This window comes from Lampetra planeri, chromosome 33, assembly GCF_965212315.1.
Source record: "Lampetra planeri chromosome 33, kcLamPlan1.2.h2, whole genome shotgun sequence".
Lineage (NCBI taxonomy): Eukaryota > Metazoa > Chordata > Hyperoartia > Petromyzontiformes > Petromyzontidae > Lampetra > Lampetra planeri.
Genome location: NC_136139.1, coordinates 11,984,070 through 12,054,342, shown reverse-complemented (window position 1 = coordinate 12,054,342; position 70,273 = coordinate 11,984,070). Strand labels below are relative to the sequence as shown.

Genomic DNA, 70,273 nt, shown 5'->3' with positions numbered 1-70,273 from the left:
TGTGAGGCTTGAAGGTCAGGTCTCTATCCATTATAAGTTCTACATATCTTGGAGTGGGGTCATACTGCACTTGGCTACCACAGAAGGACACGTCAAAGATGGCATCTGCGTAACTGTGGGACACTTGTGGGACACTTGTCCTGGGCCTCCCCTAAGTCGACTCAGCCTTAAATCAGTACCTGGTGCGGTGTGTGAACATCGACACTTGGAAATGTGCTTGGTTGTCACTCGGTCATTATTATTTATCATTCGCCATCATTCCTTCAAGACACTGGTTCCTGTTACCGAGCGCGGATAATGATCAATTGCCGTGCGTGGTCAGGCTGGCACAGCAAAACAAGGCAGCAGTCTGGCGGAAATGCCGCCCGTAGGACACACGGGCAGTGCAGGCAGTGGCCCAGCGCAGAGAGAGGGAGCAAAACAGATAAATTCACCACGGCGATTGTCACAGAAAAGCCCCCTGCCAGTAGCAAAAGAAGCAAATGCTACGGGCCACGCACTTTCAAGGGCCCCGCGCTAAATTATTTCAAGCTATAAATTTCGGTTCAGTGATTCTGCACTTGCTCTATTACTATAGTACTATACTGCATTCAACATTTATGAACGACTGGGTGTTTAAGGTTAGCGATTTGTGGCATTATCTGGCTGTATAGCAAATGAAAAAATGCAATTACTTTACGATGCAAGTAACTAAATTTGTGTTTTAATATTTGTGTTTTTTTCATTTAGAGCCCCTTTATAACAACATATGCTACAGGCCCGCACTAGCTAGGAGAGAGACATTCCACTGGGAGGAATCCGGCACTGCCCCCTGCCCCCTTTGTGTGCACGCTTGTAACCACGCTTGGCGCAATTGCGGACATGAGTTGCGTTTCCTCCCAGTGAAATGTCTCTCTCCTCCTCGTCGCTGCGCCACCGACTTACGTGGCTTTTCACCGGATTAGCCTTCCCTCCCGGGATCACAGGGAATGAGCAGAGCGATGCTAAGCCAGGAGCGGTGTGAACGAGCAAGCTGTTGCGGTGTCCCCAGCACCACGGGTGATGAGCTGTGAACATTCGGGGCTTGAATATCGCCACACCTATACACCCGATTCCATTAATTGTTGCGATTCAATTTCGATTTAAAGCTTTCGTGACACAAGCAGACCTGAAACACGGTAGGACAAACACCTCAGCCGTGACAGATCACTGTTACAATTCAGTGGGCTCACATGACATTGACTTCTCCAAGACAGAAGTTATCTGCAAGCCATCTGGCTACCATGAGAGATTCGTTCATGAGGCGATCCACATATACAAACACAGAGACAATTTCAACCGAGAAGATGGATTCTGGCTCAGCAATCATTGGAAGGACGTAATAAACCATTTCGGATCTTAACTGATTGTGTTCACGTTTACAGTGACTTTCAGACCGCAGTCCACTCACTGGCATGACTATATATCTTGTATTCTCCGCAGGGAATGGATTCTTTTCTCCGCTGCAAGTCTCCTACTACCACTCTTCCATTGACATATTTCGTTGCTTCCTCTTAGTAGCTTTCACTCGACGGTCAATGGTATAGTGCAGGGGTCGGCAACCTACGGCTCCGGAGCCGCATGCGGCTCTTTACGGGCTGCTTCTTGACGATATATACGTATGTACAGTATGTACATAGATGCATTGCGGCTCTTGAAATACTGAATTTTGTACCGAATTGGAAAGAAATGGCTCTTCTTGTTATTTTGGTTGCCGACCCCTGGTATAGTGTATAGCAGATTGTATAATAATAAATAGTATAACATTGTAATGTTTAATACAATGTATAAGGCAATATATAGTATCGTAATTGTATAGTGAATATACAGCAGTGTGATATACAGTAGGGTGGATAGAATAATACATAGTGTAATGTTACGCTATGTATTATTCTAAGGTATAGGGTGGTGTATAGTAATACAGTATATAATTTAATGTTGGGTTTGTCTATGGCAGCATATAGTACGGGGTAGACCCGTGTGATGTAAGGGAAAAAAAGTTTAGCTGGAAGCATATTATATTTTTTGCGACATAGAATTGTAATGTATTACTTACTGTTAGTAGCTCAGCTTATTGGAGAGTATATTTAGTATACTGATGATACTATGTAGTTTATACTTTAGTTTTTTACGTGGTTGTTTAGTTACTGCAGCTACATACTATTAACATTCCTTCCCTTTATTAATGCTACCCCTATCCCCTCCATTTGATGCTGCTAATCCTGCATAATGCACGGGCATAATATGACTTTGAAACCCCCCCGCCCACCTCCTACGTATTTCACAAGTAGTACTAATCACATACCTGCATTTCCCATAAATATGCTAAATTCCTCTTGATATGCAAATTATTTTGTCAAGGCGCCCTTCCCCCCTTCCAACCCAGCTTAAATATACGCTCCAAGCGTGGTGTTGTTTCATTCAGATGCTGTCTCCCCGACAGACCTGGTCTTCACCTGAGGACGGCTGCTTGCGTTGTGGCCGAAACGTCGTGAGAATTATTTTGTTATGTTTTATTTTTATTATTTTATTACTTCTCTTCTACGTGACTTTACCGAAAGAACCAAGAAGATGTTGCGATTCAGTTCTGGAGGAGAATATATTTTCGAACATGGCCGTGAATGGTAGCGCTTGAGTGACTGATGTTATGGGAATCGACACAACCTTCTAACGCAATTCCATGAATCTATATGAATCGATGTATAGCGACACTCCGACTGTAAACATTCTCCTTTGTGGGTGGCCGCCCTAAAATATTGTGTCAACATCGCGACTCCACCTTGTGAGTCCGTGTGTCATGCAACATGTGCCACACGCGCCTTGTGCTGACCCTCGTCCGCTGCTGCTGGAGGAGGACCTGCCCACACATTACGGGGCGTAGGGGTTGTCACCAGAGTTCACCACGCTTGACATTGCAGGGTGGTGAATGCGGGGTACATAGAAGTGCAGTGCATCAATGGATTGGTTTTGAACTACCCTCTGCTGTCCACCACGTGGCTTCAAAGCAAAAGGCTCACGAGGTCCGTCCCTGAGTTTTAAGTTGTTTCGGCGGTTTCTGTGATTTGATTTTTAACTTTCGCGTGAACTGAACAATGAACTCGAGCGCTCGTACCGTGGCTATCCCTAAACACTGCGGAGCACGAACGCTCCTAAGCCTCCCCGTCTTGGCAGCGCTCTCGCGTGTGAAGGCAGCTCGGGACCGTGCAGTGGCGATGGAAATACAATAATCGCAAAATAAAACTTAACAACGAGAAGAATGAGAAGTAATCGAGGATCGTGATCACCACGTTGCGGCTCAAAAAAGTGAGCGCTGGTCATATTACATATTGATGTGATAATAATAATATAATAAACGACTCTGTCAGGCTCTCTTGGTCTCCATTGTCGTTTATTTAGGTTCTTCGTATCGCACCCCACTGGTCCTCGGCCGGACCCGCGCCGTCTCCGCCGCGCGCCCCGCGCACGCTCCGTGTGGCCCGCACTCGCTGGTGGCCGCTCCGCTCTCTCCGTGTGCCCCGCACACGCCGCCAGCCACACCGCTTGCTCCGTGTGCCCCGCACACTCCGCTAGTCACTCACTAGCCACGTGTGCCCCGCACACTCTGCTAGCCCCTCACGCACCGCTAGCCCCGTCTACCCCACGCACACCGCTGGCCGACGGTGTGCGTCGGTCTTCGACCACGTGGCAGATGGCGCCGCTCCTCCCGCACTGCCCAGCGTGGCTTCCCCTATTCTCGCTCCGTTCCGACTCCCTGATCTCTTCCGGCTCTCTCCCTATATCCTTCCCATCACGTGACCCTGACTCCTCCTTCCCGTACTGCCCCCGTCTCCGCCCCCGAGGTGAGCAGTGGCTCCTCCCACACGCTCCGCCGATCAGCCTCCGCCCCCCAATGCTCCGGGCCGTGCGATTGGCGCGGAGGCCAGCAACCACCCCATTTATGCTCGCATTACAATAACACGGCAATCGCGAAAAGTCAGTGAGAAAATTATTCACGCTTATTCGCCGAGTACGTTTACATTTGTAGCTGGGTTGGAACTGTAACACCCACTCTGTCAACGCATCGATTCAGTGAATTGTTTCGATTCAGGGTCGTGCTTCAATCCGTGATTTTTTTTCCCGGTCCTAACAAGAACTACACGGAGATCATGGGCAGAGTTTGGGGGGGGGGGGGGCACAGGGAAGGGGGCAACGCCCCGCCCAAACACAACACCTTCATTCATTCGTTTTCAGTAGTTTACAATTACGACTACAAATAAGGGGCCGTCCATAAATGACGTCACGCGATTTTGGACGATTTTTGACCCCCCCCTTCGTCACACGGCGTCACAAAAAGTCAGACCCCCCCCTCAAATATGACGTCACAAAGCTCTGCCCCCCCCAAAAAACATGCTTAAAATCTATTTAAACTATTGTCATTGTAGTGCGTATTTAATGTGGCGCTGCACTCTGATGTTGTAGGACAAACATTTATTTTAAAAAGTATATTTATTTAAGTAGAACGTGTTGTCTATATTTATTTAAAGTTCCGCATTTTGATGTGACGTCACATTTCTCACCCCCCCCCCTCGTCACACATCGTCACAAATGTCTGACCCCCCCCCCCCCCACGTGCGTGACGTCATTTATGGACGGCCCCTAAATTCATTATATGCACCCACGATTCCTAATGTGAGCGACCCCCACCCCACCCCCAAATATAGAAGTCAAACTCCGCCTATGATTTAGATGTCATTGTGCACAAGATCTGCACTGACAGTCTCCCAACGCCTGGTCTCGGCTATTCTTCTACTGTGCCGGATTCGTGGAGATAACGAATCCGGCGAATTGGTATCCGCGATAAAGTACGGCAGGAAACAAAAAAAACAACCAAGAGACGAGCCTCTGGCATCCATATTGTATGAGAACGCACGCGCACAGGAGAAATGAGGGGATTTCCTTGCTGCTGCAGGCGAATGGTATAGCGCTTCCTCGTGGCCGCAGGGGTGATGTGAACCTGGTACGTAACGAATTAAAAACTATCGGGTTTTGGGAAATGCGATTCGTTGCATGCGTCGCGAGATTGAGAATTGATATTAGTCGGTGGTTGATGATTCGTTACACTCTCTAGTTTACTGCTCATTTAGTTTCCCAAATGTTGATTTAAAAAATGTAATTGCTCATCTCGCGATACGTACATGTCTAAATGTGCAACAACATTGTTATTTTTCTTATGTCTATGTTTCTGCGGTGCAAACGTTCACACTCTCGCTGTGAACTTGGCAACGAGAGTTAGATTCCCGGCCACGGCTACCATCAGTGGGCAAGTGATGTCCAAACCATTGCTTGGTCCCCCAACAACAACCGCCGTTCGCCACGAAGTGGCGGTGACGTCAGCACGGCGCTTGTGCCATGCTCGGTGCACTTTGAGGCTACGTGAAGTGTCGAAGGCTCGCTGGCAGGAAGCCGCGGGACAGACCCAGGTGCAATGGGGTGACTGACTGAGATGACTGACAGATGCACCAAGCGTACTCCGCATTGTGCCAACTTTCAGCGTTTTTTCCGCCGTGTGCTCAGCTCGTTGTTGTGAGCGTTGCTCCTCTGCCGTCTGCTGTTGCTGGAGGGCGACTGCCTCCAACTGACCAGCAGAGTCCTTCACGAACCTCCTCCACAGAGGCTGATCTTGGCACTACTGGTACCAGTCATCAGCACGTCCAATAAGCTCCACATGCTTTTGTGCCACGTCAGTCAATCTCTTCCCAAGTTCGTGCCATGCCCGTTTAGCCCTATCTATCCAGCCAAACAGAAGCTGGCATGCGGTGGCTGGGCATGTGGGCTACATGACCCAGCCAACGCAGCCTCTTTTGCCGGAGGAGCTCACTGATGGGACTTTGTCCAGATCTTTCAAGGATTTGAGCTTTTCACACAATCCAATCTGGTTTAACTCAGGATGGATCGTAGGCAGGCTAGCCTGAATGTTTCAAACCGACGCAGATGGAAAGTTCAGTTAGAGGGTTCCACGTCCCGCAAGTATCGAGAAGGTAGGGCATAACTGTGGCCGAGAAGACAAGGAGCTTTGTATGGAGCGAAAGGCCAGGTATCACCCAGTGTTACGCGGCTGATGAAAAAATTCCGCTCGACTGATTCGGTATGAGACCTCGGCTGCCAAACCAGAGTTGGTCATAAGCACACTGCCCAAGTACGGATATTTCTCCACTCCCTCCACAACTGCCCCATCACACATGGGGACATGAGGGAGGGGAGCATTTGATGACATAAGATACCCAGGCAGCTTATAGGGGCCGACAAAATATTATGATTCCTATATATGTATTATAACTACTATATATAGAGTAACATATACGTACACATGAATGCGACATTTGCGCGGGGCGGGGGGGGGGGTCAGTGTATTGCTCAGCGACGAGCAGGCCCGTGTGGATTGATGCCCACGCGCGCCCTTTGACCACCGTCGCTGTGGGGTTTACACGACAGCCTGCAGCAGCTCCATTCATCGTGATGCAACCGCACGCGCTAATCCTGGCTCAACCCTTCTCCCGTACGGCCCCCTGCACTCGTCCACCATTCAAAGTCGTACATATACACGTGTAGGGGTTATTACGGGGAGAAGGGCGGACAGAAATCACAAGGGTGTCTGCACCCACACACGGGTGTCTACATCCACGTCCGCATCCGTTAACCCCGGGGGGCCATGGGGGCACTGTGATCCCCCATAACTCCACCCCTCGGAGGGGATTCCTATAAAAGGCGGGGAGCCAGAGAGCTCGGGGCCAGTGTGGAAGAAGCTTACCAGTGAAGTCTGAAGACCGGCAGAATAGGCCCTGGGACTCACCTGTCTCGCTGCCCTTGCCAGGGCCGAGCAGGGCAAGCCAGTGGCGCGGCCCCAAGAGCTTCCGGACCTCTGCTCTTGTAAGAGCAAGGCCGGGTTAGCTGGGTGCCGGGATCCGTGCTTTACCAGGGCCGGATCAGATAGCCTCCCATAGCACTATTAGAGGAGGACTGGGAATAGGACAGGGGAAATAGTGCTAGGGGTGTTTTCCCATCTAGTACAAGTGAAGGGGCCATTACCCCTTCAAGTATTGTTACTGCCCTTGAGTTGAATAAAAGAGTGTGCCTCGACTCCGTCGTCAGTCTCCCTGGAACTCACTACACACGTACCCTACAAAAACACGTATCCTTCCTTCATGGGCGAAGTTTGCGGGGGGGGCGGGGACTTTATTAATTTGTTTTCAGTAGTTTACAATTCAGATTTTTAAATGTTATTAATTAGATGCACTCGCGATTCATGTGAGGGACAACGCGAACCCCTGCCCCCCCCCCCTCCCTCCTTCGAAATATAGAAGTCAAACTCCGCGTATTCCTTCCTTGTGTTTTAGACTCGATTGCCTTTTCGAAAATAGGGACAGAAGCAGTGGGAAGCAGTAGGAAAGAAATATGTGTTTATGGAGATGGGCGCGTTGGCACATCGGGCTGTTGCACGGTGTGTTGGGGCCGCTGGCCCCCGAGGCCTCTCCCTGCTGGGCGCCGGCTGCAGGGGCCCCGCCGTCTCCCGATTCCTCGCTTGTGTGCGAACAGCTGCTGCCGCCGCTGGGCTCATCGCTCGCGGGATAAGGGCTGTCGCCCGACGGCTCCCCTCCTTGGGACACACCCCCGCGAGTTCACGAGAGGGGCATGGCTCGTCGCCGGCTCACGGTCGCCTGTAAACGCTTCATTGCCTCTCCGCCAATCAAACACGACGCCTCCCATCACACAGCCCTGCGCAGCAATCACACGCTCTGAACGGGGGGTCAGGGGTCGGAGGGCGAATGACGTCGCTCGCGTCTGCGTTGCCGATTGGAGTTTTCATTACGGGGGGTTTAAAGGGTTGCGAGGCGGGCGTTCGCAAGGGGGGTTAGTCCATGCGCGGTGCGGAGTTCGCAGCAGCAAGAGGGAGCACACACCCGTGGAGCACTGACTACACACACTGTGAGTGCACGCACACACAGCACCACACGCTTTCACACGCTCGTCGAAACCACACGAGGCTGCGATTAGTTATTAATGATTTATTACCGGCCGACTGCGATTCACTGTTGAGTCAGTAAGGATTGGCAAGGCAGGCCTACACTATCGCCCGAGGGTCTATACCTGATTTATCTAATTTGATGGGCTCTAAGCGGTTTTGGTTTCCCTAGACTCAATCCCAATACTCTCTTTCCTCTTACTCACAGTTAGATGCGTACGGCGCTCCGGTGGTCTCGTCCTCGCTGCTCACCTCGACGCGTCACACGGACGTTCGAGTGGCCGAGCTGGAGACCTTCCCGAGGGCTGACTTTTGGAGCAAGAGAACCTCTACCTTTCTGCGCCCCCCTTTTATGGCTAACCCACATCAAAGAAAGCTGACCCGAGGGTCTTCTGGCCAATCAGGTCGCTGTGCTCGCTCAGCCGCACTCCCAGTTTCCCTAACAAAGGGTCCGCCGCTGACTGCGGCGCCGGCGGCGGTCCACGAGCGCCTTTGCTATGCTAATCAGCCGCGGTTTCCCTAACAAAGGGCCCGCCGCTGGCTGCCGCTCCCACCCTGCCCACCTGCCAAACCGTGTGTGGGGGGGTGCGTTTTAACCGTGGTGGCTGGATGGCCTCCGCCGTGGCCATGTAATCTCAACCCAGGTCACAGCGCCACGGTGCGAATTAGCATCGGGGGAGATCGCCCAATTCCCTGGCCGCAGGAAACCGTGAAGATTATCCCTATGAGGGCTTCCGGGTGAAAACCTGTTGGCCAGGTGACCTCCCCTCAGAGCTCTATGGGGGGGAAATGTGTGAGGTGTGTTTATGTGGGGGGCGGTGAGGGGGAAGCGGGGTCGGCCCCGTCGCTTGGTGGCATCACAGGTGCTTTAACATCGGCCACGCGTGTTATGTACGAGGCTTCCCACTCACTCGGAGCCATAACACACCCGGGGTTTGTAAATGGCAGTGGCGGGCACGCAAATATCAAAGGCCATTGTCAGACGACAACGTGGCAGTCACCTGCTGTGTGTGTGGGGAGGCAATGGCAAATACTCAATTTTGTCTTGCTTCACCCAAAGTTTTGCATGCTGAATGATGGGCTGCTACCTTAATTAAATAGGAAATGAGCGTTTAAAGTTTGTCTTAATCAGTATACGACATGCTATTGTAATGCGAGCGTAAACGGGGTTGCTGCTGGGCTCTGGCCCAATCACACGGCCCGGGGTATTGGGGGGCGGAGCCCAGTATGGGGGGGCGTGTGGGAGGGGCCGCCGTTCACCTCGGGTCCAATTGGAAGCGAGGTGAATGGGGGTGGAGCCAGCAGGGCAGTAGGGGAAGGCCGGATCTGATGATCCGGAAGGGGAGGAGTCAGGGTCACGTGGTAAAGAAGATATAGGTGGGAGCCCGGAAGGGATCAGGGTCAGTTGCTGGAGTAAAGAGGCTGAGCCACGTTGGGTGGCCGGAGGGGAACCGCGCCATCGGCCACGTGGCTGAAGGATCTTCGGCACGCCGTCGGCCAGCGGTGTGCGGAGTGGGGGAGTGGAGTAGCTGTTGGAGGAGCGCGCGTGGGCGCGCGCGAGGAGACGCTGGTCCGCTGTCAGGACCAGCGGGGTGCGAGGAAGAGCGGAGGAGCTGACTAGGGAGCGCGTGCGGGGCGCGCGCGAGGAGAGGAGCCAACGAGGGAGCGTGTGCGGGGCGCGCGCGAGGAGACGCTGGTCCGCGGTCAGGACCAGCGGGGTGCGAGGAGGAAACTAAATAAAAGACCAACGAAGACCAGCAGTGCCTGACGAAGTCTTTTATTACACTATGACACGTGGTTCAGAAACACCGTGGCCATTAATGGAAGAAAAAAATGAAAAGTATACAAAGAAGCGTGGAGGGATGCATGCTTATAATTACACTGAGAGACAAAAAGATGAACACCACATGTGTGAAGGAGGTCCACGTGTCTTTTCATTCAGATGTACTTTGTCGACCACCCTCCCTGCTTTTTTCGTATGAATTAATAGCCCCAGATTAAAGATGTAGTTTTATATTTGTTAGCCACTCAATTGTCTTTTCAGAAGCAGATTGGATCTCGTCCATTCCTCCTTTAAAGGAGCGAAGGGAGCAGCAGCGGAGTGTTTACGATGCGGTCGATGGTTAAGGATTCGTGGCCGCACTCGCAGGCTGCTAAAACATTGATGCACCATTCATGCATCAGGTGAACGCATCAGTCATGCCCAGTCCAGATTCGGTTGATGGTCGACCATTGGTGGCCATGGAAAGTTGAAACTACGAGGTTCGACGGTGGGCTCCTGTACGAGATGTTTATGTTTGACGTTGGTTGCAATCCAGACTTGCTTCCATCTCTCATCTTCATTTATATTTGTGGCGTGGTGTGATTTTAGGCGAACAAGCGGCGCTGGCTTTATATCCCGATGTATCGGAAGGTACAGGTTGACGATCACTTTTTGGTAGTCCCGGGTGGCCGCTGTATCATGACGGATTTGCGATGTCAGCGCGTCCGTGGCGAAAGGTCCAAGGTCCAGGCTGACGGTAGCGCAACGCATAACTGGGCAGCTTTGCATTGTTCGCTGCAAACCAGTCGGCAGCAGGCAAGCCGACACACCTCACGAGTTGCCCAAAATCCATCGGGTGCAGATACCACTCACCGGGATCAAAGGTCTCCCCGCTTAGCCAATCGGCAGTGAGGTTTTGGGTCCCCAGTCAGATGCCTGGACATTAGATGAACTCCATGGGCTTCGGCCCAGCTGAGGAGAGAGCATCATAAGGAGCAAGACCTCTGCCTGTTCACTACGGCAACGGCTGTCATGTTGTCGTAGCGAAGGAGAGGCCGCTTTGCAGGGATATGCTGGATATACGCTGGGGCTACCAACGCCTCGCCCCCCACTCACTGTTCTACAGGGGGATGGGAGCACTTGTGGCCGCCTGACGAGTGACCTCGATCCCGCCCCTCCAGGACGACGGACCCCCTCTCTGACCAGACGGGTGGGTTTAGGGCTGAATGTAGGACTGGAGCCTACAGAAAAAATGGCACTGAGGGCCTCTAGGCCGCGGGCCTTCTCCAGCTGCTCCCTCTCTTTGAAGGCAAGGAACTCCTGGGCGGTTTTCCCCATCGAACGATGCACATTTCCCTCAAGACAGTCTCCCTTCAGGCCAGCCAACATACCTGGGAGGGCAGCTGAATCGTGCCTCCCCGCCCCTTGGGGACTGAGCGAGCAAGCAGAGGGGCCAGGAATTGCCGGAAGCGAAGTGGCAGTCAAGCCAACCGCGGAGTGCCCAGGTCGGTGACTCGATCACACCGCGGGTCTTTGACGGCGATTTTGTTGTTTCTCCTCCCGAGCCAGCTAAGGCACGGCAATGCACACAAAGTCGAACAACAGTCCATGGACAAGGAATGCGAGTTGCTTAGCGAGAGCCGCGGGTCAGTCCCCGCAATGCATCGCATGCGTCCGCCGTAACAGCTGGGCAGAAACGGCAAATGGACGTCTTGTCGGTACACGCCGGTGCAGCATCACAACGCGCCGGTGCAGCTTCACAACACGCCGGTGCGGCGTCACACGGTCTGACGTTGTCGCTGATGCCCTTGAGCGAGCTGCAGGCTCTCCATCAGAAGTTGCCTTTGGGGCCGTCCATAAATGACGTCACGCGATTTTGGACGATTTTTGACCCCCTCCCCCTCGTCACACGGCGTCACAAAAAGTCAGACCCCCCCACTCAAATATGACGTCACAAAGCTCTGCCCCCCCCCCCAAAATAAAACATGCTTGAAATCGCTTTAAACTATTGTCATTGTAGTGCGTATTTAATGTGGCGCTGCACTCTGATGCTGTAGAAGAAAAAAATTATTTTAAAAGTCTATTTAATTAAGTAGAACGTGTTGTCTATATTTATTTAAAGTTGCGCATTTTGATGTAACGTCACATTTCTCACCCCCCCCCCCCTCATCACACATCGTCACAAATGTCTGAGCCCCCCCCCCCCCAGGTGCGTTATGAACGGCCCCTTCGATTCAGCAGCCGCTTTCCCATTTTGACCGTGTGACATGAGTCCGTAATCTCTTGATGCCACCGTCCACCACGAAATGATTCCCGAAATGAATTGGGGGAACCGTCCGACCAAGTCTGGGGCACGAGGAGTCAAAATCTCTGCCCTTGGAACTCGGAACAGCCAATCATCACCAGGTTGGGTGCCGCTACACAGCAACAGACTGTCAGCAGCTGGAGCCCTTTAGCTCACTTCAGCGATTGTTTCTTGCTGTGGATTTCCCACCTGATGACGGACGCTTGTGTTGCGCCCGAAACGTCATGATTTGATGTAATTTAATTTATACCTATGTAATGCGAGCGTAAATGGGGTTGTTGCTGGGCTCTGGTCCAATCACACGGCCGGGGGTATTGGGGGGCGGAGCCTGGTCTGCGGGGCATGTGGGAGGGGCCACCGTTCACCTCGGCTCCAATGGGAGGCAAGGTGAATGGGGGCGGAGCCAGCAGGGTAGTATGGGAAGGCCGGATCTGACGATCCGGAAGGGGAGGAGTCAGGGTCACGTGGGGGGAATGTATATAAGTGGGAGCCCGGAAGAGATCGGGGCAGTCGGGGAAGTTAAGAGGCTGAACCACGTTGGGTGGTGAGGAAAGATCCACGCCATCGGCCACGTGGCCGAAGGACCTCAGCACGCCGTCGGCCAGCGGTGTGCGGAGTGCGGGAATAGAGGAGCTAACGGAGGAGCGTGCGGGGCACGCGAGAGAGAGCGTGCGTAGCACGCGAGAGAGAGAGCGTGCGTGGCACGCGAGAGGGAGCGTGCGCGGGGCGCGCGCGAGACGACACTGGTCCGAGAGGAGGCCAGTGGGGGGTGCGGAGAAGAACCTGAATAAAAGACAAACGGAGACCAGCATCGCCTGACAGAGTCTTTTATTACACCTACGTGACTTTACCGAAAGAACCAAACAGTATGGATCCCTGCAGTCACGAAAACTTCAAATCGAGATTTTGAAACTTCGTGTTCAGCCGCTCGTATAAACATTCGTCTCCCGACTGCTTCGATGTCATGAGGACTGATTTTGACGCATCCGGCAAGATTTTCTAACCGGGGTTACGAATCACGGGGAAATAAATAATGATCTTAACAACTTTTTTTTATTATTAAACTCGCTGTCTGTTGTATCCTCAAATCTTATAATTCAATTTTGACCCACTTCCCAATGTGCTATCGACTGCAAACTTGGTATGCTTATGTCAAACTGATGACAATACTGTATTCTATCATTAAAAATAAAAAAATAACATTTTTTTTATATGTTATGTTTCGGCTTGTTTCTAATTGTCCACGCTCAACTGACGTTGGCTGTAAATCACCATGGTCCCTTCACGTTACGACAAGCTTCGGGGCCACTTCCTGGAGTCGTGGAGTTCTTCCATTACTCGTACGGTACATTTCATTAAAGCGTGTTTAAAAAAAAGTATTTTAAAATATTGCTTATTTTTAGTACCGTGCACCACCGGTGTACTGCTAATGCGTTTAAATGGGGTTAGGCCGACAGGCAGGCTAACCGTTGAACGCACAGGAATGGCCCTGTTGTTTAAGCAGAAATAATGCCGGACAATGATTAAACGATCATGGTAGGGTAGGGTAAAGTACCGCGATCAAACACCGCGGTACTGCACGTGCTCTCAACAAACATTACCGCGAATACAAAATATCGTGGTCTATAATAATATCGTGGTCTATAATAATATCGTGGTATATACTAATATCGTGGTATATACTAATATCGTGGTATATAATAATATCGTGGTTTATAATAATATCGTAGTATATAATAATATCGTGGTTTATAAGCACTGCAACCTGCACAGCACCACATCAAAAACGCTACCTAATAATACTCTTTGTTTCTTTCGGTAAAGTCACGTAGAAAGAAAAATTAATTAAATAATAGCATACGTTTCGATTGCAACACAAACAATCATCAGGTACGAATAAAAGAGAAAACAAACCTAGTAAACGTATAAATATAATGCAATACAACACAGAGTCGGATAACATAACAGTCAACTCCCCACCTGGTTGATTACGTTCTTCCAAAGATTGCTAAATTTGAGAGAGAGACAAAACACAGACACGGAGACACACAGACAGACACATAAGCAGAAAGATAACACAGAGAGAGACACACACATAGGCACACAGAGAAACAACGCCTCTGTGTCGAGGCCTTAAATAGAGAGGGGGCCAGAGAGAGATGGGGGGGGGGGTAGAGAAATTAGCATGTCAATGAGAGATTTAGAGCTTTCGTGACTGCAGGAAATACGAGAGCGACAACACAAGGGACACAGAGAGAGAGAGAGAAAACACTTAATCAAACAAACTTAGTAACATTTGGAAATGTAATACAATGCAACACAGAGTCGGTCAACACACAATTAACGCATAGCCTGGTTGATTACATTCTTCCAAAGTTTGCTAAATTAGAAGTGTAAAATTTTGAGAGGGACAAGACACACAAAGACAGACACACAAGTAGAGAGATACAACACAGAGACACAGAGAGAAAACGAACTGCAGGAAATACTAGAGACAACACAGAGACACACACAGCGAGAGAGAAAACACACTTAATAAAAACAAACTTAGTAAAATTTGTAAATGTAATGCAATGCAACACAGAGAGTCGGTCAACACACAATAAATACCTAATAATAGTTGACTTCAAAATTGTTTTCCTCGTGCGGGATAGGTGTACAGAATTGGTGCAGAGCCAGAAATCTAAAACAATTAGTTGGAATTTCTGGGGTCATGTCTTATACAGTTTTTTTCATTTTAGATTTCTGACGCTGGCACGGAGATGGAATGTTAATTTCTTCATAACAGTGCCGTCTGGCGGTGGCCCACCGAGTAAACAGATGCAGTGGCTCGCTGTTCAGAGTTAAATGCTCCAGACGCCCGTTTTATTTCACCCACTCACAATGGTACTGTATTACATAAAGAATAATTAACACCGGTAAAATTATTTTTACGTGTTGTAACTCAAGGGGTTATGCATGGCAGTAGAAATAGAAAAGTATTGCTTAAATATTCTGAATACAGCACTCGCCAATCTTGGAGCCAGGGTTCAGGGTAGGGTCACCACTTGTCTGGGTTATTGCCATCTGTGTTTGGGCAGCAACAGGAATATATTTGTACCGAGATTTGGCATCAGTATTGTGTGAAACTTTATTGCAGAATACCACCACTACACAGATTTGATAGACCTCGCGCTTACTGAGAAATATGTCCGGGTTTGATCTACAGTGCATGAGGTGGTGACTCTTCATTCATTGCGAAAAGCGAGCCCGAGGTGCAACTTTACATGCTCAGCGCTGTCAGTCTGGCCGATGGTACGAGTACAAACATCAATGTTTCCCTATGGTACGTCACATCCCAAATATGCATTGTATGCATCCGCAGAGCAACAATAAACCACGGATCACAGGGGCTGTACATTTGGTCGAATGCCCCTGCTGGATCTGTAAGGCGGTGTGCATGCGCAAACATGTGTTGAAGTTACGGCACAAACTGTTTTGACATAACCCACAGGGTGTGTGTACGCAAGAAGGATTTATAAAAGCGTACATCGTGATTTAGTTACTGATTTTTGCAGGCGGTTGGTAGATTATATCTATAGGACAACCACCGTTGACATTCCCGCAGAGTGGTACGAACTTTATTGAACCTAGAGGGATAATTGCCTGAATCAGCCCCCAACCATGACCTGAAGTCATATATAATGCACGCATTCATGAGAGAGATTATGAGTATTAGCAAAAGCAAGTATATTTGTCTAGGATTTTGCATCACGTTTTGTATAAATTATATGGTAATGCTGCATTGGCTGTGGTGCACAAGCACAATAACAAAAACGAACAGGTTCATTCATTCAACACTGTGGCTTTAAATTAAAAACGCAATAGGTGACGTTTTTGGTAAAGGCACCGAACAGCACATTCATAGCAAATAGATGACTATTTACGTGATGTGATCGATGTGCTGTGAAGAAGTGCCTCTTATCGCCTGTTAATTTAAAGGCAGTATTTGTTGGTGAATTTGTTGACGTTGTGAAGACTGCTTCAGTGTGAATCCCAGTTCCCTCTGCAGCTCTCCTAATGCCAGTCCACCACTCAAATCAGTGCATCTCTCAACACAGGCGGCATCCGCTTCTGAGACCTGAAGGAGTGCGAGCGAGCTCTGTGTGGGATTGGCGGCCTGCACGCCGCTCCGGACGACAGCTCGGTGTAGTCCAGCCACCGGCATCGGCCATCCGCCAGCGTGGTCTCCACCTGTCGCGGCGGCGATGCGGACCGGCGGTCCCTCCGGCACAGACTATTGGCGTACATCTTGCGGATGCTGACGTTCATGCTCAGCACCCTCTGTGGAAAGACCCTGTCCACCACCACAGCTTTATCCGCATCCTGGAGCACAATGTGGGACCCATAGTAGCTGCCACGCTCGAGCCCGAGGCTCTCAGGAAAGTGAGCGCTTGCAGGTGTGCCGAGCCCACCCGGGCTCTCCGGTAAACCTGCCCTCGTTTTCTCACAGTGCTCGCCGCTCAAGCCTTGAAACCCGAGGCTTCTGCTTCTCACTCTGTAGGGTTCATGCGAGGGAGTGTGCGTACTGTGAACGAGGACCCTGGTGTCGTCCGGCACGAAGGGCCAGTACTCTGCAGGTTCACCTGGCGCAGTCCCCAACACTGAACTCTTTGGAGTTGAATTCTTGGATTTGGATTCAAACGGCAACTCTGCTTGATCCATGTTGTTGTTACAGATCTCCAAAGCAGATGCATAGGATTTCAGAAAACTCTGTGTGGAAGGAGAGAGGAGGCTGCCCTCAGAAGGGCTACGCAGCAAGTCTGATGGGAGAGGAGATGAATGGTATGGAGGAATGACAGAGTCGCAGGGGATGCGGCTGGAAACATTAGAATAGCGTGGTGGAGCCGTTGGGGTTGGATTTTTTATTATTCTAGTAAAGGGAGCAGTCATGTTTGAAAATTCATAATCAAGTGAGGAACACGACTGATTGGTTTCAGAGTTGGATAAAGTGTACGAATGAAGGAAGTTAGAGAAGGAATTCCGGCTTGGGACCGAGGGGAAGTGAAATTGAGACTCGAGTGACAAGGAGGAACTGTGAAATAGGTTTGGTGTTGAGGGACACTTACACATTCCCAGTGTTGGAGTATGGGACTGCAAAGACCACTGCCCTGGCAATCGACAACCCCTGCCACTGGGAGAGGCCGGCTGGCAAGACCCGCATTCCTTGCACACACCCAATTGGTGATCGACTGAACCAGCGCTCGTCCCTGCGTTATTGTAAGGCTTGGAGAACCAATCAGCATTACATGAGGAGCAATGTGACTCGTGTAAATGGTTGCGTCTGCAAGGGGACCTGCAGGACCTGCCAGTATAAGTGTGCGACTCCTGGACACAACATGACTGTGCAGGGGAGACTGTTCTAAAGAGGCCAGAAGTGGATGGACACCGCGTGAGTTGCGGTGAATCACTGGGGCTGGACAGGCAAGGGGAAGAAGGGGGCCGAGCGAGCACAGTGGGCGGTTCAGCCCTGCGGAGCCCTGTTTGGGCCTTCCTTGTCGGTGGAGAGGCTCGCCCATTTCCCAAAATGTCAGCGAGGCGTGAGCGACTCGCATCCGAGTCACGTCCTGCGAGGAACCGTTGACTGTAACACTCGCTGTCAATGTCCACACGAGCACCTATGGAGGCAAAAAACACAATACATACATTTCCAACGCAGTGTGCGTGCATGTGTGCTTCAAGTACAACATTTAATTGTGCTGCTGTGGCAATTTTTGGACAAACCTGCTCTCGGTAGTTCTGTGGGCTGTGGAGATTGCTTTCCTTCTCGTCCTGACCGTGCGTGTGGCTTGCCAGGAGGCGGACTCATCAAAGTTGCTCCTGAGATACTGGGATCGTTTCTCCCCGTTCTGCTGAAGTTGTCCGGACTGTCGCAGCTACTCCCACATTGCCTCTCGTTTTGGAATCCTGGTCGCGATGTGCGACTATTCCACGCAGCGGCATTAGTGCTCTCATAATTCGTGCAATCAAACCAGATGCCCTCTGTGCACCCGTCATCAGACGGTTTTGCTTGGCTATTGCCGATGTGTTCAAGTTCGTTTCGGGCATGAGGCAATGCAAACTCTACAGATTCCTCAGCAGCTTTGGGACTTTGATTCGAGTCGTTTGTAACACGTGGACAGGAGTCTTCTTCTTCCTCGATAAAAAGCGGCGTGTGGTCAACATCCCAAATAGTGGGAGGGATGTTATCTCTGAACTCTGCCAAACTGCTCTCGATGCTTGATATGAGATCGGCCCACGTGTCAATAGTTTTATTTTCATTTTCTGAAAACGCTTCTTTGCTTGTGGCTGAAGAAACCTCAACATCACTGCTCACAGGTGAGCTGTGCACCAACTGCTCTTGTTCAGGAGCTGTCGACGTCAAGTTGGAAAAATAATCTTCTATAAATTTGTGCTCTAGCGTGAGCATTTCTATGATATCCATCCCACGCACGTCTCCAGTTTCAGCCTGACAAGCGTCGTGCCCGCGTGTCTCTCCGTCACCGGCGCACAGCGAGACAGGTGCTGGCTGCGCTGCCGGCAGACTGTCTGCGCACCGTCCCTCACGCTCGATGCCGACGCCGTTGCCTCGGGCTACATCGTTTCCATTCTTCCTCACGAAGGGCGAAGAGACGAGCTCGGACGTCACGGTTTGGACGACCGCTCTGCAGTGCTCCGCTACAACGTCGACGTCAGCCGGGGCGCATTGGGTCACAGTCAGGGCAGTTTGTGGCGATAGATTTTCGAGCGGACTTATGATTGGTGAGAATCCGGCCTGCACTGGCAAATGTTCTGCTTGATCGTGTCTAAAAACGTTGCTCCGCACGACCTCCGTAGAGGCAAACTGGAAGGTTGTGTCCTCTCCATCGTCTACGTCTTCATCGTTGTTTCCCTGCTCACTTGGTGATCCACCTTTTGGAGGGTGTGAAGCGGAGATGCTGCCGTCAGTTGCAGAATCCCCCCGCTGTGAATCATCAGAGGTGTGATGCGTTAACGCCGAGGTCTCTTCACAGGAAACGTGAGAGGAAACGCATCCTGCGGCCTCCCAACCGAGGGTCTCCTCCAGCATTTGTGCAGCGTCTTGGCACGACAGCCACACATCATCTGCCTCCGATGCGTTCAACCTGCGACCACCTTCAAATGAAGGAGCCGCATCCACCGTGTTTGTAGGATGAGTTGGGCCTTCCTGCGGAGCTACTGGCAAGCCTCTTGACGGACTCTCACAAGGCGCATGTCTATACAGTTCGCTTTCTGGTTCACCGTTCCTTTCCTTTGTGCTGCTATCATCACACACAGGCTGAACAGCAACATCTGTCTGATCTGAGTTTGAGTTTTCCATGAGAGGTTGTTGGGATTTTTTTACTGGAAGCATTTCGAAATCCAGCTGGAGAACTTTTGTCTCAACGGGCTTCTGATTATCATCACACGGTTGTGGTGTATCCATAATATCAACCACCTGAATTGCTTCATTCCTATCCTGATAAAACTCTTCTGGTTCATCATCATCATCGATGATGATGGACTCGCGTACAACGCGCCCTGCACGCTCCTGCTGTGGCGCGCCATCCTCGCGCGTGTGGCTCTCTTGCTCCTCCTCACCCACTTTGACATTCGTGGCATGGTGTTTTGAAGGGTATTCATCATGTTCCACTGGCTGTACCTCACTTCCGGCTGCCAGTAATGGCTCAGCTGAAGAGACAACGCAGTGCTGGTCCGTGCCGGCACAATGGGTGTCCTTTCCCATCCCTCTGCCACCTACGGCTGTAGCCAACGCACTCTCAGAAATCAGGGCTCCACTGGAGGGCAGCGTCGCACCACCCTCTGGGTTTTCCAACGTGTTCCCATCACACTGTGCCTTCACAGGGGCCACTCTCTTGCCATATTGTGGGGCCACCAGCCACTCATACTTGAGCTCAGCCGCAAGGACTTCCAGCATGGGCTGCAGGGAACAAGACAAACACATAATTTACAATGCCACAGCACAGACAGAGGCACTTACATTACAAACTGCAATGCCTGACATCCATTGCTTGTGTATGTACCAGGCGGGATGAATACCTGCGATAAGATGGGGCTGAGGTGCATGCCCTCCAGGTCCACAGACTGTCGATAGAGGAAGCGCCTTCCTGCCTGCGCTCGCAAACTGCACTCGCCCTCCCTCTGCTGCAGCGACAATCAGTGGCACATGGCTGTGAAGGTGTTCCCCGAGTTGTAGGCCCCTTAACTCAACAACGAACCATTTACTCCAACAACGGCTCTGCTCTTCGGTCCCAAACCTCATCGGGAGTTTAACTGTCCCGAGAGTAAAAAGCCGAACAGACGCAACTCTCGCTTTGACACAGATCTGCTTCGACGTGGAACGATCTCCCAGACTCACGAAAATATGCCACGAGTCTTAACTAATTGTAATGTATAATTAAACTCAGTGGCACAACATCTGCGACCGTTATAGCTGAAATGCACTCTACATGAACTGGCAGTGTTCCACATCGAATCGTTCCCGTGTTTATCTGTGTGATTTGGTGCGGTATTCACTGTACAAATGCAAACTGTAGAGGTTGTAAATTGAACACGTGTGTGTGTGTGTATATATACGCAGTGTCATCACGTGTTTGCTGTGTGTGCATCAATCGACACCTGTGACACCCTGGTAACCGAAATGTTCCACCTCAAGCGATTTTCGAGGTTAAAAATGTGAATAAATAACAATGAAATTAATTTTACAGGTCCACGCAGTAGCTGAAGGTAGTGATTATGCGTATTCTTCAGCCAAAGTTTGGATTTCAGACACATTGCATTTCCCTGGCCGTGCTTCAATGTGAATATGGCACAGGGCACCGTGTGATTGGGCTCCCACCTTGAACCCGAGCAGCGTGGGATCGGTGGCAGCGGTCTGCGAGCGCGCCTTGGCCTCCACCCTCCTGCTCTGCAGCTGCTGACACTGCTGCCCTGTCCCCGTCACCGCTGCGTCTCCACACGGCCGTGCCTCCCGCGCATCTGCCCTCCCCTCTTGCTGGCCCGCTGGCCCATCCCGCCGGTCTGTCTGTGTCACCTGTCGATCTGCTTGTCCTTTCTGCCGGTCGTCTTGCCGCATGTCGCCGTTGGGAAGCGGGCGTCTCCCCGTGGAGGCTGCCCTTTCCAAGCTTTCGGTGCTGCCTTCCCCGAGCCCAGGCCCACCACCGACCTCCGCATCCCTCAGCAGGCCACCGTCGACACTGCCCGACCGCTGAGCAGCAGCAGCAGCAACGCAAACAGTGCGTAGGGTTAGTAGTTCAAGTCAAGGTGATTTGCTGCTCAAATGCGCATTGGGGTGGTGATCATTTCCTATTTACAGCGCTGAGTCATTCGTGGAAAGTCCATATCCCCATAACGGGGAAGAGGCTATCCATCAGCCATTCACTTCAGTCCATAGACCGAGACCAAACGTTTTACGTGTTGCCGATACTTCACTTGGCAACACGTAAGTTGTACCAACATCTTTACATTGCCACTTGAAAGTGAATTATGCAATAAACTTACTTAATAAAAGTGCATTATCACAATCTCATTTTAGACAACAACAGTATCATTACATATTTGACACCAGTATATTGAACCGATTCCTTGCCCTAGTCAAGAGGCTGCAGTGCATGGCCTCTGGACCTGTGACCCGCAAAATATGTGGCGTGTGACACTTACAAATGTGCAGAACTGTTGACCACATCACAAAGGGGCACTGAACGGTACACCGCTTGTTGGCACGCGCGCAAGGGCCGTGTACATTGCATGGCTGTGATCATGCTCAGCTTGTTCACAAACACGTACCTTTCGGACAGATGCTTTATCCAAAACCGTTTTGTATTGTGGGTTGGGCAGAAAAAAAAACAGGAAAATTGGTTAGCAACATTACAACTTTCGGTAAATGTAAGTGCCGATACAACATTGAATTATACCCTTCATATATTTGGTAATGTGAATAAAATATAAATGAAGTAAAATTCAGTTTGTGAGTCACCTTACAAAGCAGTGCAAAAGGCTTTGTTTAGTTGACCACCCAAAATCCTTACCTAGAGACTCCAGAGGCTTTGGCTTCCTGTCTCCCGGTTCTGCAAACACAACAGACAAGTTCAGTCAGTTTAACACGTGGGAGGCTTTCGCGACCAATATTATTCATCATAAACATTTTTGGGTGAGATCGCGTTATTTATAAATGTGTCGTAACCCTCCACCACCCGCCACGGCCAATCAGCAAAAAAGTGTCACGTTGAAAAAAGACAAATAGTTCACTACTTCAGCCCACCGGTGTGTTGAAGAGTGAATCCACAACATTTACAGTTTTTGAGTACGACGTTTCGCTGGTAATTACATCCAGCATCATCGGGCAATTCGCCAGAATGGTGAGGCTCCCCTCTAGCTCCCGGTGTTGTGGATTCACTCTTCAACACACCGGTGGGCTAAAGTAGTGAACTATTTGTCTTTTGTCAACGTGACACTTTTTTGCTGATTGGCCGTGTCGGGTGGTGGAGGGTTACGACACATTTATACATAACGCGATCTAACCCAAAAACTTTATGATAGACAAGCTCGGTGACAGACGCCAGCCCCGAGCCACACAGCTCGGCTACGTGAGCACTGCCAAGCGGGGCGCCGCCTTCCCTTTGCGCCATGGCCTTGGCGTCGACGAGAGGAGGGCGGCGTGGGCCGGCAGTGCAGCCGCCAGCATCGCAAATCTATCAGAATGGCGCAGTGGTAATACGCGTGCCTTCCAGCAATAGGAAGCTGGCTTCGGTTGATGGCTCGGGTGCCTTTCTGTGCGGACTTTGTGTGTTCTCCCCCTGTTCTATGTGGACTTCCTCCAGATTATCCAATTTACTCCAATTAAAAACGTGCAATGCAACTGCTCTTGGACAAAGCCCAATGTAGCAGGGACCCTTCGGGAAGAAGAGTCCTCGGACTCAATGTGTCTTATCCTGGGTAAATACATAGCTATTATTATTACATGGCTGGGGATGTGTCCACAGAGCTATGGACCCAGGGGATGTGTCACAGCATGTGGAGGGATTGGCGGGTGTGCGCCAGTCGTCTTAGCGTGACTCGTTTACAAGAGTAACGGCCACCGCTGCGAAGCCCCAAGGCATTTGCCATCAGCCCCTTTTTGGTGCAGCTGGACCCCGATGCCCTATCGCAGGGAGCAGGGGCTGGATTGTCACCGGATTTGCGCCGTCCTCGCCGGGTGTACCAGCTCTCCTTCTTGGGATCGTCTCGGCCGCAGTGGGTGGCAGGGGAACCTGCGGCAGAGTCCGGAGCCACAACTCTAACCGGGTGTACCGTATAAAATAATAATTTACATTTGTAAGGTGCATTTTATCCACGGATCCCAATGTGCCATGTATGGAAAGCAGGGAACCAGCCTAAACAAACCGAAACTGTGGGGAAAAGGCTCTCTTAAAGAGGTGAGTTTTCAGGTCAGATGTAAATATTCATAATCAACGTTTTTGGGTTTAGATCGCGTTATTTATAAATGTGTCGTAACCCTCCACCACCCGACACGGCCAATCAGTAAAAAAGTGTCACGTTGACAAAGGACAAATAGTTCACTGCTTTAGCCCACCGGAGTGTTGAAGCGTGAAACCACAACATTTACAATTTGAGTACGACGTTTCGCTGGTAATTGCATCCAGCATCATCGGGCAATTCGCCAGACTGGTGAGGTTCTGCTCTGTCTCCCGTTCTTATATAGAGCAGCAGCAGGGTGACGTCATCATTAACTAATTAACTCATCAGGTGCAACGATTTGAGGGGGGGTGGTTATTGTAATTATATACTAGATTAGTAATCAGGCAGTAGTTACGATGCGAGTTGTAGATTAGTAATCAGTTGGAATGTGTTTTATTGTGATTATGCTACATTAGTAATCAGTTAGTGTTTGTTTCCCTATAAGGAATTGTAATGTATCTTATTTAATAATACGCTTCCAGGCCGCACTAAGCCTGTAGCTGTCTGAGCGATTAAAGTTATTTCTGTTTCTCTCAATTTCAATGGATTCTCTAATTAGTCTTTGCCAGTCGTAACTAGTTTTACACTACACTTCAACGTTGTCAAAATCAATTGAGTGTCCCTGTTGGCAAGCATGTTCTGCCACTGCCAACAGTTGTGTGTGCGATAGTTTAATATTTCTCTGGTGTTCTTTTAGTCTTACACTAATGTTACGCCCTGTCTGTCCAATATAGCATCTGCCACATAAACAATTAATCCGATATACACCTTCTGTTGATAAGTTAGGTAATTTGTCTTTAGTGCAAGTTACTAGTTGTTGAATTTTGTGTACTGTACCTAATCTTACTGTAATGTCTTGCTTTTGCAAAACACGGGCTAATTTGTCAGTTACTCCTGAGATAAATGGTATTTTTATTGTTTTAATAATCTGATTGCTTTCAGCAGTGTTGCTTTGCGATCGTGATTTGGCATTTAGTGCTCTTTAATTTGAGCATTATTGTAGCCATTCTGTCTTAGTGCTTCTTTAACATGTTTAATCTCTCTCACTAGACTTTCACCATCTGACACTGTTTTAGCCCGATGTATGAGCGTCTTGATAAGAGAGGATTTCTGAGCTGGGTGATGATGCGAATCTGCATTCAGATAGGCATCAGTGTGCGTTTGCTTTCTGTAAACGCTGTGTGTTATTTTACCATTTAGGCCATGCCCAAGTAAAATATCCAGGAACGGGAGTGTGTTATTCACCTCCATTTCCATAGTGAACTGAATGGCTGGGTTTTGTGCATTGAGATGATTTAGAAAATCGTTAAGTGTATCTTTACCATGTGGCCAGACAACCAAAGTGTCATCCACATATCTAAACCAAAAGGATGGTTTTAATGTGCTCGAGGCAAGTGCTCTGGTTTCAAAGTTTTCCATGTACAAATTTGCTATAGCAGGAGATAAAGGAGAGCCCATTGCTGCTCCCTCCCTTTGTTTAAAGAATTCGCCTCTCCATAAGAAGTAAGTGTTATTTAAACAATGGTCAGCGAGTTTCGGAATATCTTTTGGTAAATCTGTATTCTTTACCAGTGTATCAAGTAATTTAAGCGACTCGCTCACTGGAACCTTAGTGAATAGCGAAATCACATCAAAACTCACCAAAATATCATTAGGGTTAAGTTTAATATCTTTGATCACATTCACAAGATGTGTAATGCGAGCAAGGACAGGGTGGGCGCGGCCTCCGCGCCACTCACGCGGGCCGGAGTATTAGGGGAGGTGGAGCCTGGTTGTCGGGGTGAGTGGGGGCGGAGTCAGGGTCACGTGAGGAGGAGGTGGAGTCAGGGTCACGTGAGGAGGAGGATATAGGTAGAGAACCGGAAGGGGATCGGGAGTGGAGAGAGAGAGCCACGCAGGGTGCTGGCGGAGGGGTGGCACGAATTGCCATGCGGTCGGAGTCACGGCACCGTCGGCCAGCGGTGTACGTGGAGCAGCAGGGTGGCTGCAGAGTGTGCAGGAGCACACGGGGCAGCAGGGTGGCTGCAGAGTGCGCGGGGCAGCAGGGTGACTGCAGAGTGAGCGGGGCACACGGGCAGCGGTGTGGCTGCAGAGAGAGAGCGGAGGACTCGAACGGCGTGCGGAGGGCACGCGACGGAAGAGGTGCGGGTCCGACCGGGGACATCGCGGGGTGCGAGACAAGAACCCAATAAAGGACAGACGGAGACCAACATCGCCTAAGAGTCCTTTATTACAGATGTTCTGAATTTCTTATGAATGAAGATGTCCTACCGATGTAGGGCTGTATTTGTTTAGTTACATATTTTGCTAATTTATATGTGGCAGAGCCAATTGTACTGACTATGGGTCGTAATGGGATGCCGATTTTATGGATCTTTGGTAGCCCATACAGTCTAGGTGGTTTTGAAGCCCTTGGCTTAATTAGGAATTGCTCATTTTTTGGGGGATTAATGAATTTGCAATGATTGCAGTAGTCTTACGTTCCAAAGTATTAGTTGGATCTCGTTTAATTTTAATATAGGTACTTTCCTCTAATAAATCAAAAATTTTATTATCATAATGTGCTCGTGACATCACTAAAGTAGTGCGGCCCTTATCAGCTGCTAGGATTTGAATATCTTTATTTAGACGAAGCTCTCTTAAGGCTTTTGCTATATTGGACAGACAGGGCATAACATTAGTGTAAGACTAAAAGAACACCAGAGAAATATTAAACTATTGCAAACACAACTGTCGGCAGTGGCAGAACATGCTTGCCAACAGGGACACTCAATTGATTTTGACAACGTTGAAGTGTTGTGTAAAACTAGTTACTACTGGTAAAGACTAATTAGAGAATCCATTGAAATTGAGAGAAACAGAAATAACTTTAATCGCTCAGAGAGCTACAGGCTTAGTGCGGCCTGGAAGCGTATTATCAAATAAGATACATTACAATTCCTTATAGGGAAACAAACACTAACTGATTACTAATGTAGCATAATCACAATAAAACACATTCCAACTGATTACTAATCTACAACTAGCATCGTAACTACTGCCTGATTACTAATCTAGTATATAATTACAATAACCCCCCCCCCTCAAATCGTTGCACCTGATGAGTTAATTAGTTAATGAGCCGTCACCCTGCTGCTGCTCTATATAAGAACGGGAGACAGAGCAGAACCTCACCATTCTGGCGAATTGCCCGATGATGTTGGATGCAATTACCAGCGAAACGTCGTACTCAAATTGTAAATGTTGTGGTTTCACACTTCAACACACCGGTGGGCTAAAGCAGTGAACTATTTGTCCTTTGTCAACGTGACACTTTTTTACTGATTGGCCGTGTCGGGTGGTGGAGGGTTACGACACATTTATAAATAACGCGATCTAAACCCAAAAACGTTGATTATGAATAATATTGGTCGCGAAAGCCTACGTGTTAAACAGATGTAAATAACTCAAAATATTCCGAATGTCTTATTAATTATCATAGGCCAACGTGTTCCATCATCTTGGGAGTTGCATTGGCAAAAGCCCAATCACCCCAGGAATGGACACTTGACCTCGGAATACTAAGAAGAAGACGGTGATCAGAATATCTCAAGGACCTCATTGGTGTATAGAAGTGGATCAATTCCTGTAAGTAATGTGGGGCTAACTTATACCGTAAAACTGTCAAAAGCCAACAACAAGGTGATTTCCTGCTCGAATGAGCATGAAGGCATTAGTCCTCCCCTCCTGTTTACAGCCCTGAGCAAGTGTTGGTAATGTCTTCTCTGTCGGGGGCGCGTCTCTGTATAGAGCAATCACTCTTCACTTCTCCACACAGTGGGGCTTATTTTAGGGATGATGGGCTGAGTCAACCCCCAGTATTTAAACTCGCAACCTTCCTGTTGCGAGCCGCTCGCTCGAGTGCCACTAAGCCATTAGTTTCACGTTGTGTTTCTGTGCGCACTGTGTTAGTAAGCCATTAGTTTCACGTTGTGTATCAGTGCGCACTGTGTTAGTAAGCCATTGGTTTTTCTGTGCATTTAGTGTTAGTAAGGCATTGGTTTCACGTTGTGTTTCTGTGCGCACTGTGTTACTAAGCCACTAGTTTCACGTTGTGTTTCTGTGCGCACTGTGTTATTAAGCCATTGGTTTCACTGTGTATTTAGTGTTAGTAAGGCATTGGTTTCACGTTGTGTATCAGTGTGCACTGTGTTAGTAAACCATTGGTTTCCCTGTGTATTTAGTGTTAGTAAGGCATTGGGTTCACGTTGTGTATCACTGTGAGTGTTAGTAGGCCACATTTCATGGAGAATCTCGGTGTGTTAGGTGTTTATAAAGAGGAGCGGTGGTGGAGCGGTTAACGCTCTGCGCTACGAAGTCGGCGATCGGAGTTCGATTTCCGCTCACTTCCAACACCAGTAACGATTGTCTGAAACGGTCCTGGGTCTCACCTAGGTCGACTCAGCCTCGAATTAGTACCTGGTGCGTTGTGTAAACATCGCCACTGGGGAGCCAAAGGCGGCCAAGCGCGGTGTTGGCCACCCACCCCTCGTATGCCGTACCGGCATTAATAGGTGCTCGCTAACAGCACTTGCCACAAAAATCTGTTACAGGCTATAAGGGGGATCTTTGTCTTTGGTGTTTATAATACATTTGTATCAAATTGTGTATTAGTGTGTTTAGTGTTAGTAAATCATGTGTTTCATGTGTAGTCGTGTTTTTTTGTATTGGTAAGCCATTGGTTACATGTTATGCACTACTATGTTTCGTGTAAAGCATTGGTTTCATCTTGTGTAACGGTGTGTTTTGTGTTTTTAAGGTCTTTGTTTCACGGTGTATACGAGTGTGCTTAGTGTTAGCAGGGCATCCATTTCACATTGTGTATCAGTGGGTTTTGTTGCCCCAACGTGGCACTGATTGATATTCCCCCATGTACATTCTAAATTTATCCTGCACGGCATCCATGCCGCAACCCGCACACCCCAGTGGGTTGAGAACCGCTGAACTACGGTGTGGCGCAGGGGAAGTGACTTACATGACCCATCCATGTCCAGGATGGCCTGCTTGGCCTATAATCACACATCATTCACACATCACTGCGTGAGACTCCGCAACAGCAGAGAATGAGAAGCAGTGAACAGATTACGATAAATTCACGATCTGAGTGCTCCCTTGGGAACAAAGCATTGTAGTGTAAGGTGCAAACGGCAAGGAATGGATGTCTGCGTGTGTACAGTATGTGTAGGTGGCTTGAATGCGTGTGTGTGTAGAGTATGATAATCTGAACCAGTCCTGGGCCTCCCCTAGGTTGACTCAGCCTCAATTGAGTGCCTGGTGTGATGTGTGAACATCGTCACTTGGCAGACAAAGGCAGCCGGACGTGATGCTGGTCACTCACCTCTCGTGTGCCATGCCATCCTTTTTTTTACTTTACCAGGCAAAGCCCACTGAGCTGTGTAGCTCGTTTTCAGAAGCGACCTGGCCACAAATGATAGCTCAACGAAGTGGCTTATGATCATGTGGAAATGTATAGCAGCCAAATACTCTAAATGCATGTTTCTAAATGTGGAGGTAAAAACCGGAGGACCCAGAAAAAAATCGACTACGGGGAGAACATGCAAACTCCAAATATACAGGCATCAAGGCGTCAAGGTCAGGATCAAACCCACAACCTCCTGAATACCACGCGAGGTAGGTGCTCACTAGCAAGCACTTGCCCCAACAGTCTGCGAAGGCTACACGGGGGATCTTTGTGTGTGGATTTGGCACGTGACTGTGTCCCACCTTGAGGGGGATGTCGCTCGGGTAGTTCTCCAGAATGAGCCTCTTCAACTCGTGGACCCACAGGCGCTTCTCTTCCACAGAGTGTGCCTGTAACAGGGGGAAGGCAGACAGTGCCACGTGGGGGTTCGGAGGTCAGGTGGAGGCACAATGTCCTTGTGTGAATGTGAAGCTTGCAACACAAGTACATCTCGGAGGAGCCATGCAAGGCAGCCTTCACAACACAGCAGGAATGGTTACAGCAAATTCAAGAAAGCCGCGATTCTCAACACGGGTCATTTGACGCGACACGTAACATCGATTCAACATGCTTCTCCATTATTTCGAATTCAAATATTTCACCTGGAAAGTCCCTAGAGATGGAATGTCTCATTTACAAGTGTGTACCAGGTGCCGATTGACGCACACGCAGAAAACGCATCATGACGCCGCGCATACACACACACACGTTGAATATACGATCTCTACAGTTTGCATTTGTACAATAAATACTGCACCCAGTCATATACACAGATAAACACGGAAACGATTCAATGGTGCACACCCCTGGTTCATTTAGAGTGCACTCTGACTGTAACTGTGGCAAATGTTGACGAGTGAATTTAATTTTTCGATTTAAAGCTTTCGTGACTGCAGAGATTCATCTTCTTGGTTCTTTCGGTAAAGTCACGTAGAAGGGAAGTAATAAAATAATAAAAATAAAACATAATAAAATAATTCTCACGACGTTTCAGCCACAACGCAAGCAGCCGTCCTCAAGTGAAAACTTTAAATCGAAATTTAACCGCCTCTACGGGGAGGGATTCCACATAACTTTGAGATCCTTCAACAAGCTCCATGATAAGAAGGCTCAGCTAATCGAGTCTCTCACCTTTCTGAAGAGATGCCGCGACTCTAAGGTAATACCAACCTCTTGATATGCAAATTCTTTTGTCAAGGCGCCCTTTCCCCCCCTTCCAACCCAGCTTAAATATATGCTCCAAGCATGGTGCTGTTTCATTCAGACGCTGTCGCCTCGACAGACTTGGTTTTCACCTGAGGACGGCTGCTTGCGTTGTGGCCGAAACGTCGTGAGAATTATTTCATTATGTTTTATTTTTATTATTTTATTACTTCCCTTCTATGTGACTTTACCGAAAGAACCAAGAAGAGTGAATTTAAATGAGAGATTTAAATCAGTTGAGACTGGTGGCATCATTTGCATGTCTAAATGGATACTTTATGGCTTTATTTTATCATCTCTTGATGTGCATTCCAGCTACATGAGAGCCCGTGTGTGTATGTGGCACGTGAGAGCCCGTGTGTGTGGCACGTGAGAGTCCGTGTATTGCAGACCTGCAGAGTGTGCCGAATCTTGGGATTCTTAAAGTGGCCGATGGTGAAGCTGAGTGGCTCCTTGGGTAGGTTCTCCACCAGCATCAGGTTAGCGCACTGCCACACGCAGGGACATGGGCCCATGAACACACACGAGCACACACACACACGAGCACACACAAACACAATGGCACACACTAGTACACAAAGACAAAGTACCCCCGTATAGCCTTCACAGACTATTTGGGCAAGTGCTGCTAACGAGCACCAATGAAGGCCGGCACGACACACGAAGGGGTGGGTGGCCAGCACCACGCCCGGCCTCCTTTGTCTCCAGAGTGGTGGTGTTTACACACCGCACCGGGTACTAATTTGAGGCTGAGTCGACCTAGGGAAGGTCCAGGAGCACTGGCGGAGCCAGTAGGGGGGGGGGGGGGTTGGGGTGGCACGTGCTCCCCCCAATTATCTGATCGAAATCCCTAATTTCGATCGGATTATTTGGGTTTATTAGTAATAAATCTGCATTTCGCGACCCCCACTGCCACTGTGTAGCATATTATTACGTGCCAGGGACTCTATGAGATGATAGGACAATAGTCTGAGTCCATAATTGGCAATAAGTAATGGCAAAGCAGTTATGAGTAACTCACATAATTGTGCGTAGTTGCGTATACAGTACACGACTTCCCTGAAGGCATTCACCTTCAGCGAGCGCGATGCCGATCACACAACGCGGTTCGAATTCGGCCCTCCATCGATGGCTGCGCCATCGCCGCACACGCGTCGAATAAAAAGCAAGGGACAAGTCCTTACTTACTAACAACTCCTATCATTTTTAATTTCTAGAGGGGTTGCCCCCCTACCTGAAATCCTGGCTAGGCCATTGTCCAGGAGCGGTTCAGATAATCATCACTGGTGTTCGTGGCCATGAGAAGGAATCATACTCGGGTCGCCAGCTTCATAGCACAAAGCGCCATCCGCTGTACCACCGCTCCCCACACTACAAGACACTTTGCTTACCCTCAATCTACAAGACACACTCGTGCACAAACACCCACACAGATGGAGTCACCTGCCATCTCTTGACCGTGTAGGTGCGCATACCCTGTCTTGTCAAGTATGATCATCTTTCAGGAAAAGATGGAAGGTTGCTGTTTGTCCTATGACCACTGTTCTAACATCTCAAATTTGTTCCCTGTAACAAAACACGGCACAATTGTCTTCTTCAACGGCGGAGCTGCCGTGGCGTTCATGTGGGAGGCGCAGTGCTCACGAGGATGTGGCCCTTGCAGACATAGATGTGGTCACGCCGGCGGGCGAAGAGCAGGATGTTGGTGAAGAGAAAGAATGTGCGCTGGTTGCGAGCGCGCGCCACGCGGAACACGCCCTCCAGAACCAGCTCCCCGTAGCGCCCCAGCTCTGGCCCGTGCCAGCTACTCAGCAAGCGCTCGATCTCCTGCACAGGGCACGCATACACGGGCGCACACGTACACTGTTCTTACCAAAAACTTGGAATTCCATTGGTCATTGCTGCAAAAGTGTCCTCGGTTAATCGTCCACATTTGGGATGGTGACCCGGCCCAGTGGTAGCGCGGTCGACGCTAATTGCAGAGGTTTGCGGCTCGAAAAGAGCAGGCCATCGTGTGCTGGCGCCATGATCCAAATTTGCCATGTTAAAAAAAAAGCCGGCAAATGACTCAATTGAAATTGCACGTCACAACTATAGCAACATCGCTTCTTCTGTGAAACTACTGCAGAATGTGCATGCGAAACACAGCCGTGCCATTCATTGTGATAGCCTTAAGCTATAATAACGACAGCACGAATACCAAATGTGCTAAATTGTTATTATGATTATATTATCTAAATCAGAGGTTGTTCACCTTTTTGGTGTGGTGCCTCCAAATCCAGACTGCTGGTTAAGTTATTGCTTGCAAATAACTCCATCCTGGTCTCTTGAGTCCTCACTGGGTCTAATAAACCTGAAAGAGGATCTCACGAATACATAAAACCTCTCCATGCCCTTCCCCCATTATGGTCAGCGTGGTGGGACGCGCCCCTGCGGTGGCACACGTCCGTGCGGTGGCACGCGCACATGCTCGTGTAACAGTGCGCTTACCTGCACACGGGAGGCCTGCTCGTGCCTCCGCTTGACTTCGTTGATGTGCTGTGCCACCCCAGTCATGGTATCCAGGGCTTCCTGGATAGGCGCTCGTTCCCAGGTGCCGTCCTCGCAGTGCCTGGAGACCTCCTGCACAGACAGCGGTGTCCCGTGAGCTACTGCCACAGACGCCGGGGCCCTCTCCACTGCAAAACCTCCCTGCTTCACACCCAGCACTCTCTTTACATGATGGGGATGCCATCACAACAGGAGAGCGCATGCAGGCCGTGAACTTCACTCGACAATTTCTCCACCCATGTTGAGGATTCTGTCAACCAGGCTGTGATCTCATCCGTACGGTGTTCAATCACCACACTGCATGTCACAACAACACACTCACCTACTCACTCACCACACTGCAGGTCACAACAACACACTCACCCACTCACCACACTGCAGGTCACAACAACACACTCACCTACTCACTCACGCACCACACTGCAGGTCACAACAACACACTCACCCCCTCACCACACTGCAGGTCACAACAACTCACTCACCTACTCACTCACGCACCACACTGCAGGTCACAACAACACACTCACCTACTCACGCACCACACTGCAGGTCACAACAACACACTCACCTACTCACTCACAACACTGCAGGTCACAACAACACACTCACCTACTCACCACACTGCAGGTCACAACAACACACTCACTCACTCGAGAAACTGCAGGTTACAACAAGACACTCACCTACTCACGCACCACACTGCAGGTCACAACAACACACTCACCTACTCACGCACCACACTGCAGATCACAACAACACACTCACCTACTCACCACACTGCAGGTCACAACAACACACTCACCTACTCACTCACAACACTGCAGGTCACAACAACACACTCACCTACTCACCACACTGCAGGTCACAACAACACACTCACCTACTCACTCACCACACTGCAGGTCACAACAACACACTTATCCCACTCACCACACTGCAGGTCACCACAACTCACTCACCTACTCACTCATGCACCACAGTGCAGGTCACAACAACACACTCACCCACTCACCACACTGCAGGTCACAACAACTCACTCACCTACTCACTCATGCACCACAGTGCAGGTCACAACAACACACTCACCCACTCACCACACTGCAGATCACAACAACACACTCACCTACTCACTCACCACACTGCAGGTCACAACAACACACTCACCCACTCACCACACTGCAGGTCACAACAACACACTCACCTACTCACTCACCACACTGCAGGTCACAACACTTCTCTCTCAGCCTCTTCCCTCGTATTTCTCCACTTTCAAATTCCTTTCCATCGTCTATTTTCCCAAACTCTCATCGATTACAACTTTGACGGTTCTGTGTGTTGCTGTCCGCTTGGCATTTTGGGACTTTAAGCCCATTCCCAGCAACTGTATAAAAAAATTACCATCACCAACGCTGTTAAATGACTGTAAAAAGAATCAACGTTCCTTCACCATACAGGCCTCACTTGGATCAGAGCCAAGGTTTCCAGCAGTAAATAATTTCGGGCCTCAGGGCCTGTTCTCAGCAACTGTACTTGTTGTAATAGATAAGAGCGTAGTACGTTTCTTGAATTGAGCAAGGTCACTAATAATTCAATTGTTTGGGAAAAGAGACGATGCGAAGCAATTCCAAAGTGGAGCACTGCGAGGGAGAAAGAGGAAAGAGTCGCGTTGCGACCGGCATTCGTAAGCGAGTCTTTGGCGAGCATATTGTTGTGACCTGCGGTGCGGTGAGATGAAGTGGTTAGCCGTGCGGACCGAGTCTCAACGTGGAAGGAGGAATCAACCAGCGAATTTCACAGTTGAGTCTCTGGGGGGAGGGGGGTATTTGTGTTGGTGTGGCGTGCGCTGGCGAGGGCTGGCGTGGCATCGTTGCGTACGTGCAGCAGTAGGTGGTACTTGAGGATGCGCTGCACGGGCTTGAGCAAGTAGGACCCGAGGGGCAGGGAGTGGCACAACGCTGCCTGGCGTGACGCCAGCACAGCCCCCAGCTCCGGGCTGCGCATGCACTCTGCCAGCACTCGCACGGCGCTGCATCAGAAAGGCGGACGTGTGAGCGCACAGACGCACACACACATACGGCCACCGCGGCTCGCCAGTGACGGCGCACCGGCTCGCATTCCTCACTGTCGGCACTGTTGTGCACCGGCGCCGCATGGCGGAGTGAATGGGGGCGCCGGAATGCGGTGCTGCGGAGGCAGTGGGGGGGAGCGCTGTCGTGAACGCACACTTGGCTTCCGTGATGAGACGTTGAGTGATGAGGATCCATCATGTTTTTTGGGTTAGATCGCGTAAATATAAATGTCTTGTTAAACCTGCCACCCCCTGACACAGCCACCACCCGACACATCCACCATCCGACACATTTATATTTATGCGATCTAACAACAACAAAAACCTATATTATGGATGATATTGGTCGCGAAAGCCTACGTGTTAAACTGATGATGATGACGACGATTTGGAATTTGTAACGTGCACAGTTTTTGTTCACTCTCAGACAGAGAGAATGATTCAGAGGTGCGGGGAACACAGACAAGTGGGAAGGTAGCCAGAATCGGCACCAACAATTGCCCACGTTCCGTGGTCCTATATTGCGGTGTTTGACCCACGCCAATGAATGTTGAAACTGGTCCACAGTTTGCTTGTGGCCAATGTGGAGGGACAGATGTGGAAAGGAGGCAAATTGTCCGACTATTTATTTTGTTGGTGATATTCTCCACGCCGACGCTTATGGTTGTTTGTCTTGGCTTTTCATCTGGGTTCAGAACTCTTTGAGAGAACACAATTGCATGGAATTGCATGGACCACACCTACGGTGCTGCACAGAGGCACTGCCCTGGTACAGCGATTGGCTCCAGTGCTGAAGTATCAATCCTGGAGCTTGCGCTTTCGCAATGAGGGTTAATTTTGTTTAGGTTTCGAGTTGATTTTGTTAATGAAGACAGAACTCCTGAGACCCGGAGATTCTCATTTTCACGAGTGCAGCGATGCATCGATTGAAAATGATATTGATTGTTACTGAATGTCAAGCTCAACCATGTGTGCATCGGGTGACCACTCACTTGGGGTAGTTCATGCAGTACTCGGTGTAGATTTGGAAAGCTTCGCTCTGCACGGGGACACAGGAGGAAACCGACATCACGTGGCCAGCAACAAACAGTACGATCAATGTTGCAATAGATCAGAGGTAACACACGTTTTCTGAATTGAGCAAAGTTATTGTCATGAATGCTTGGGAAAAGAGACGACGGGAGGGAATTCCAAAAGTGGAGCAAAGAGAGGTTCGAAGCAGAAAGGAAGGTGAGGTGACCTGCGGTGTGGTGGTTGGACCACAGTGTGGTGGGAGAGACGATGCAGTCGATCTGCTAGAACTTGTACTCAACATGGGAGGAGGAATCAACGAGTGACGTTCACGGGATCAGCAACCATGGCGATAGCGACAGAAGAGTGATGAGGGGGCAACTGACTGCCGGTGAGCGAGTAACCGGAGTGAATCGGCGAGTGGCGAATCCATCGCTCAACACGACTGCTGCTCTACGTTGATACTCAACAAAGTGTAGTTAGCGCCAAAATGACATAAAAATGCGGCTGGATCACATGGCGACATCGAGAGAGGCGGGCCCGAGTCGCTGTCACAGCACGCTACACAAAGAGATGCCGAGGGTGGAATCTGTTGGCATCTCAGCGTTTGTTACAGATTCAGAAGCCTCCAAGCGGAAAAAAAAACCAGTTTGACCATTTTACCGCCACTGCGTCTCACATGAAAACTTCAAAGTGCAGGCGTGCACTGATTTCTTTCTGGCTCGTAGGGGTGAATTTACTGTGCCGAGCACAGAGGTGGTGGGGGGGCGGCAACGAGGTAGAGGGTGGGGTTCCGGGGGTGGCAGTGGGCACACTCACCTTGCTGATAAAGCACCTGGCGGCAGCCACAGGGTCAAGGGCGCACACCTCCAGGTCCTGCAGTAAATCCCTGTAAGGAAATAAATAATTTTCAACAAAGGTCTGACTTAGTTTTTGCAGTCGGATGACGATTCCCATGTGCTGTTCCCCAAGTAATAAGGCCACACATTCAGCTACTGAGTTTATGGCTTAGCCAAGGCCAAGAGCTTTGTAGATGCAATGCGGTGAATGGGGTTTGTGGTGTCCACGTGCATGCATGTCATTATTCGGCTTTGCGGCTTCCTGCTGTTTTATGAGCACACCGTGGCATTGTTACGACCGCTGGGAATTGGCCAGGAGGCCCGTGCCGATTCGTCCGTGTCAAAACGTTGATAGCGGCTGGCAATGAGAAGGTTGCGAGTTCAAATCCTGGTTGGCTGTTGACACAGCCAAACATCCCTCCAGCGTCAATAAAATGTGCACCAATTTGTGGGGAAGTCAATGGTGGATAGACTCTGCCGCGCCCTAAGAATGTGCAATTTCCACCACTGGCTCAGGGCTGTAACAGGCGATAATGACACCTCCAAGATGTGCACTTGAGCAAAACATCTTTTGACTTTGATGGGGGACCAAATGAGACAGCACAACCGAGACACAACAAATCAGGCAGACAATACAAACTCGGCAGCATAAACCACACAGACATTTTTGATTCTTGATTCGTATCACGAGCCCAGATCTTGGCAATCCATCCATTTGCAGGCAGGGTGAATCACTGCGTGCCTATAAACCAGCTATTCTGGTCACTCGCACTATGATCCACACCTACGTGCATCCATCTCCTCCACATGCATCATGTACTCTGCCTTCACCAGGTATGACAGGATTCACATGGCCCAGGTGTACTTTGAAGTGTGGCGCTTCACAGTTCTTCCCACAGACAGGTTTTAACGTATGGTTCTATGGTGTGTGGCTTAGTTGCGCATAGAGACACAGTAGTTACACTTGCGCCTCACAGCCTGAAGGGTCCGAGTTCAATTCCCAACTCGGGTGCCTTTCTGTGTGGTGTCTGTACGTTCTCCCCCTGTTCTGCATGAGTTTCGTCCGGTTTCCCTCCACAGCTACAACATATGTACAAAATGTAAGTCGTTTTGGACAAATCATCTCAAGTCTGAGATATTAGCTGCAAATTTCTCAATTGGTATCACACTTACAGCAGCAACATCGCCCCATCCTGCAAAATCTTCACAGGACCCTCCTAACACAGAGCCTTGAGCCTCATGCGTAGGAGTAATGAAGAATGAACATGTTTGACACGTAACCCATTGTGGATGTTTTGATTAGGCTACGTTTGTGTTCATGGTTTTTTTCCAGCTGCCTGACGTCAATTTGTTTTAAATCTGATCGCATTCATGACATTTCTCTCCATTGCTTTCACTTGCCTCGTCTCGGTCGATTTCCCTTCTAGAAATTACATCAAATTTCTCGTACATTTAAATAATTGAAGTGTAATATCACCTTCTCTACGTAGCCCAATTCACATTTTTACTAATTTACTACAGATGTTACATTTGTGACATTTTTTTTACAAATTGCAAACTTAAATTGACTCCATGTCACCCAGGGCGCCCTTGCAGAAAAGGCAATGCCGCCTCAGTCGATTCACATTTCATCTCCTGGTTCAATAAAGGAAACTGACTCGATGAGATGTGCAGAAGAGAGAGGACTGCTGATGAGACGCTGAATGACAACCAGAGTATGCTTGTGTTTAACTAATTCTGCTGAAAACATTCACTCCCAGAAGGCTGTGTGGGCGATGAGATGAGTTAAAACAAATACTTGTACCATGTACGTGGAGGTACAGATGTGCAAAGCAGTCGAATTGTCTACTTGTTTATTTAGTTGCCAATATTCTGCACTTCGACACCGATTCATATTTTGTGTTCCTGTTTTCATGTGTTCATTTCCATCTGCGCATTCACCCTGCTCGCCAGAGTTCACGGGTGGCAGCTGAGAGGCTCAGCTGCCATTCCCAATTTATCACGGCGCCCAAAATAGTGAACTCCTCCGCACGCCCGAGGAGGGTGGCCATCCAGCAGCCCAGGGGCTCACACCAGAGCAAGCCCACGTATTACTGGGCCCTACGACATCGCAAACACACCAGGCTGGTCATGCAGCAGCCCCGAAGCAGAATGGAAACGCGCGAAGCTTGGTTTACGGGCCCTGAGGGTAAAGTGGAGCGTGACACTTTGCGTCCTACCCACCCCCACCTCCCCTGTGTCGAGCAGAAGACAGACGTCTCTCCCACAGCAGGAGCCTCCCCTGTACCAGCAGCCTTCAGCGCTATATCCTCCATCCCCGCAGATTTTCATCACTATCACCCCATCCCTTTCATCACGACGCCACTCCACCACTCCATCCGTCTATTCCCCTTTATCACCCTATCACTCCACCACGTCATCCATGCAGGTACTCCCCCTATCCCAGCTGCCGAGACACTGAGCTTCAGGGTGGATATTTATAAGTTTCTTCCACTTGCCAGACAAACGGAACGTGCCGCCAGCCTCCACTCGTCCCTCTCTAATTGAATCTCACTCACACAGTGCCTGCCACGCTTAGTCGGAGTGCAGTCTACATGAATCGGGGGTGTACACCATCGAATCGTTCCCATGTTTATCTGTGTGTGACTGGATGCCGGATTCACTGTACAAATACAAACTGTAGAAGTTGTATATTCAACGTGTGTGTGTATATAGATACGCGGTGTGTTTGGGGAGTGGTAGTTTAGCGGTTAGTGCACTGAACTACGAAGCCAGCTACCCGAGTTTAATTTTCGATCACGGCCAACACCAGTGACAATTATCTGAACCGGTGCTCGGCTTCCCCTAGGTCGACGCAACCTAAAATGAGTGCCTGATGCGGTGTGTAAACATCGCCACTTGGGAGACAAAGGCGGCGGGGTGTGGTGCTGGCCACCCACACCTTCGTATGCCGTGTCGAGCTTCATAGGTGCTTGCTAACAGCACTTGCCCCAATAGTCTGTTAAAGGCTATACGGGGGTCTTTGTCTTTGTTATATCACGTGTTTGCTCCTTGTGCGTTAATCGACACCCGGAGTCCTCTTGTTAATGAGACGTGCCATCCCGAGGGATTTTCCAGGTGAAATATTTTAATGCATAATCAAATAAATATAAACCGTGCTCAGCCACCAGTAACGAGAATCGCAGTGACATGTTCATTCTTGCGTCAACACTTTTAATATTCAGAACCATATAATAGGTAGGGTACCTGTGGTATTGGCGCTGTCATTCTTCAAGCGCAGGGCAATTGTCACGAGGGGAGGAAGGCGCCGCTCTGTTTCGCTGGCACAGGCTGCGTTCGCTTGACAGTGGCGGGCAATGTTGCTGTCGTGTGATCTCAATTGAGTAATCGCGGTGACATTTTTTTGAAATTGGCAAATATGGACTGCGATGCCAACAGCACCCAGTGGCCTTCTCATTTCGAACGACACCACGTGGTCTTTAACGTCCACTGTGAAGCAGATGGTGCGTGGTATTTCACGGTGATTGCACACCGCACTATAAACCAGGGCCGCCTGCCGGATCCGAACCGTGAACCCCCGCATACAAGCGGCGACCGCGGGCCGCGTCACCGCCCCAATTAGTAACTACTCAATGGTAGTTACCCAATAACTACACACACTGCATAGTTACTGTGCAGCTGCTGTTGAATAATACAGGTTTTTTTGGGTACATCGCGTAAATATAAATGTGTTGTTAAACCTGCCACCACCCGACACAGCCAATTAGAAGGTTTGTCACTGAAACAAAACATGCCAATTAGTTACTAGTTCAGCACTAACCGGTTGTGTTGGAGTAAACCCACAACATTTAAAATTCAAGTATGACATTTCGCTGGTAATTACAACTAGCCTCATCAGGCAACAGCCAGAATACTTCTGCCTTTCGCCTATGCATAATATTTTGGTCGCGAAAGCCTACGTGATAATATGCTTTTGGATAATTACATGTTTGCGAGCCAGTGGAAATGAACACACCACACGAAGGGATGCTTGTCAGTGGGGCATAATACGTTTTAACGGAAACTATTTTGATTTTATTTTTGTTTTGGAGTCAGACAGTTACTGAGCACAGGCCCAAACGGCCAGTAACAAGGAGCACTGTCATCATCCAAAAAGATAACCGTTGACACGCTTCTTAAATGTAGCAATGTCATTATAAGAGCTTGGCATGGAAAGAAAGGATGGGAGGGAAGGCCAATGTGGAGCAGTGGCCAGGGAATGGAAGTGTTGTGAACTGCAGTGTGGCGAGTGGGTGGCTGTGTTGTCTCATCAATACACAGTATTGATGAGACAACAGTCGGTCTGGTAGACCAAGTCCTCATCATTGGTGTGGCAGGATCCCGCAGGATGTTGAGCAGATGGATGGACAGTGTGTGTCACGTACGCACCTGTTGAGCGTGTAGATGCTGCGAACGTTGCCAAAGAGAGTTCCGAGGTCCTGAGAGGAGAGGGGCAGCCCAGGTGTGGCCTCCATGCAGCCAAGATAATCCTGTGCCCGCACCAAAAGCACACCACCACATACTCGGCATGTCACCACCTCGTCCTCATGATCCCACGCCGACCAACACATCATCCTCCCCACCCACACAGCACCTCATCGCCACCACCACATCCTCAGCAACTCTCTCTCCACCTCTTCACGTCACTGTGACTCTACCTCGTGCAAAACTTCCTCAGTCGAGAAGAGGGGGATAGAGAATGCATCGTGGAGATGTGTTGATAGAAACAAGGTCAAAAGAGGGAGGGTGGGAGGGGAGGGTAAACATTTTAGGGCCATGTGTTGCTCAGTTTGTAGATTACTCCAAGCCAATTGTTTCTGGAAGAACCGTGTGGCTAATGGCCAGACTGCCATGTGTTTTCTATGGCTGTGTGTTAAACTAGGACCCGATGTCTAAAAGAGAGGGTGCTTGCCTAAAACACCTGACAGTTCACCAGCGTTGGTTCAAGCAAGCTCGACCCTGCTGACGAGACACTGGCTATAAAAACGGGTCCAGAGTTGGTGCTGAACAAGCGCTGATGAAATTGTGCACTCCCTTTTGGCCATGTGGCTGATAGGATGGGTAAAAAAGAATGTGTATTTTGTGTGGAGGGACAGATGTGTGAAGGAGGCGGATTGTCTGCTCAGTTACATCGCCTCTCGGCATTGTTATTCAACCACGAATTGGACAGAAGCTATGGGACCTTTTTGCAAGTATCCCTTTCTGGCAATGACACCGGTGTTAAGATGTTCTAACGCCAAATAGACACCCAAAGTTGTGTCTGCTTTGCTAGGTAAGGCTGCGTGGTGGGAGCAGGCTGAGCAGGATTCCTCCTCACATGAGAAGCCTCATGGCTCCCAAAAATGACAATGTGACCACTATTATTGAGCCTTCTCCTGCCCGGTCCAGTTATTTTTGCTCAAGTAGTTGCAACGTAGCATGGTGTTACCCACTCCAGGTCAAAGATCAAGATGTCATCATGGCCAAAGTCGTTGAGGCCACCACCACCACTCCTCCAATACTTTTTATCACATCCCACAGCTGCTGCACAGTAGGCACGCAACATGCACGATCTGCCCGAACACTCTCCCACCGACTGCTCTTAGGTCGTCGCTTGGTCGCCGGGGCCCGTGGAGACCACGCTGATGCCGGTGTTGACGATTGGCCCTCCTCCACCATCCTGCAAGACGTGTCCTACCCAGTGCAGCCATTTTTTGCTGAATCATGCCAACCCCTACATGCGACCAGCCCACATGAGCCAGATGACGTATTGCTGGAAATCTTGGCCCTGACCCAAGTGAGGCCCGTATGGTGAAGTAACGTTTGATTTTTTTTTGCAGTCATTAGACTGCACTGATTTTGTTTAACACAGTTGCTGAGAAACGGTCTTAAAGTCCCAAAATGCCAAGCGGCCAGCAACAAACAGCACCATTAAAGTTGTAAGAGTTAACACTTTTCTTGAATTGAGAAAGGTTATGAAGGCTTAGGCTAAGAGACGATGGGGGGGGGGGGAGGGGATTGTGCAGCCATCTTGAGTCTCTCTCCGCCAGCATGTGCCGGTGGCGACCGCTGCTCACCTGCACGATGCTGCTCAGGTCTCTCACGTAGGCCCGCTCAGTCTGCAGCATCTCGAGCAGGACGCGCTCCAGCGAGGACAAGGAGCAGCCATCGGCAGCCAGTGTCATCCTCACGCGTGTGCCCTCCTTCCCCAGACGCCCCATCTCCTGGCTGCCGCTGCTGCCACTGCTGCCACTGCTGCTTCGGCGCGTGTCCTCCTCCTCCAGCTCCAAGATGTTGCTCTCCCTCACCTGGAGCACAGCCTCCTGCAGCTGCCCATTTCGGCCGGCGCGCTGCCCCGCCGGTGCCGTGACCCCGTCCTCTTGCGGTTCCGGCGGGCAGCGTCCCCCCGCCGCGGTTGTGGTCAGCGCCTCCATCTTTCCCAGCTCCGGCTCCCGATCGCTGAAGGCATCGCGCTCACTGCAGGAGCACCCCGAGTCTCCCGGCGCCAGCGAGGAGGACGGGGAGGATGCCAGCACGAGGCTGCTCCCGAACGAGAGGTGGCTGTCTCTGGATGACGACGAGGAGCCAGTAGAGCCGAGGCTGACAGGACGCTTAGGTCCCAGGCCCCCGTCTGCCTGAGACCCCCCTACCGCTTCTGCTGCAATTTGCGCTTTGGTGAGCATTCCTGGCCACGTTGGCTTTACAGGAGAAGCTTCTGTCCCACGGTGCCCAGGAGGTGGCACGTGGACAAAAAGGTGAGAGCAACTGTTAATCCGCAGATCTCAAAGTGACAACATTGCTTCGTGAGGCTGTGGGAGACCGGAGTCGGATTATTTATCACCAAGCTCCTCTGGGGCCAGAACATGGGGATCTTGAGGCCCTAGTGATATTAGCCACATATTTGTACTGGCCGACTTAAAAAAATACAACAAGAGTTTTAAGTGTGGTGTGTAATACACATTAACAAACTGTGTGAATTAAACCTTCTCCTTTACCATAGTTCTTTGGAAATATTGAACTCGAGTTCCCCAAACCTCTTCATCATAGAAATGTCAATCTTCACCAATTGAGAACTTGTCCTGAGAAGAGGTGAAAAGAAAACAATGATCAATAATCGCCAGATCCACATCCTCACAACCCAAGGCATTGCCGACCCTCTCACCACATCGCGCCCTGTGCGAATAATTGGCTTGATTTGGCATCTCTCTCACTAGACACGGTCATTTCTGGAATCACTTGGTATCTCAACTTCATCTAAAGTCAATGCCGAGAGCAGCAGAGTTGCAGTGGAAAATGGTTGAACTGACTTTGATGTAAACCCTTTTAGAATCACATTTAAGCAATTTATCTTCATAGCCTCTACTTGCCTATAATTAGTTAATTTACCTCCCAACAGATGAGCACGGTTGGCAATGTACAGCGCAAAATAAGTTCAACGTGCGCCAACACTCTGTGGGGTTCAGGGCGCAGCGGACGGTCAGCCTCGAGTAACGACTGGCGGCAATCGCGTCGTGCGAAGCAAAGCGTCGTGAGCGCGCTCCAGCGAGCCCCCTCTTCACTGCCCTCGCTGCTATCTGGACGTGCATCAGGGCAACAGGAATCGGCTATAAATAGCCACGTGGCTATCGGATGCCATTTACGTTCCGCCGTGCTCGCAACACGCCTGGCCGTGTGCCGTGGCCAGGCCCTGCCCACGGTGGCAGAGAATGTTGATTGAATTTAAATATTTCCACCTGAAAAGATGCACAGGGATGGAACATCTTGACTGCAAGCGTGTGCAGGGTGTCTTATACACACACACGTAAGAGCCACATCTTATTTGCTCCAGTGTGAGGTGCATGTGTGCGTGTATAAAACCACTGTGCTATAAATCTGGTCACCCCGGTTCGATTCCCATTCATGGTCAAAATCAGTAACAAATATCTGAAGCCCTCCTGCGCCTCCCCTAAATGAGTACCTGGTGCAGTGTGAAAACATCACCACTGGGGAGACAAAGGCGGCCGGATATGGCGTATATGTATGTATGATGAACTTCTTTCGCACCATACGTAGCTAACTATGCTAATGGGAGGTGCTGGCCACACCACCCCTCTACGTATACCGTGCTGGCCTTAATAGGTGCTCACGAAAAGCATCTGCCCCAAGGGTCTGGTAGAGGCTAAACACCACACACGCGAGCATTGTCTTTGTATAAAAAGAAAGAGTGCACAGTTATTTGCTTCTGACGAATGGATTTCATCATTTAACTGTACATTTGTGTTTGTGATAAAATTATCAAAGGGACACGATCACCCACCAGAGGAATGTGGAATTTCCTTCCACTGGCTCAGGGCTCTAAACAGAAGAACATCGCCTCTTCGTTAATTTGAGAAGAAACTCGCGTTGGCTTCATTTAATGGAAAATGAGCAAAATGTCCCAAACATTGAGATTTCGTTCCATCTCAAAACCATCCTCTGTGCCTTAAACCAGAGCCAAAGCAAACTTTCCCCGTTATCTGATGGAAGGGTTCAACAAGTGACACACGGTAAAGGACAACTCATGAATATGCATTGCTCAAGAAGCATCCGCTGAACAAAATGTCAAAGGCATCGTTTCGTGCTATCGTAGGAAATATTTATTTAAAGCTGCTAAGCACAGGTCCAAAAGCCCAAATCATCAAGAAGCCAGCAACAAACTGCACTACAAAAGTTTGATTCAAAACGAGTTAACAAAGCTTCTTGAATTGGGCTTCCAAAAATGGGTGATGGGAGGGAATTCTAAAGTGGAGCAGCGCAAGGGAAAGAGCAGAAAGAGAAATGAAGGGGGTAGTGTGGCGAGTGGGTGGGTGAGTATGAGTGAGTGTGGGGAGCGGTAGAGTTGCAGTTGGTGCGCTGCGCTACGAACCCGGCGACCAGAGTTCGATTCCCGCTCACGGCCAACGCCAGTGACGATTCTCTGAACCAGTACTGGGCCTCCCCTAGGTCGACTCAGCCTCAATTGATTACCAAGTGTGTGTGTAAAAAAGCTGTCTTTAAGGAGACAAAGGCAGCCGGACGCTGGTGCTGGCCACCCACCCCCTCGTGTGCTGTTCCGGCCTTCATGAGTACCCTGCTAACAGCACTTACCTCAACAGTCTGGTAAGGCTGTACTGGGGGATCTTTGTCTTTGTGGGCGAGTGAGTGGGTGGATGTGTGTGTTGTTGTGACCAGCGGTGTGGCGGTTGAGCAGTGTGAATGGGATGAAACTAGGAAACCGAGGCCTCAACATGGGTGGAGAAATAAATGAGTGAAATTCACTCACAAACTGACAACACTTTTTCATAAGCCACTTTGGTTGACAGAATTCCGGAACAACAAGCCCTTAATGCCTGTGGTCTTGTGATACAGCAATTAAAGCAGCGTTGTTTACAGAACGCCTCTGTAAACAGCGCTGCTCCCCAGGGCTCGCATCAACACGGGAAGGGATATCGCAGCGGCGGGCTGCACGCTCAACTCGAGCACGGCATCGCATTAGACTCACGCACGCCTAATGGGCTCCCCCCAGACAGCAGTGCTTAGCCCAGGATTGGCCGATTTCACTGCGGTTCAATTGAGATAAGCCTTAATTATGACAATGGAAAAAATGCCGTTTCCCAAACCGCATGCAACCGGCCCATGTGACTTTCTGGAAACGATGTGTACGCTTCCTGGGGGCAACTCGCATCATCCCACTCATAGCCGCCGGGCACTGCACACTCTGTGAGTCAGCACCACAGGGTTTTACGATGGACTCGCACTGGGTCACCGAGCCACTGCAGGGCTTCGTTCCAAGTGCGCAAAGGTGCCACCCGCATCATTCAGTTTTCCTGAGCAAGACGATGACACCACCGCCACCCCCCCCCCCCTCATCATGTAGATGATGCTCATGAAACCAACCGGCCGGCATTGTTTGCGTCAACAACGCCTCTACTACGGTTAAAAAAAACAAGTTTTTTTTCCGAGCCGACTTTCGTTCCAGGAAATCATTTTGCTATTTATTTACGTTTGTGCACCGTTATCGACGTCTTCTGGAGCGCGAGGTGTTTTTGCTCCAACTTCGATTTGGATCATTGCTTTCACAATTTTCATGAGATGGGTCACTCTTGCAAAGGGAACTAATCCGGAATCTTAATAATTTTGGTGGGGGGGGTCAGATTGCACAAGTGCGCACCTCCAATACGCATGGTTGGCTACGTACAGTGCGAAAGAAGTTCAACATACATACACAAGTAAAATGTGTGACGTACAGCCTCCACCCGACGAAGCCAAATCTGGCTGTCGCCTGATGATGCTGGTTGTAATTACTGGCGAAACGTCGTACTCAGATTGTAAACGTTGTGGCTTGGCTCTCCAACACACCGATGTGCTGTACTAGTGACCAATTGGCATGTTCTGTTTACGTGACAACCCTGACTAGATTCGAAGCTTTCGTGACCGCAGGAATTACTCTTTGGTTCTTTCGGTAAAGTCACGTAGAAATAAATTAAATTAAATAATAGAACACGACGTTTCGATTGCAACACAAGCAACCATCAGCAGGTACAAATGAATGAGAAAACAAACATAGTAAACTTGGAAATATAATGCAATACAACACAGAGAGTCGGCCAACAAAACAGTCAACACCCCACCTGGTTGATTACGTTCTTCCAAAGATTGATACATTTGAGAGACAAAACATAGACACGGAGACACACATGGTTGGAGAGACACACACACACATAGGTGCCTATGTGTGTGTGTGTCTCTCTCTCTGTTTGTCTCTGTGTGAGTCTCTCTCTGCTTGTGTGTCTGTCTTGTGCGATGCTACGCCGAGGCAGCCGCACAACCGCTTATTCCTACTTGCGCGACGCAGTTTTGTTCACTCAGTCGCGTTCTATCCAATTCCAATCCGCGTTATGAAAAAAATTGTGTTCCCTAATACATTTATCGCGTTATATCCAATTCGCATTATAAAGACATGCGTGGCAGCTGAGCAGACTGTACTCATCTGGCTAAAGAAAAGAAACTGAACTAGTAGAACACGCAATCCAATTGACACGTACGTCAACTTGCGACGAACCTATCAGTTGTTCATGTTTTTGTTTTCTGTTTGTTGCGGTTGCACCCGATTCAAGAGCCGAATGGCTCACAGGGCTATACCTAATAAATGAACTTGAACTTGAGTTCATCTCATCTCCCAAGAACTGTCCGAGTAGGGCAGAGGGGATGTCTTCCGCGCTGGATGCCTGATAGAGGCACCGGGTGCTGTGTGCTCACATCCCCAGCGAGGGCTTGTACATGCGACAAGAAGCAGTTCCCAAAACAAGCTATTCTTACCCCGAGTGCTCGTGGCACTGGCAGGAAGCCCAAATCGTGGGCTGGGACCACGGTCAAGGGACCGGATGGCACGGGCCTCCTCAACCCTCTTTTCTCTTTAAAACACAACTTGAAAGTAAACAACAAAACGTGCACTGCTGCGGCGAGCAGCGGGGATAGATATGTGGTCATTATCTGCACCGCCTGTGCCGTGACGGTAACGCAAATAGGGCAGATCGTATCTGACATCACATCAAGACGCCCAAGAAAGCCCATGCCAGTGAGCTGTGCTGCAGGTACCCCCTCCTGTGCTGTAAGGCAGTGCCCACTACAGATGCCACTCTCACGAAACCACCCTGCCGAGTAGTGGCAGCAGTCATGCCGCTCACCTGCAAGTCACCCGGTCACGGTGCAGCGGTGACGAGTACTCACCCTCAACTGCGCCGATCGGTATTATGCCTCAATTTGGACTGACAAGTACTGTTGCTGAGCTGCGATGAAGAGGACCACGGAATGCACTGTACTGTCAATCTGAGATGCACCAACACTGAGCATCACAAACAACAGTCAACTTCGCACAGCACTGGCATGGTTTGTCACCCTGAGCTGTACTGATTTTATTTTATACCTACGTGACTTTACCGAAAGAACCAAGGAGTCTGAAATGATACTTAGCACTGAGCACCGTCACCCCTGAGCTGTACTGACACCAGCACTATCACCCTGAGCTGTACTGACCTCACCAGCACCGTCACCCTGAGCTGTACTGACCTCACCAGCACCGTCACCCTGAGCTGACACCAGCACCGTCACCCTGAGCTGAGCTGACACCAGCACCGTCACCCTGTACTGACACCAGCACCGTCACCCTGAGCTGACACCAGCACCGTCACCCTGAGCTGAGCTGACACCAGCACCGTCACTGTACTGACACCAGCACCGTCACCCTGAGCTGACACCAGCACCGTCACCCTGAGCTGAGCTGACACCAGCACCGTCACTGTACTGACACCAGCACCGTCACCCTGAGCTGACACCAGCACCGTCACCCTGAGCTGAGCTGACACCAGCACCGTCACTGTACTGACACCAGCACCGTCACTGTACTGACACCAGCACCGTCACCCTGCACTGACACCAGCACCGTCACCCTGCACTGACACCAGCACCGTCACCCTGCACTGACACCAGCACCGTCACTCTGTACTGACACCAGCACCGTCACCCTGTACTGACACCAGCACCGTCACTGTACTGACACCAGCACCGTCACTGTACTGACACCAGCACCGTCACCCTGCACTGACACCAGCACCGTCACCCTGCACTGACACCAGCACCGTCACTCTGTACTGACACCAGCACCGTCACCCTGTACTGACACCAGCACCGTCACCCTGCACTGACACCAGCACCGTCACCCTGCACTGACACCAGCACCGTCACTGTACTGACACCAGCACCGTCACTGTACTGACACCAGCACCGTCACTGTACTGACACCAGCACCGTCACCCTGCACTGACACCAGCACCGTCACCCTGCACTGACACCAGCACCGTCACCCTGTACTGACACCAGCACCGTCACCCTGCACTGACACCAGCACCGTCACCCTGCACTGACACCAGCACCGTCACCCTGCACTGACACCAGCACCGTCACTCTGCACTGACACCAGCACCGTCACTCTGTACTGACACCAGCACCGTCACCCTGCACTGACACCAGCACCGTCACCCTGCACTGACACCAGCACCGTCACCCTGCGCTGACACCAGCACCGTCACCCTGCGCTGACACCAGCACCGTCACCCTGCGCTGACACCAGCACCGTCACCCTGCACTGACACCAGCACCGTCACCCTGCACTGACACCAGCACCGTCACCCTGCACTGACACCAGCACCGTCACCCTGCACTGACACCAGCACCGTCACCCTGAGCTGACACCAGCACCGTCACCCTGCACTGACACCAGCACCGTCACCCTGCACTGACACCAGCACCGTCACCCTGAGCTGACACCAGCACCGTCACCCTGCACTGACACCAGCACCGTCACCCTGCACTGACACCAGCACCGTCACCCTGTACTGACACCAGCACCGTCACCCTGCACTGACACCAGCACCGTCACCCTGAGCTGACACCAGCACCATCACCCTGCACTGACACCAGCACCGTCACCCTGCACTGACACCAGCACCGTCACCCTGTACTGACACCAGCACCGTCACCCTGAGCTGACACCAGCACCGTCACCCTGCACTGACACCAGCACCGTCACCCTGCACTGACACCAGCACCGTCACCCTGTACTGACACCAGCACCGTCACCCTGCACTGACACCAGCACCGTCACCCTGTACTGACACCAGCACCGTCACCCTGAGCTGACACCAGCACCGTCACCCTGAGCTGACACCAGCACCGTCACCCTGAGCTGTACTGACCTCACGAGGTGTGGCCGCCGTGCCGCTCTCTGTGCGCTCTCAAGGACCGCTCCGGCACGCCGCTGCGCGCCACTGCCGCCGCTGCTGGCAGCTCGCCGTCGTCTCCACCGTCTTGTCAACTCCCGCGAGAGCCAATAAGTCGCTGCTGCTCCCGTGACTCAACACTGCTCACCACCAAAAAAAAACGCGAAACCCATAAATACTCCCAAACGGAAGCCACCTTTGTCGCCAAGTCGTCGCTCCCCCCCCCCCCCCCGGGTGCCCTCTTGTTGTTTTCTGAGATCAATTGGAAGGGAACTTTGGGGCAAAACAAATATACATTGGCAGCGATCCTCAAGAGCTGATTGTGGAGATATCCAACGTTCCCCTTTTATCCAAACCCCAGAGTGCAACTCCACTAATTCTGTCAAAAACAATAACTAGCATTCGTTTATGAAGGGATATAAACAAAATACAACCACGCCGCGTGATATGGCTTGTCCGTGGCGAGCCCTGTGAGGTGGCGATGCTCGTGTTCACCTGCGTGAAGTGAGCGTGGGGAGCGGTGGCACAACGGTTAGCGGGAAGCGGTGGCGCAATGGTTAGCGGCGTTGCGCTACGAACCCGTCGGTCCGAGTTCCATTCCCGCTCGCGGTCACCAACACCAGTGGCGATTATCTGAGCCGGTCATGGGCCCTCCCCCAAGGTCGACTCCGCCTCAACTGAGTACCTGGTGCGGTGTGTAAACATCGCCACTGAGGAGACAAAGGCGGTCGGGAATGGTGCTGGCCACGCACGACCTCGTGTACCGTGCCGGCCTTCATAGGTGCTCGCTAACAGCACTTGCCCCACCAGTCTGTTAAGGCTACGGGGGGGGCGGGTATCATTGTCCTTGAGGTGACTGCACACACACCACACACACGCACTACCACGTGCATGGTGGGCCCGGTCTCACGCGCGCACGAGAAGTCGAGAAACCCAGGAAAAGATTTACAACCAATTAGGAACTTGTCAAAAATGTTTCCTCGTGTCGATGGGGATTATTTGTTATTGTGAGTGCAATGGCGTGTGTGCAGAATTTAGTTGTTAATTTCTTTTAAATTACATTTTCTATTTGTATTCCAACTGTACACGAATAAAGAGAGATATTCTCATTTGTAACACAGTTACCTCCTTTCCTTCAAGTGCCCAGGGTGTCGACACTGCTGTGGATGAAGTACTGAACGAACCTTCAACGAGTCTCTATTATCCACGTTGTGTACGCACTGTACCGTATGTTGAACTTCTTTCGCACCGTACGGAGCCAGTGCCGGATTCTCCTAGTAGCACAAGTACCTACATATGTAGTAGCTACGGGCCCCGCACTTTTAAGGTCCCTGCGCTAAATGCTTTCAAGCTATCAATTCCGGTTCAATGGTTTTGCACTTGCTCTATTACTACAGTACTATACTGCCTTTAACTTTTATCAACGACTGGGTGTTTAAAGTTAGCGATTTGTCGTATTGTACGCTGTATAGCAAATTAAAAAATACAATTACTTAACTTTGCATTTTTTTTTGTGTCTTAATGTGTTTTTCTTATCTAGGGCCCCTTTATAGCAACATATGCTACAGGCCCCGCACCAGCTTCATCCGGCACTGACAACACGTGGAGCGGATTTGTCCCGACTGCAACAAGTGAACAAGTGGGGTCCGCATGCCATTCGCCTTCTCGACCTTCTCCACCCTGCCCTTCCATCACATCGACCGCAACATCATCCACCCCCCCCCCACGTCCGCCCCGCTAGGGAGGCCAGCTCAGGCCCCCTGCCCACGGTTGGTGGGGGGGGGGAGGCCTCGTCCGCTGGGTGAGGGGCGCCTCGGGGTCGTCTCCGCAATGGGCGAGACGGAGCGACTCCGTGGGTGGTTTCCTGTCGCCTCAGCGGGGCCTCACCTCATTTGAAGGCCCTCGACCCGAACCAAAAGCTCCATGCGGACAGAGTCGGCCACTTCTTCCTCCTCCTCCTCACCATGGGGGACCTCGTCCTCAGTCCCGCCGCCTTCTCCGCGTACCCGGGGCCCCGGCTCCAGCCTCCTCCAGGCGATGCCCGTGGCTACGGTGACCCCAAGTCGCGACCCCGGCGGCGGGACTCGGAGCTCGGGGCCTTCGGTACTCGGGGGGGGGGGGGGGGGCCCAGGGACTCGCAGCTGCGTGGAGCCTCAGCCCCTCCCAGCCCCGGGGGGTGGTGGTGGGGTGGCACGGGGCCACGCGGGTGGCGGCGAGGGATTGAATTTCACAGCGACGGCGAAACCCAGAGGGAGACATGTGCGGCGAGCCCCGTGGAGGAGGGCGCGCAAGGCCCCGGAGACGCGGAGCCCCGGGAGAATGCAGGGCCCCGCCTGAAGATCGACCTTCAAACTCGACTCGAGCCCCGAAGCCGATCATAAACAAGGGACGAACCCCCACCACCACCCCCTGTAGACGCGGTCTTCCAATGCGGTGCGAGAATATGAAATCGTAACGACTGGGGTCAGCTCCACTCTCACTGCTGTGCTTGACAAGTCTGTGGGGGCTGCGGTTGTGAATGTCAAATGGATGTGAGGAGAGGACCTTCGACGGAGTGTAGATATCTCTGTGCTTGTGTGCGTGTGGCACACTGTGGGTTGTGGGGAGCGGTGGTGGTGCGGTTAGCGCGCTGCGCTACGAACCCGGTGACCTGGGTTCGATTCCCACTCACGGCCAACACCAGCGACGATTATCTAAACCGGTCCTGGGCCTCCCCTAGGTCGACTCAGCCTCAAATGCGTACCTGGTGCGGTGTGTAAAACACCATGCACTGGGGAGACAAAGGCGGCCGGGCGTGGTGCTGCATGGCCACCCACCGTCGTGTTCCGTGCCAAACTTTGTTTTCTTTGTTGTGTCAGTTTCTGGATGTGGGTGAAGTTGTTAGGGTGTGTCGGGTGAGGGGGTCTGGATATGAACAAGAGTATGAGGAACAGGGTGTCAATGGTGTGGGCGAGGGTGAGGGTGTTGTGAGGGTTTCAGGGTGTGGGTGTTGTGAGGGTGTCAGGGTGTGGGTGTCAGGGTGAGAGTGTTGTGAGGGTGTCAGGGTGAGGGTGTTGTGTGGGTGTCAGAGTGTGAGTGTTGTGAGGCTGTCAGGGTGTGGGTGTCAGGGTGAGGGTGTTGTGTGGGTGTCAGGGTGTGGGTGTTGTGAGGGTGTCAGGGTGTGGGTGTCAGGGTGAGAGTGTTGTGAGGGTGTCAGGGTGAGGGTGTTGTGTGGGTGTCAGGGTGTGGGTGTTGTGAGGGTGTCAGGGTAAGGGTGTTGTGTGGGTGTCAGGGTGTGGGTGTTGTGAGGGTGTCAGGGTGTTGAGGGTGTCAGGGTGAGAGTGTTGTGAGGGTGTCAGGGGGAGGGTGTTGTGTGGGTGTCAGGGTGTGGGTGTTGTCAGGGTGAGGGTGTTGTGAGGGTGTCAGGGTGAGAGTGTTGTGAGGGTGTCAGGGGGAGGGTGTTGTGTGGGTGTCAGGGTGTGGGTGTTGTGAGGGTGTCAGGGTGTTGAGGGTGTCAGGGTGAGAGTGTTGTGAGGGTGTCAGGGGGAGGGTGTTGTGTGGGTGTCAGGGGGAGGGTGTTGTGTGGGTGTCAGGGTGTGGGTGTTGTGAGGGTGTCAGGGGGAGGGTGTTGTGTGGGTGTCATGGTGTGGGTGTTGTGAGGGTGTCAGGGTGTTGAGGGTGTCAGGGTGAGAGTGTTGTGAGGGTGTCAGGGGGAGGGTGTTGTGTGGGTGTCAGGGTGTGGGTGTTGTCAGGGTGAGGGTGTTGTGAGGGTTTCAGGGTGTGGGTGTTGTGAGGGTGTCAGGGTGTGGGTGTCAGGGTGAGAGTGTTGTGAGGGTGTCAGGGTGAGGGTGTTGTGTGGGTGTCAGGGTGAGAGTGTTGTGAGGGTGTCAGGGTGTGGGTGTCAGGGTGAGGGTGTTGTGTGGGTGTCAGGGTGTGGGTGTTGTGAGGGTGTCAGGGTGTGGGTGTCAGGGTGAGAGTGTTGTGAGGGTGTCAGGGTGAGGGTGTTGTGTGGGTGTCAGGGTGTGGGTGTTGTGAGGGTGTCAGGGTAAGGGTGTTGTGTGGGTGTCAGGGTGTGGGTGTTGTGAGGGTGTCAGGGTGTTGAGGGTGTCAGGGTGAGAGTGTTGTGAGGGTGTCAGGGGGAGGGTGTTGTGTGGGTGTCAGGGGGAGGGTGTTGTGAGGGTGTCAGGGGGAGGGTGTTGAGGGTGTCAGTGTGAGAGTGTTGTGAGGGTGTCAGGGGGAGGGTGTTGTGTGGGTGTCAGGGTGTGGGTGTTGTGAGGGTGTCAGGGTGTTGAGGGTGTCAGGGTGAGAGTGTTGTGAGGGTGTCAGGGGGAGGGTGTTGTGTGGGTGTCAGGGGGAGGGTGTTGTGTGGGTGTCAGGGTGTGGGTGTTGTGAGGGTGTCAGGGGGAGGGTGTTGTGTGGGTGTCATGGTGTGGGTGTTGTGAGGGTGTCAGGGTGTTGAGGGTGTCAGGGTGAGAGTGTTGTGAGGGTGTCAGGGGGAGGGTGTTGTGTGGGTGTCAGGGTGTGGGTGTTGTCAGGGTGAGGGTGTTGTGAGGGTGTCAGGGTGAGGGTGTTGTGAGGGTGTCAGGGGGAGGGTGTTGTGTGGGTGTCAGGGGGAGGGTGTTGTGTGGGTGTCAGGGTGTGGGTGTTGTGAGGGTGTCAGGGGGAGGGTGTTGTGTGGGTGTCATGGTGTGGGTGTTGTGAGGGTGTCAGGGTGTTGAGGGTGTCAGGGTGAGAGTGTTGTGAGGGTGTCAGGGGGAGGGTGTTGTGTGGGTGTCAGGGTGTGGGTGTTGTCAGGGTGAGGGTGTTGTGAGGGTGTCAGGGTGAGGGTGTTGTGAGGGTGTCAGGGGGAGGGTGTTGTGTGGGTGTCAGGGTGTGGGTGTTGTGAGGGTGTCAGGGTGTGGGTGTTGTGTGGGTGTCAGGGTGTGGGTGTTGTGTGGGTGTCAGGGTGTGGGTGTTGTGAGGGTGTCAGGGGGAGGGTGTTGTGTAGGTGTCAGGGTGAGGGTGTTGTGAGGGTGTCAGGGTGTGGGTGTTGTGTTGGTGTCAGGGTGAGGGTGTTGTGTGGGTGTCAGGGGGAGGGTGTTGTGTGGGTGTCAGGGGGAGGGTGTTGTGTAGGTGTCAGGGTGAGGGTGTTGTGTGGGTGTCAGGGGGAGGGTGTTGTGTGGGTGTCAGGGGGAGGGTGTTCTGAGGGTGTCAGGGGGAGGGTGTTGTGTGGGTGTCAGGGTGTGGGTGTTGTGAGGGTGTCAGGGTGTGGGTGTTGTGTGGTTGTCAGGGTGTGGGTGTTGTCAGGGTGAGGGTGTTGTGTGGGTGTCAGGGGGAGGGTGTTGTGTGGGTATCAGGGGGAGGGTGTTGTGAGGGTGTCAGGGGGAGGGTGTTGTGTGGGTGTCAGGGTGAGGGTGTTGTGTGGGTGTCAGGGTGAGGGTGTTGTGAGGGTGTCAGGGGGAGGGTGTTGTGTGGGTGTCAGGGTGTGAGTGTTTTGAGGGTGTCAGGGAGAGGGTGTTGTGAGGGTGTCAGGGGGAGGGTGTTGTGTAGGTGTCAGGGTGAGGGTGTTGTGTGGGTGTCAGGGGGAGGGTGTTGTGTGGGTGTCAGGGTGAGGGTGTTGTGTGGGTGTCAGGGGGAGGGTGTTGTGTGGGTGTCAGGGTGAGGGTGTTGTGTGGGTGTCAGGGTGAGAGTGTTGTGAGGGTGTCAGGGGGAGGGTGTTGTGTGGGTGTCAGGGGGAGGGTGTTGTGTGGGTGTCAGGGTGTGAGTGTTTTGAGGGTGTCAGGGAGAGGGTGTTGTGAGGGTGTCAGGGGGAGGGTGTTGTGTAGGTGTCAGGGTGAGGGTGTTGTGTGGGTGTCAGGGGGAGGGTGTTGTGTGGGTGTCAGGGTGAGGGTGTTGTGTGGGTGTCAGGGGGAGGGTGTTGTGTGGGTGTCAGGGTGAGGGTGTTGTGTGGGTATCAGCGGGAGGGTGTTGTGAGGGTGTCAGGGTGTGGGTGTTGTGTGGGTGTCAGGGTGTGGGTGTTAGGGTGAGGGTGTTGTGTGGGTGTCAGGGGGAGGGTGTTGTGTGGGTGTCAGGGTGAGGGTGTTGTGTGGGTGTCAGGGTGAGGGTGTTGTGAGGGTGTCAGGGGGAGGGTGTTGTGTGGGTGTCAGGGGGAGGGTGTTGTGTGGGTGTCAGGGTGTGAGTGTTTTGAGGGTGTCAGGGAGAGGGTGTTGTGAGGGTGTCAGGGGGAGGGTGTTGTGTAGGTGTCAGGGAGAGGGTGTTGTGAGGGTGTCAGGGGGAGGGTGTTGTGTGGGTGTCAGGGGGAGGGTGTTGTGTCGGTGTCAGGGGGAGGGTGTTGTGTGGGTGTCAGGGTGTGAGTGTTTTGAGGGTGTCAGGGGGAGGGTGTTGTGAGGGTGTCAGGGGGAGGGTGTTGAGGGTGTCAGGGGGAGGGTGTTGTGTGGGTGTCAGGGAGAGGGTGTTGTGAGGGTGTCAGGGGGAGGGTGTTGTGTAGGTGTCAGGGAGAGGATGTTGTGAGGGTGTCAGGGGGAGGGTGTTGAGGGTGTCAGGGGGAGGGTGTTGTGTGGGTGTCAGGGGGAGGGTGTTGTGTGGGTGTCAGGGGGAGGGTGTTGAGGGTGTCAGGGGGAGGGTGTTGTGAGGGTGTCAGGGGGAGGGTGTTGTGAGGGTGTCAGAGGGAGGGTGTTGTGTGGGTGTCAGGGTGAGGGTGTTGTGTGGGTGTCAGTGGGAGGGTGTTGTGTGGGTGTCAGGGGGAGGGTGTTGTGAGGGTGTCAGGGGGAGGGTGTTGAGGGTGTTAGGGGGAGGGTGTTGTGTGGGTGTCAGGGGGAGGGTGTTGTGTGGGTGTCAGGGGGAGGGTGTTGTGTAGGTGTCAGGGTGAGGGTGTTGTGTGGGTGTCAGGGGGAGGGTGTTGTGTGGGTGTCAGGGGGAGGGTGTTCTGAGGGTGTCAGGGGGAGGGTGTTGTGTGGGTGTCAGGGTGTGGGTGTTGTGAGGGTGTCAGGGTGTGGGTGTTGTGTGGTTGTCAGGGTGTGGGTGTTGTCAGGGTGAGGGTGTTGTGTGGGTGTCAGGGGGAGGGTGTTGTGTGGGTATCAGGGGGAGGGTGTTGTGAGGGTGTCAGGGGGAGGGTGTTGTGTGGGTGTCAGGGTGAGGGTGTTGTGTGGGTGTCAGGGTGAGGGTGTTGTGAGGGTGTCAGGGGGAGGGTGTTGTGTGGGTGTCAGGGGGAGGGTGTTGTGTGTGTGTCAGGGTGTGAGTGTTTTGAGGGTGTCAGGGAGAGGGTGTTGTGAGGGTGTCAGGGGGAGGGTGTTGTGTAGGTGTCAGGGTGAGGGTGTTGTGTGGGTGTCAGGGGGAGGGTGTTGTGTGGGTGTCAGGGTGAGGGTGTTGTGTGGGTGTCAGGGTGAGGGTGTTGTGAGGGTGTCAGGGGGAGGGTGTTGTGTGGGTGTCAGGGTGTGAGTGTTTTGAGGGTGTCAGGGAGAGGGTGTTGTGAGGGTGTCAGGGGGAGGGTGTTGTGTAGGTGTCAGGGTGAGGGTGTTGTGTGGGTGTCAGGGGGAGGGTGTTGTGTGGGTGTCAGGGTGAGGGTGTTGTGTGGGTGTCAGGGGGAGGGTGTTGTGTGGGTGTCAGGGTGAGGGTGTTGTGTGGGTGTCAGGGTGAGAGTGTTGTGAGGGTGTCAGGGGGAGGGTGTTGTGTGGGTGTCAGGGGGAGGGTGTTGTGTGGGTGTCAGGGTGTGAGTGTTTTGAGGGTGTCAGGGAGAGGGTGTTGTGAGGGTGTCAGGGGGAGGGTGTTGTGTAGGTGTCAGGGTGAGGGTGTTGTGTGGGTGTCAGGGGGAGGGTGTTGTGTGGGTGTCAGGGTGAGGGTGTTGTGTGGGTGTCAGGGGGAGGGTGTTGTGTGGGTGTCAGGGTGAGGGTGTTGTGTGGGTATCAGCGGGAGGGTGTTGTGAGGGTGTCAGGGTGTGGGTGTTGTGTGGGTGTCAGGGTGTGGGTGTTAGGGTGAGGGTGTTGTGTGGGTGTCAGGGGGAGGGTGTTGTGTGGGTGTCAGGGTGAGGGTGTTGTGTGGGTGTCAGGGTGAGGGTGTTGTGAGGGTGTCAGGGGGAGGGTGTTGTGTGGGTGTCAGGGGGAGGGTGTTGTGTGGGTGTCAGGGTGTGAGTGTTTTGAGGGTGTCAGGGAGAGGGTGTTGTGAGGGTGTCAGGGGGAGGGTGTTGTGTAGGTGTCAGGGAGAGGGTGTTGTGAGGGTGTCAGGGGGAGGGTGTTGTGTGGGTGTCAGGGGGAGGGTGTTGTGTGGGTGTCAGGGGGAAGGTGTTGTGTGGGTGTCAGGGTGTGAGTGTTTTGAGGGTGTCAGGGGGAGGGTGTTGTGAGGGTGTCAGGGGGAGGGTGTTGAGGGTGTCAGGGGGAGGGTGTTGTGTGGGTGTCAGGGAGAGGGTGTTGTGAGGGTGTCAGGGGGAGGGTGTTGTGTAGGTGTCAGGGAGAGGGTGTTGTGAGGGTGTCAGGGGGAGGGTGTTGAGGGTGTCAGGGGGAGGGTGTTGTGTGGGTGTCAGGGGGAGGGTGTTGTGTGGGTGTCAGGGGGAGGGTGTTGAGGGTGTCAGGGGGAGGGTGTTGTGAGGGTGTCAGGGGGAGGGTGTTGTGAGGGTGTCAGAGGGAGGGTGTTGTGTGGGTGTCAGGGTGAGGGTGTTGTGTGGGTGTCAGGGGGAGGGTGTTGTGTGGGTGTCAGGGGGAGGGTGTTGTGAGGGTGTCAGGGGGAGGGTGTTGAGGGTGTTAGGGGGAGGGTGTTGTGTGGGTGTCAGGGGGAGGGTGTTGTGTGGGTGTCAGGGGGAGGGTGTTGTGTAGGTGTCAGGGTGAGGGTGTTGTGTGGGTGTCAGGGGGAGGGTGTTGTGTGGGTGTCAGGGGGAGGGTGTTCTGAGGGTGTCAGGGGGAGGGTGTTGTGTGGGTGTCAGGGTGTGGGTGTTGTGAGGGTGTCAGGGTGTGGGTGTTGTGTGGTTGTCAGGGTGTGGGTGTTGTCAGGGTGAGGGTGTTGTGTGGGTGTCAGGGGGAGGGTGTTGTGTGGGTATCAGGGGGAGGGTGTTGTGAGGGTGTCAGGGGGAGGGTGTTGTGTGGGTGTCAGGGTGAGGGTGTTGTGTGGGTGTCAGGGTGAGGGTGTTGTGAGGGTGTCAGGGGGAGGGTGTTGTGTGGGTGTCAGGGGGAGGGTGTTGTGTGTGTGTCAGGGTGTGAGTGTTTTGAGGGTGTCAGGGAGAGGGTGTTGTGAGGGTGTCAGGGGGAGGGTGTTGTGTAGGTGTCAGGGTGAGGGTGTTGTGTGGGTGTCAGGGGGAGGGTGTTGTGTGGGTGTCAGGGTGAGGGTGTTGTGTGGGTGTCAGGGGGAGGGTGTTGTGTGGGTGTCAGGGTGAGGGTGTTGTGTGGGTGTCAGGGTGAGAGTGTTGTGAGGGTGTCAGGGGGAGGGTGTTGTGTGGGTGTCAGGGGGAGGGTGTTGTGTGGGTGTCAGGGTGTGAGTGTTTTGAGGGTGTCAGGGAGAGGGTGTTGTGAGGGTGTCAGGGGGAGGGTGTTGTGTAGGTGTCAGGGTGAGGGTGTTGTGTGGGTGTCAGGGGGAGGGTGTTGTGTGGGTGTCAGGGTGAGGGTGTTGTGTGGGTGTCAGGGGGAGGGTGTTGTGTGGGTGTCAGGGTGAGGGTGTTGTGTGGGTATCAGCGGGAGGGTGTTGTGAGGGTGTCAGGGTGTGGGTGTTGTGTGGGTGTCAGGGTGTGGGTGTTAGGGTGAGGGTGTTGTGTGGGTGTCAGGGGGAGGGTGTTGTGTGGGTGTCAGGGTGAGGGTGTTGTGTGGGTGTCAGGGTGAGGGTGTTGTGAGGGTGTCAGGGGGAGGGTGTTGTGTGGGTGTCAGGGGGAGGGTGTTGTGTGGGTGTCAGGGTGTGAGTGTTTTGAGGGTGTCAGGGAGAGGGTGTTGTGAGGGTGTCAGGGGGAGGGTGTTGTGTAGGTGTCAGGGAGAGGGTGTTGTGAGGGTGTCAGGGGGAGGGTGTTGTGTGGGTGTCAGGGGGAGGGTGTTGTGTGGGTGTCAGGGGGAGGGTGTTGTGTGGGTGTCAGGGTGTGAGTGTTTTGAGGGTGTCAGGGGGAGGGTGTTGTGAGGGTGTCAGGGGGAGGGTGTTGAGGGTGTCAGGGGGAGGGTGTTGTGTGGGTGTCAGGGAGAGGGTGTTGTGAGGGTGTCAGGGGGAGGGTGTTGTGTAGGTGTCAGGGAGAGGGTGTTGTGAGGGTGTCAGGGGGAGGGTGTTGAGGGTGTCAGGGGGAGGGTGTTGTGTGGGTGTCAGGGGGAGGGTGTTGTGTGGGTGTCAGGGGGAGGGTGTTGAGGGTGTCAGGGGGAGGGTGTTGTGAGGGTGTCAGGGGGAGGGTGTTGTGAGGGTGTCAGAGGGAGGGTGTTGTGTGGGTGTCAGGGTGAGGGTGTTGTGTGGGTGTCAGGGGGAGGGTGTTGTGTGGGTGTCAGGGGGAGGGTGTTGTGAGGGTGTCAGGGGGAGGGTGTTGAGGGTGTCAGGGGGAGGGTGTTGTGTGGGTGTCAGGGTGAGGGTGTTGTGAGGGTGTCAGGGGGAGGGTGTTGTGTGGGTGTCAGGGGGAGGGTGTTGTGTGTGTGTCAGGGTGTGAGTGTTTTGAGGGTGTCAGGGAGAGGGTGTTGTGAGGGTGTCAGGGGGAGGGTGTTGTGTAGGTGTCAGGGTGAGGGTGTTGTGTGGGTGTCAGGGGGAGGGTGTTGTGTGGGTGTCAGGGTGAGGGTGTTGTGTGGGTGTCAGGGGGAGGGTGTTGTGTGGGTGTCAGGGTGAGGGTGTTGTGTGGGTGTCAGGGTGAGAGTGTTGTGAGGGTGTCAGGGGGAGGGTGTTGTGTGGGTGTCAGGGGGAGGGTGTTGTGTGGGTGTCAGGGTGTGAGTGTTTTGAGGGTGTCAGGGAGAGGGTGTTGTGAGGGTGTCAGGGGGAGGGTGTTGTGTAGGTGTCAGGGTGAGGGTGTTGTGTGGGTGTCAGGGGGAGGGTGTTGTGTGGGTGTCAGGGTGAGGGTGTTGTGTGGGTGTCAGGGGGAGGGTGTTGTGTGGGTGTCAGGGTGAGGGTGTTGTGTGGGTATCAGCGGGAGGGTGTTGTGAGGGTGTCAGGGTGTGGGTGTTGTGTGGGTGTCAGGGTGTGGGTGTTAGGGTGAGGGTGTTGTGTGGGTGTCAGGGGGAGGGTGTTGTGTGGGTGTCAGGGTGAGGGTGTTGTGTGGGTGTCAGGGTGAGGGTGTTGTGAGGGTGTCAGGGGGAGGGTGTTGTGTGGGTGTCAGGGGGAGGGTGTTGTGTGGGTGTCAGGGTGTGAGTGTTTTGAGGGTGTCAGGGAGAGGGTGTTGTGAGGGTGTCAGGGGGAGGGTGTTGTGTAGGTGTCAGGGAGAGGGTGTTGTGAGGGTGTCAGGGGGAGGGTGTTGTGTGGGTGTCAGGGGGAGGGTGTTGTGTGGGTGTCAGGGGGAGGGTGTTGTGTGGGTGTCAGGGTGTGAGTGTTTTGAGGGTGTCAGGGGGAGGGTGTTGTGAGGGTGTCAGGGGGAGGGTGTTGAGGGTGTCAGGGGGAGGGTGTTGTGTGGGTGTCAGGGAGAGGGTGTTGTGAGGGTGTCAGGGGGAGGGTGTTGTGTAGGTGTCAGGGAGAGGGTGTTGTGAGGGTGTCAGGGGGAGGGTGTTGAGGGTGTCAGGGGGAGGGTGTTGTGTGGGTGTCAGGGGGAGGGTGTTGTGTGGGTGTCAGGGGGAGGGTGTTGAGGGTGTCAGGGGGAGGGTGTTGTGAGGGTGTCAGGGGGAGGGTGTTGTGAGGGTGTCAGAGGGAGGGTGTTGTGTGGGTGTCAGGGTGAGGGTGTTGTGTGGGTGTCAGGGGGAGGGTGTTGTGTGGGTGTCAGGGGGAGGGTGTTGTGAGGGTGTCAGGGGGAGGGTGTTGATGGTGTCAGGGGGAGGGTGTTGTGTGGGTGTCAGGGGGAGGGTGTTGAGGGTGTCAGGGGGAGGGTGTTGTGAGGGTGTCAGGGGGAGGGTGTTGTGTAGGTGTCATGGTGAGGGTGTTGTGTGGGTGTCAGAGGGAGGGTGTTGTGTAGGTGTCAGGGTGTGGGTGTTGTGAGGGTGTCAGGGAGAGGGTGTTGTGTGGGTGTCAGGGTGAGGGTGTTGTGTGGGTGTCAGGGTGATGGTGTTGTGTAGGTGTCAGGGAGAGGGTGTTGTGAGGGTGTCAGGGGGAGGGTGTTGAGGGTGTCAGGGGGAGGGTGTTGTGTGGGTGTCAGGGGGAGGGTGTTGTGTGGGTGTCAGGGGGAGGGTGTTGAGGGTGTCAGGGGGAGGGTGTCAGGGGGAGGGTGTTGTGTGGGTGTCAGGGTGTGAGTGTTGTGAGGGTGTCAGGGAGAGGGTGTTGTGAGGGTGTCAGGGGGAGGGTGTTGTGTGGGTGTCAGGGGGAGGGTGTTGTGTGGGTGTCAGGGGGAGGGTGTTGTGTGGGTGTCAGGGTGTGAGTGTTGTGAGGGTGTCAGGGAGAGGGTGTTGTGAGCGTGTCAGGGGGAGGGTGTTGTGTGGGTGTCAGGGGGAGGGTGTTGTGTGGGTGTCAGGGTGTGGGTGTTGTGAGGGTGTCAGGGGGAGGGTGTTGTGTGGGTGTCATGGTGTGGGTGTTGTGAGGGTGTCAGGGTGTTGAGGGTGTCAGGGTGAGAGTGTTGTGAGGGTGTCAGGGGGAGGGTGTTGTGTGGGTGTCAGGGTGTGGGTGTTGTCAGGGTGAGGGTGTTGTGAGGGTGTCAGGGTGAGGGTGTTGTGTGGGTGTCAGGGTGTGGGTGTTGTGAGGGTGTCAGGGGGAGGGTGTTGTGAGGGTGTCAGGGTGAGGGTGTTGTGTGGGTGTCAGGGGGAGGGTGTTGCGTGGGTGTCAGGGGGAGGGTGTTGTGTAGGTGTCAGGGTGAGGGTGTTGTGTGGGTGTCAGGGGGAGGGTGTTGTGTGGGTGTCAGGGGGAGGGTGTTCTGAGCGTGTCAGGGGGAGGGTGTTGTGTGGGTGTCAGGGTGTGGGTGTTGTGAGGGTGTCAGGGTGTGGGTGTTGTGTGGTTGTCAGGGTGTGGGTGTTGTCAGGGTGAGGGTGTTGTGTGGGTGTCAGGGGGAGGGTGTTGTGTGGGTATCAGGGGGAGGGTGTTGTGAGGGTGTCAGGGGGAGGGTGTTGTGTGGGTGTCAGGGTGAGGGTGTTGTGTGGGTGTCAGGGTGAGAGTGTTGTGTGGGTGTCAGGGGGAGGGTGTTGTGTGGGTGTCAGGGGGAGGGTGTTGTGTAGGTGTCAGGGTGAGGGTGTTGTGAGGGTGTCAGGGTGTGGGTGTTGTGTTGGTGTCAGGGTGAGGGTGTTGTGTGGGTGTCAGGGGGAGGGTGTTGTGTGGGTGTCAGGGGGAGGGTGTTGTGTAGGTGTCAGGGTGAGGGTGTTGTGTGGGTGTCAGGGGGAGGGTGTTGTGTGGGTGTCAGGGGGAGGGTGTTCTGAGGGTGTCAGGGGGAGGGTGTTGTGTGGGTGTCAGGGTGTGGGTGTTGTGAGGGTGTCAGGGAGAGGGTGTTGTGTGGGTGTCAGGGTGAGGGTGTTGTGTGGGTGTCAGGGTGATGGTGTTGTGTAGGTGTCAGGGAGAGGGTGTTGTGAGGGTGTCAGGGGGAGGGTGTTGAGGGTGTCAGGGGGAGGGTGTTGTGTGGGTGTCAGGGGGAGGGTGTTGTGTGGGTGTCAGGGGGAGGGTGTTGAGGGTGTCAGGGGGAGGGTGTCAGGGGGAGGGTGTTGTGTGGGTGTCAGGGTGTGAGTGTTGTGAGGGTGTCAGGGAGAGGGTGTTGTGAGGGTGTCAGGGGGAGGGTGTTGTGTGGGTGTCAGGGGGAGGGTGTTGTGTGGGTGTCAGGGGGAGGGTGTTGTGTGGGTGTCAGGGTGTGAGTGTTGTGAGGGTGTCAGGGAGAGGGTGTTGTGAGCGTGTCAGGGGGAGGGTGTTGTGTGGGTGTCAGGGGGAGGGTGTTGTGTGGGTGTCAGGGTGTGGGTGTTGTGAGGGTGTCAGGGGGAGGGTGTTGTGTGGGTGTCATGGTGTGGGTGTTGTGAGGGTGTCAGGGTGTTGAGGGTGTCAGGGTGAGAGTGTTGTGAGGGTGTCAGGGGGAGGGTGTTGTGTGGGTGTCAGGGTGTGGGTGTTGTCAGGGTGAGGGTGTTGTGAGGGTGTCAGGGTGAGGGTGTTGTGTGGGTGTCAGGGTGTGGGTGTTGTGAGGGTGTCAGGGGGAGGGTGTTGTGAGGGTGTCAGGGTGAGGGTGTTGTGTGGGTGTCAGGGGGAGGGTGTTGCGTGGGTGTCAGGGGGAGGGTGTTGTGTAGGTGTCAGGGTGAGGGTGTTGTGTGGGTGTCAGGGGGAGGGTGTTGTGTGGGTGTCAGGGGGAGGGTGTTCTGAGCGTGTCAGGGGGAGGGTGTTGTGTGGGTGTCAGGGTGTGGGTGTTGTGAGGGTGTCAGGGTGTGGGTGTTGTGTGGTTGTCAGGGTGTGGGTGTTGTCAGGGTGAGGGTGTTGTGTGGGTGTCAGGGGGAGGGTGTTGTGTGGGTATCAGGGGGAGGGTGTTGTGAGGGTGTCAGGGGGAGGGTGTTGTGTGGGTGTCAGGGTGAGGGTGTTGTGTGGGTGTCAGGGTGAGAGTGTTGTGTGGGTGTCAGGGGGAGGGTGTTGTGTGGGTGTCAGGGGGAGGGTGTTGTGTAGGTGTCAGGGTGAGGGTGTTGTGAGGGTGTCAGGATGTGGGTGTTGTGTTGGTGTCAGGGTGAGGGTGTTGTGTGGGTGTCAGGGGGAGGGTGTTGTGTGGGTGTCAGGGGGAGGGTGTTGTGTAGGTGTCAGGGTGAGGGTGTTGTGTGGGTGTCAGGGGGAGGGTGTTGTGTGGGTGTCAGGGGGAGGGTGTTCTGAGGGTGTCAGGGGGAGGGTGTTGTGTGGGTGTCAGGGTGTGGGTGTTGTGAGGGTGTCAGGGTGTGGGTGTTGTGTGGTTGTCAGGGTGTGGGTGTTGTCAGGGTGAGGGTGTTGTGTGGGTGTCAGGGGAAGGGTGTTGTGTGGGTATCAGGGGGAGGGTGTTGTGAGGGTGTCAGGGGGAGGGTGTTGTGTGGGTGTCAGGGTGAGGGTGTTGTGTGGGTGTCAGGGTGAGGGTGTTGTGAGGGTGTCAGGGGGAGGGTGTTGTGTGGGTGTCAGGGGGAGGGTGTTGTGTGTGTGTCAGTGTGTGAGTGTTTTGAGGGTGTCAGGGAGAGGGTGTTGTGAGGGTGTCAGGGGGAGGGTGTTGTGTAGGTGTCAGGGTGAGGGTGTTGTGTGGGTGTCAGTGGGAGGGTGTTGTGTGGGTGTCAGGGTGAGGGTGTTGTGTGGGTGTCAGGGGGAGGGTGTTGTGTGGGTGTCAGGGTGAGGGTGTTGTGTGGGTGTCAGGGTGAGAGTGTTGTGAGGGTGTCAGGGGGAGGGTGTTGTGTGGGTGTCAGGGGGAGGGTGTTGTGTGGGTGTCAGGGTGTGAGTGTTTTGAGGGTGTCAGGGAGAGGGTGTTGTGAGGGTGTCAGGGGGAGGGTGTTGTGTAGGTGTCAGGGTGAGGGTGTTGTGTGGGTGTCAGGGGGAGGGTGTTGTGTGGGTGTCAGGGTGAGGGTGTTGTGTGGGTGTCAGGGGGAGGGTGTTGTGTGGGTGTCAGGGTGAGGGTGTTGTGTGGGTATCAGCGGGAGGGTGTTGTGAGGGTGTCAGGGTGTGGGTGTTGTGTGGGTGTCAGGGTGTGGGTGTTAGGGTGAGGGTGTTGTGTGGGTGTCAGGGGGAGGGTGTTGTGTGGGTGTCAGGGTGAGGGTGTTGTGTGGGTGTCAGGGTGAGGGTGTTGTGAGGGTGTCAGGGGGAGGGTGTTGTGTGGGTGTCAGGGGGAGGGTGTTGTGTGGGTGTCAGGGTGTGAGTGTTTTGAGGGTGTCAGGGAGAGGGTGTTGTGAGGGTGTCAGGGGGAGGGTGTTGTGTAGGTGTCAGGGAGAGGGTGTTGTGAGGGTGTCAGGGGGAGGGTGTTGAGGGTGTCAGGGGGAGGGTGTTGTGTGGGTGTCAGGGGGAGGGTGTTGTGTGGGTGTCAGGGGGAGGGTGTTGTGTGGGTGTCAGGGTGTGAGTGTTTTGAGGGTGTCAGGGGGAGGGTGTTGTGAGGGTGTCAGGGGGAGGGTGTTGAGGGTGTCAGGGGGAGGGTGTTGTGTGGGTGTCAGGGGGAGGGTGTTGTGTGGGTGTCAGGGTGAGGGTGTTGTGTGGGTATCAGCGGGAGGGTGTTGTGAGGGTGTCAGGGTGTGGGTGTTGTGTGGGTGTCAGGGTGTGGGTGTTAGGGTGAGGGTGTTGTGTGGGTGTCAGGGGGAGGGTGTTGTGTGGGTGTCAGGGTGAGGGTGTTGTGTGGGTGTCAGGGTGAGGGTGTTGTGAGGGTGTCAGGGGGAGGGTGTTGTGTGGGTGTCAGGGGGAGGGTGTTGTGTGGGTGTCAGGGTGTGAGTGTTTTGAGGGTGTCAGGGAGAGGGTGTTGTGAGGGTGTCAGGGGGAGGGTGTTGTGTAGGTGTCAGGGAGAGGGTGTTGTGAGGGTGTCAGGGGGAGGGTGTTGAGGGTGTCAGGGGGAGGGTGTTGTGTGGGTGTCAGGGGGAGGGTGTTGTGTGGGTGTCAGGGGGAGGGTGTTGTGTGGGTGTCAGGGTGTGAGTGTTTTGAGGGTGTCAGGGGGAGGGTGTTGTGAGGGTGTCAGGGGGAGGGTGTTGAGGGTGTCAGGGGGAGGGTGTTGTGTGGGTGTCAGGGAGAGGGTGTTGTGAGGGTGTCAGGGGGAGGGTGTTGTGTAGGTGTCAGGGAGAGGGTGTTGTGAGGGTGTCAGGGGGAGGGTGTTGAGGGTGTCAGGGGGAGGGTGTTGTGTGGGTGTCAGGGGGAGGGTGTTGTGTGGGTGTCAGGGGGAGGGTGTTGAGGGTGTCAGGGGGAGGGTGTTGTGAGGGTGTCAGGGGGAGGGTGTTGTGAGGGTGTCAGAGGGAGGGTGTTGTGTGGGTGTCAGGGTGAGGGTGTTGTGTGGGTGTCAGGGGGAGGGTGTTGTGTGGGTGTCAGGGGGAGGGTGTTGTGAGGGTGTCAGGGGGAGGGTGTTGAGGGTGTCAGGGGGAGGGTGTTGTGTGGGTGTCAGGGGGAGGGTGTTGAGGGTGTCAGGGGGAGGGTGTTGTGAGGGTGTCAGGGGGAGGGTGTTGTGTAGGTGTCATGGTGAGGGTGTTGTGTGGGTGTCAGGGGGAGGGTGTTGTGTAGGTGTCAGGGTGTGGGTGTTGTGAGGGTGTCAGGGAGAGGGTGTTGTGTGGGTGTCAGGGTGAGGGTGTTGTGTGGGTGTCAGGGTGAGGGTGTTGTGTAGGTGTCAGGGAGAGGGTGTTGTGAGGGTGTCAGGGGGAGGGTGTTGAGGGTGTCAGGGGGAGGGTGTTGTGTGGGTGTCAGGGGGAGGGTGTTGTGTGGGTGTCAGGGGGAGGGTGTTGAGGGTGTCAGGGGGAGGGTGTCAGGGGGAGGGTGTTGTGTGGGTGTCAGGGTGTGAGTGTTGTGAGGGTGTCAGGGAGAGGGTGTTGTGAGGGTGTCAGGGGGAGGGTGTTGTGTGGGTGTCAGGGGGAGGGTGTTGTGTGGGTGTCAGGGGGAGGGTGTTGTGTGGGTGTCAGGGTGTGAGTGTTGTGAGGGTGTCAGGGAGAGGGTGTTGTGAGCGTGTCAGGGGGAGGGTGTTGTGTGGGTGTCAGGGGGAGGGTGTTGTGTGGGTGTCAGGGTGTGAGTGTTGTGAGGGTGTCAGGGAGAGGATGTTGTGAGGGTGTCAGGGGGAGGGTGTTGTGAGGGTGTCAGGGTGAGGGTGTTGTGTAGGTGTCAGGGTGAGGGTGTTGTGAGGGTGTCACGGTGAGGGTGTTGTGTGGGTGAGGGTGTCAGGGTGTGAGTGTTGTGAGGGTGCCAGGGTGAGGGTGTTGTGTGGGTGTCAGGGTGAGGGTGTTGTGAGGGTGTTTTGAGGGTGTCAGGGTGTGGGTGTCAGGGTGTCGGTGTTGTGTGGGTGTTGTGAGGGTGTCAGGGTGAGGGAGTTGTGAGGGTGTCAGGGTGAGAGTGTTGTGTGGGTGTCAGGGTGTGGGTGTCAGGGTGTGGATGTTGTATGGGTGTCAGGGTAAGGGTGTTGTGAGGATGTCAGGGTGAGGGTGCTGTGAGGGTGTCAGGGTGAGGGTTTTGTGAGGGTGTCAGGGTGTGGGTGTTGTGTGGGTGAGGGTGTCAGGATGTTGTGAGGGTGTCAGGGTGTGGGTGTTATGGGGGTGTCTGGGTGTGGGAATTGTGAGGGTGTCAGGGTGAGGGTGTTGTGTGGGTGTCAGGGTGTGGGTGTTGTGAGGGTGTCAGGGTGTGGGTGTTATGGGGGTGTCAGGGTGTGGGTGTTGTGTGGGTGTCAGGGTGAGGGTGTTGTGAGGGTATCAGGTTGTGGGTGTTGTGAGGGTGTCAGGGTGTGGGTGTTATGGGGGTGTCAGGGTGTGGGTGTTGTGTGGGTGTCAGGGTGTGGGTGTTGTGAGGGTGTCAAGGTGAGGGTGTTGTGTGGGTGTCAGGGTGTGGGTGTTGTGAGGGTGTCAGGGTGTGGGTGTTGTGAGGGTGTCAGGGGGAGGGTGTTGTGAGGGTGTCAGGGTGAGGGTGTTGTGAGGGTGTCAGGGTGTGGGTGTTGTGAGGGTGTCAGGGTGTGGGTGTTATGGGGGTGTCAGGGTGAGGGTGTTGTGAGGGTGTCAGGTTGAGGGTGTTGTGTGGGTGTCAGGGTGTGGGTGTTGTGAGGGTGTCAGGGTGAGGGTGTTGTGTGGGTGTCAGGGTGTGGGTGTTGTGAGGGTGTCAGGGTGTGGGTGTTGTGAGGGTGTCAGGGTGAGGGTGTTGTGAGGGTGTCAGGGTGTGGGTGTTATGGGGGTGTCAGGGTGTGGGTGTTGTGAGGATGTCAGGGTGAGGGTGTTGTGAGGGTGTCATGGTGAGGGTGCTGTGAGGGTGTCAGGGTGTGGGTGTTGTGTGGGTGAGGGTGTCAGGATGTTGTGAGGGTGTGGGTGTTATGGGGGTGTCAGGGTGTGGGAATTGTGAGGGTGTCAGGGTGAGGGTGTTGTGAGGGTGTCAGGGTGAGGGTGTTGTGAGGGTGTCAGGGTGAGGGTGTTGTGAGAGTGTCAGGGTGTGGGTGTTGTGAGGGTGTCAGGGTGTCAGGGTGTTGTGTGGGTGTCAGGGTGTGGGTGTTGTGAGGGTGTCAGGGTGTCAGGGTGTTGTGTGGGTGTCAGGGTGTGGGTGTTGTGTGGGTGTTGTGAGAGTGTCAGGGTGTGGGTGTTGTGAAGGTGTCAGGGGGTGGGTGTTGTGAGGGTGTCAGGGTGAGGGTGTTGTGAGGGTGTCAGGGTGAGAGTGTTGTGAGGGTGTCAGGGTGTGGGTGTTGTGAGGGTGTCAGGGTGAGGGTGTTGTGAGGGTGTCAGGGTGAGGGTGTTGTGAGGGTGTCAGGGTGAGGGTGTTGTGTGGGTGTCACGGTGTGGGTGTTGTGAGGGTGTCAGGGTGTGGGTGTTGTGTGGGTGTCAGGGTGTGGGTGTTGTGAGGGTGTCAGGGTGAGGGTGTTGTGAGGGTGTCAGGGTGTGGGTGTTGTGAGGGTGTCAGGGTGAGGGTGTTGTGAGGGTGTCAGGGTGAGGGTGTTGTGAGGGTGTCAGGGTGAGGGTGTTGTGAGGGTGTCAGGGTGAGGGTGTTGTGTGGGTGTCAGGGTGTGGGTATTGTGAGGGTGTCAGGGTGAGGGTGTTGTGAGGGTGTCAGGGTGAGGGTGTTGTGTGGGTGTCAGGGTGTGGGTGTTGTGAGGGTGTCAGGGTGTGGGTGTTGTGTGGGTGTCAGGGTGTAGGTGTTGTGTGGGTGTCAGGGTGTGGGTGTT

The 70,273-nt window shown here is 52.9% G+C and overlaps 1 protein-coding gene across 1 annotated transcript; it reads right to left on the bottom strand.

The window, feature by feature from the left end:
• Nucleotides 1–13,708: 13,708 nt before the first annotated feature.
• LOC144729816 (uncharacterized) lies at nt 13,709–52,611 on the bottom strand. Its single transcript, XM_078610328.1, has 19 exons — nt 52,429–52,611; nt 50,518–50,681; nt 42,844–43,845; nt 41,177–41,277; nt 36,729–36,798; nt 35,891–35,937; nt 34,706–34,856; nt 32,771–32,902; nt 31,925–32,107; nt 30,673–30,768; nt 29,341–29,427; nt 28,592–28,625; nt 23,292–23,369; nt 22,149–22,187; nt 21,907–21,920; nt 20,960–21,328; nt 20,161–20,265; nt 17,848–20,041; nt 13,709–17,741 (listed from the first exon to the last, which is right to left on the bottom strand). The coding sequence occupies exons 3-19, from the start codon at nt 43,447–43,449 to the stop codon at nt 16,159–16,161; spliced, it is 5,889 nt and encodes a 1,962-aa protein (XP_078466454.1). The 5' UTR covers nt 43,450–43,845; nt 50,518–50,681; nt 52,429–52,611; the 3' UTR covers nt 13,709–16,158.
• Nucleotides 52,612–70,273: the final 17,662 nt, after the last annotated feature.

Bases quoted from the DNA above. Each gene is read 5' to 3' on its own strand.
- LOC144729816 (XM_078610328.1), bottom strand. From the start codon at position 43,449: ATGCTCACCAAAGCGCAAATTGCAGCAGAAGCGGTAGGGGGGTCTCAG. The intron at 32,108-32,770 runs GTAAGCGCACTG...TGCCCTGTGCAG, and splicing joins AGCAGGCCTCCCGTGTGCAG to GAGATCGAGCGCTTGCTGAG. The intron at 30,769-31,924 runs GTGAGCACTGCG...TGCGTGTGGCAG, and splicing joins TCTGCAAGGGCCACATCCTC to TGCGCTAACCTGATGCTGGT.